This window comes from Metopolophium dirhodum, chromosome 6 (genome assembly GCF_019925205.1).
Source record: "Metopolophium dirhodum isolate CAU chromosome 6, ASM1992520v1, whole genome shotgun sequence".
NCBI lineage: Eukaryota > Metazoa > Arthropoda > Insecta > Hemiptera > Aphididae > Metopolophium > Metopolophium dirhodum.
Window position 1 is genome coordinate 28,247,358 of NC_083565.1, and position 72,089 is coordinate 28,319,446.

At 29.1% G+C, this 72,089-nt stretch overlaps 3 protein-coding genes across 4 annotated transcripts; 1 reads left to right on the top strand and 2 right to left on the bottom strand.

Moving 5' to 3' along the window:
- Nucleotides 1-3,821: 3,821 nt before the first annotated feature.
- On the bottom strand, nt 3,822-9,932 carry LOC132947628 (uncharacterized). Its single transcript, XM_061017911.1, has 6 exons — nt 9,825-9,932; nt 5,931-6,124; nt 5,653-5,835; nt 4,995-5,288; nt 4,349-4,590; nt 3,822-3,989 (listed from the first exon to the last, which is right to left on the bottom strand). The coding sequence occupies exons 2-6, from the start codon at nt 6,121-6,123 to the stop codon at nt 3,822-3,824; spliced, it is 1,080 nt and encodes a 359-aa protein (XP_060873894.1). The 5' UTR covers nt 6,124; nt 9,825-9,932.
- A 20,772-nt stretch (nt 9,933-30,704) lies between these two features.
- On the bottom strand, nt 30,705-40,437 carry LOC132947253 (protein lingerer-like). Its single transcript, XM_061017504.1, is given in 13 exon segments — nt 30,705-31,396; nt 31,457-31,645; nt 31,736-31,996; nt 32,890-33,009; nt 34,141-34,314; nt 34,380-34,552; nt 34,724-34,862; nt 36,818-37,168; nt 37,423-37,937; nt 38,028-38,114; nt 39,012-39,111; nt 39,929-40,087; nt 40,160-40,437. Coding segments are annotated over 12 exon segments (2,292 nt in total). The 5' UTR covers nt 40,019-40,087; nt 40,160-40,437; the 3' UTR covers nt 30,705-31,303.
- Nucleotides 40,438-42,364: 1,927 nt separating this feature from the next.
- LOC132946835 (probable lysine-specific demethylase 4B) lies at nt 42,365-47,414 on the top strand. 2 transcript variants are annotated; one of them, XM_061016925.1, is made up of 11 exons: nt 42,365-42,555; nt 44,394-44,524; nt 44,623-44,712; nt 44,775-44,993; nt 45,091-45,275; nt 45,371-45,524; nt 45,605-45,795; nt 45,862-46,103; nt 46,376-46,533; nt 46,989-47,087; nt 47,155-47,414. In XM_061016925.1, the coding sequence occupies exons 2-11, from the start codon at nt 44,399-44,401 to the stop codon at nt 47,305-47,307; spliced, it is 1,617 nt and encodes a 538-aa protein (XP_060872908.1). In that variant the 5' UTR covers nt 42,365-42,555; nt 44,394-44,398; the 3' UTR covers nt 47,308-47,414. The 2 variants fall into 2 exon arrangements, with proteins under 2 accessions (XP_060872908.1, XP_060872909.1); XM_061016926.1 differs by having other exon boundaries at nt 42,365-42,509.
- Nucleotides 47,415-72,089: the final 24,675 nt, after the last annotated feature.

Consider the following 72,089-nt stretch of genomic DNA (forward strand, 5'->3'; position numbering starts at 1 on the left):
ATATGTAGCTAGCGGTTTCAAGATACTACAAACATTTTGCAAATTATTTGTAAATATATGCAAATTGGTTTTCAGAATTTGCAAATAAATTCCCTTCCCGGTATAAAAAAAATAAGAAGGGGGGGCAACTTCACGCAGCCCCCCCCCCCCTTTTTGAGCTACGAACTTCAAAACGTTGCTAACATTTTGCAAATAGCCGCTAACTTATTTATAATTTCGAGTCCAAACTCATACCAAACGTTAGTGTTTACAAGGCTCCACGTAAATAGGTTATATATAAATTACTTTATTCACAATAATATCATCAAATATACTTGGTAATATCATAGGCTGACTGACCGTTTTCGCTCAGAATCGTTTTTCTTATACAATGATATTATATCATTGAATTCAAATTTAATACCATCCATTACAGTGACCCACTTGCAACCTATTGTACAGCAGAGCGACATCCACTTATCCACCTTATTTTTTTATTGTTTTTAGATATTTTTTCTAATTTTTTTTATTCAAAAACCATTTTTATTCTTTTTATATATTTTTTTATTTTAGTAGATTTTTCTTCAAATGATTTTTTTTATTTTATAAGATTTTTATTTAAATGATTTTTTTATTTTATTAGATTTTTTATTCAAATGATTTTTTTTCTAATTTTTTTATTCTAAAAATGGTTATTTCTTTTTAAATTTTTTATTCAAAAACCATTTTTTATTCTATTTGGATCTTTTCATTTTCATCTTTTCAAATTTCATTTTTTTAAATTTGAAATACTGGTCTGATGGTATTTTATCTAAAATAGTATAACATGCCTAAATATAAGCCTTTTCTTTGTAGTAGCCACCTAATAGTTATTGAGCTTAAATGTAATACTTATACTAGTCATACTTACTGACACGTAAATGTATTTAAACAAATATTATATCATCCAAATTAAACTAAGAAATAACAAAACACAAGCTGATATAAAATATACAATAGTTAGTAAAATGCTCGAGTATGCGACTGGACGTCTGGACTGCAAATGAGAACAGAATCACTTTAGTTTAATTTTAACAATTTTGTTATCATTCGGCAAAGATTAGCTCATATTATTATTCTCTACAGAAATCGTCAATGGCATATCTAGACAATGTCAAAAAATAGGAAAACCCAAAGACAAACAGCACGCAAGTAACACGTCCACCACGCAATAAGAAATAACAATAGGTACAGTTTAAAGACTGTAATAGTTGTATTTAAGGCTCGGGCCACACGTTGTGTTATTGCCGCATGCGTTGGGTTTTCTTACAGACCATTTAATTTTAAATATAACAGGGTGTTAAAAATACAACGTGGTAAGTTTCCAATGCAGCAGAACCACACACAGTTATCAATACAATTAATACATGTAATAGATGTATTGATTTTACATTATAAAAAAAATAATCATATTTTTTACAATTGGTTATTGAAACATTATTCATACTTGTAAAATGGTAAGTTGATTCAGCTAGCCGGTTGAGTTGGCCTACCTATCTTAGTAAATTATAACATGATTGTTTATGGTATCACGGTTGATTTAAATTATTATTTTTTATTGCAATATATTGTACAGATTTTGGGAACCAAGAGTAAAGCGTCGAGTTGTACCGGCTGGGTTTAATTAAGTGAACTGGTATAATCGGTGATGCTTAGGAGTTAGGGAGCGTCAGGCAGAAACTTCACCTATCATATAAAGGTGGTCTATAATATATAGAAGATTATATGATACATACATGGGTGGTAGGTCTACCAAACTAAGTACCTAGCAACATAAAATTTTTTATTTATTAATGAGAGCTCTTATATTTGATGGCTATAAGATTATTCAATAACCCTTGTTATGTTCCTACAAAGATACAGTAAAAATAATTACTAAATTAATTAAAAAATTTAACTATTAATACATTTAAAAATTTGTGGTTGGTTTATTTTTTTATGTGGATATCCCTAACGGTGTACCTGTAGTTGGGAAAAATGTCATAATGAATTAATATTTATTATAATATTATCATGTATTAAGATTAAAAGGGTAAGAAACAATTATTTTTATGTTTATGCTCAACTAAACTTGTATTTAATAGTAGGCCGATATTTAAATACTTCTATAAGTAGTATTTTTCAATTGTGTATTACATAATAAAATTGTATATTATACTACCTATATACTATACATACGTATAAACACTAACGTTTGGTATGAGTTTGGACTCGAAATTATAAATGAGTTAGCGGCTATTTGCAAAATGTTAGCAGCGTTTTGAAATTCGTAGCTCAAAAATAGGAGGGCTGCGTGAAGTTAGCCCCCGTCTTATCTTTTTTATTCCGGGTGAGGAATTTATTTGCAAATTCTGAAAACAAATTTGCAAATGTTTGCAAATAATTTGCAAAATGTTGGTAGCAATTTAAAGTTTGTAGCTCAAAAGGGGGGGCTGCGTGAAGTTGGCCCCTCCATTTTATTTTTTTTATACTGGGCAAGGAATTTATTTGCAAATTCTGAAAACCAAATTGCAAATGTTTGCAAATAATTTGCAAAATGTCGGTACCCACATAGCAAAATAATATTTTCAAAATATTGTTAAAATATAGAAAAACAAAATCAAAATATTTTATTCTATTCATCACAATGTTTTAAAATATTGTGAAAACATATAGAAAACATTTTTTGGCAGGAGAAAAAACGTTTTCACAATATTTTAGCAAAATATTTTTACATTGTTTGATTTATATATTTTCAAAATATATGGGACATAATATTTCTAAAATAATCGAATTCACACATTTTCAAAATATTGCCATAAAATGTTTCTAAAATTGTTTAGAAAAATATTTTTAAAAATGTTTGTAACCAAATGTTTCTTATATAATTAATTAAATATATTTTAAAAATGTTTAGGATCAAATGTTTTTACATTATTCATCCATGATACTTTTAAACTATTTGCAGACAAATAAACTTTAACCAATTAACCAATATTCTAATATGACTTGTATATAACATATCACATATGTATATACTACCTATGTTGTATTATGATGAAAAGAATATATGATAAGGAAGAAGAAATGAGTAGAAGATTTAATTAAGTTCAAAAAAAAAAAATATCATTCAATTATAATTAATCAAAATTGTTACAGACCAATATTGTTAACACCATAAAAAAATTATTTTTCAGTTTTCACCTACTTATTTATACATTTCCCAATCTAATGAAATGTTCTAAAGTATCTTAACGTGTTTAAATATATAAATATAGTGATTTTTAGTAAGAAAAGTATAAATATATTTTATTATTTTAGATACATACATTTGAAACTTGTATCAATAGAAAATATAAAGACAAGATATATAAAAATAATGAAATAATGTGGTTATAGTAGATGAAGTAAATAGAACACAAAACATTGGTAAACCGTAATACTAATACATTAAAGCAGGGTGCAAACCAGCAGTAGCCACATATGTATTATAATATATATTAAGGTAGACAAAAAGTTAATGATACAACCAAGTTGTGTAAATCCCAGTAAACAACTTGCAGTATATTTAATCGTACAATTCAAATAATTGACCAAGTATACATATAGGTATAATATGATCCAATGATGTTAATAATTAAACCCTATAATTTAGTGTAGTAACTATATGTTAACACCATTTAAAGTTAAAAACAATCAAAAGTTCACTCAATAGTATTAATAGTAAATAGATAATATTGTATTGTGTCACTATTTAGTTAACCTTGGTAAAGCTCACTTACAACACTAGTTCTAGACAAATTTTTGTATGTATTTTTATGTTTTTACTTACCAAATATAATACTGCAACTTTGTAAAGTTGAAAATTGATTTTTTCCCTTGAAACCAATGTAAGAGTAATTCATGAGAAATATGTCACTAAACAATGTTTGCATCATTTTGCGGATGGTTTCTGGCAAAGAGTTGCTCAAAAATCGAGATAAAGTTTTGACCTATAAAACATAATTTATTCTATAGAACCGTGTTATGCATTAGTATAATTATGTGATACATATAAGTATTATTTTTAATAAATCTAATTTATTTAATTACCAAGGTGCATTTTATCTAACTTATTTAAATGTTAAATTTTAGCTGAAATTCTTTAATATCTTATATTATTTAAAGAAAATAATTACTGATAGAAAAAAGAAATAATGTAATACAAAAAAATGATTAGGTACCTATACATAAAAGCATTTTAACAATGATTGTATTGAATTATTACATATTAAAAATAATACTTGTGTATATTAGATGTAGCATATCATAATGATTTTTTTATTTATTAACATTTTAATAAACTACATACCACAGAAGATCTGTACAAGGAATCATTAGTTAATTTGTTTTCCATTTGACTAAGATCGAAGTCAGTTTCTATAATATTAATGTCTTCATGAGTGGCAAAAGTTTCAGCAAAACTGTTTGACTTTGCTGAAAGCTTGTCATCAATTTTTTCCAGTAATATTTCAAAAACATCCATACGTTTATGTATACTTTCAACATCATATTTTAGAGTTGTAAGAGATCTTTTTATGAATTTTTTGAAAGCTGAAATAATAAGTACGCAAATCTTATGTTTAATAATAAAAAAATAGTTCTTAAAAAACAGTATAATATAATTATGTATTGAATATTTTTTTTACTTTTATTTTTATAGTATATCAAATACTTAAAATGTATAGATGATATATTCACCCCAAAATGTGGGATCCTTTTATTTATGTTAGTCAATATAGCTTATTATTTTCCAATGTAAGAATAGCTATTCACTAGTGTCTACAAATTATCAGTTCTAAGTAAAATTACTATTATGGTTCCACTGGTTTATAAGAATTACATTTTTTTAAAGTACATTAAATATATGTACTCAATTAAAGAAATAATTTGGTTACTTTAAGTGAACTTTTTCTTCAGTATATTAATCAATAAACAGTAATAATTATAATACATACATTGATCAGTTTCATTTTCTGCAGCAGTTGATGGTGAAATAAATAAGCCATGTTCTGGAATGTGGTTTTCCTGGGTCGATAATGAATGATCATTTTTGTAATACATTTTCATTCTTTTTTGTGCTGATCCAGAAAATTCAGGAATATCAATGGTCTCTAAATCAATTTCCCCATTACCAGTGGTTTCAGTTTCATTTTCAAGAGATTGATTATTTGAATCATGTGACAATGTTGTGTCAGATATATTTCCTGGTCTATAACTTATATCCTTATCAGAATCATCTGCTGTTGATTCTGAAATAAAATACTGTTTAGAAATCACCAATTCTTAAAAATGTTTTAAAGTTATGCTTAGATGAAAGACAAATAAAAGATATATAGATATAAAGATATTATTTTTTATTATAATAATAAAATAAATAATTTTGTTTTCTTATCTTCTTTATATTGTATACCTACTCTTGAATAGATAGAAAGTTAAATTATATTACTTCTATCATTATTATCATTATATTATTAATATATCATCTAATGTTATATTATAGTTATATATTGTATATTGGACAAAAGTTCATACATTGAAGAGATTAAAATAAAATAAATCACCACTAAGACATAACACATAAATTATAAATGCTAAGAAAGTTTCAATACAAACCGTTATCAGACTCTTCTAAGTATATTGGAGGATTTGGTAATTTTGATACAACTGTTTCTGTGGGTATGTTATTTTTGGTTTTTTTGACACTTTTTGTAGCCTTAATAATATGATCTTCATTAGATGACAATTCTGAAGTTACTTGTGCCTTGGTTGCTTTGGATTCAGCTTCTTCAAAGCTAGCTAATAAAATTATAAATTTGCTATTATTATTATCTATATTATATTAAGTATAGATTATTATAGTTTTTTTTGTAATTTTACTAAATAATACTTACCAATGTTGGTCAACATAACCCTTGCCTTATATTTTTTAAAATGTATTTCATCAGGTTTAATCCTACGTTTAATTGTTGTTTTGGTATCCATTCTATTGGTTTTATTAGGCCATTCACATAAACCGTTCTTGAACCAAAAGTTTGGTACAACGTCTACCGTATTATCAGCTTCAAAATTCACAACAGTCCACATACTATAAAATGAAAGATTTTAAAATAAGTCCATTTTTTTAAAAAGATATTTAATAATAAAGAAATATATACAGCATACATTCAATATAGAAATAATGAATACCGAGATGAATATTTATATTAAAATAAATTTTATACCACATAATACTTGTATAATATATCTAAATATATGATAAAATAATTTAAATGAGTACTAATATTTGTTAATATTTAAATTATAATAATTATTTCAATTTTATTTATCATACATTATAAGTTATAACTATATTAATTATGCAGAATAGACATTGTTATATTTTGTTGGTTTTCAAATTCAAAGAACAATAATTTATTTTTTATATCTGATATTTTCCACTCTTTTGTATTTTCCGAAAGATTCTTGACCAGAAAAATGTCGATTTTAGATGATTGCAGCGGAGTTTCAAATAAGTCGTCCTTGATCAAGTACCTTCGTCCAGTAATAGCCTCTAAATTATGATCGTTTGATTTAATAATTGAATCAATTTGAACCACATCACCTTCTTTGGTTAAAATATAGCAATCAGGCTTTTTTGAAGTCAAATTTAGTTTGTTTTTAGTTTCATTTTGATCATTGGTATTACTAGGGGATTGTTCTTCGTACCGTTTCACAACTTGTTGTAGCGGTTTATCATGCTTACGAAGCATTCTTTTAAGATTCTTCATATAGTTCTCAAACGGGAAAGTACTGCAGTTGTCCAATGGTCCATATCTTTTATAGTCTTCAGTTAAGTGTAATAACCCGTGTACATTGTGAGAAACTAAGTGTGATCCATATAACTGCTCAAATGTTTTGACAAAATGGTCTAGTAACTTTTGAGCATAGTTAACAAATTTTTTATGATTGGGGCTTAAAAGAATTCTCATACTGATAGAAAGTATTAAAAAGTTTTGATAACAATCATCAGCTAACACATTTTTTAACACAACCATACCAGTATATAGTAAAAACTGACGAAGCTCAGTTGCTTTCCAGCGGTTTATTTCTACAAGAGCTCGTGGTTTGCGAGAGAAATCTTTTGTTATACTGTTTATCTTGATATTATTAAGTGCATTGTTTATTTGATTTATTTTCCAGCTAGGTATTCGTACATTCATGGGTCCTTTAGTATTACCCATCCATAAATTAATTAATTTACGCATAACACCTAGGCACACTAAATGCATATAATCCATGGAAAATGATTGAACTATATCTACATTTGAAATTGAACAAATACTTGAAGTTGTAATGGATGTATGATGTTCTTCATGTTTCATTTGTTCATAGTCATCATGTGTTCTAATAGTGCTACCATTTTCTAAGTAAGGAAAACAAACACGGCTTTGTTGATATTCACCTTCAATTGTACAGCGTGTACAAGAAAAAAACCCTGAATGACTTTTAACTTTCATGAGGAAGGCCTTCGCAGGTGCATCACAACATATCACTTCTATAATAACATTTTTCTTTATATTATTAATATAAATACCATCAGATGTAAGGAAAACAGCTTCTGAAACAAAATCTTTTAAAAAGTCATCACTATTCTGTGGTTTCTGATGACCGTGATATATTCCAACAGGAAAGACATGTTCATGATGAGGAACTATGTAAGCTAATATGGGCCAAAATTGGCTTGAACTGCTTTTCGATAAAGGCAATCCGTCAACTCCCACAGCTAGTTTAATAACATCAGACAAAGACAGAATAGATGAATATTTTATTATACCAGCACTTAAACCAAAATGATAGTAATAACCTCCTGGCTCTACATTTCTTAGATTTGTTATTTTTGTAGATTTACACTGAAGTAATGTACGAGAATCTTTTGGTAAAAACGAAAGACCAGCATCATATTTAAGCACTTTAAGCAGAGCATTAAGAGCATTTTGTGGAATATTGAAATCAGTAGCCCACTTCCTAAGACTTTCATTAACATTATCTTGTAGTTTAGAATTTGTATTTTCAATAGAATTAATAAGTGTGGATTGGGTTGATCCAATGACTTCCAAAATGTTTTCCTCGCAAGCAGGTATAAGAGGTTGTCGTTGAAAGTTATTATGACTAATTTTTGAAGGTTCAATGGAATTCAAAACAAAAGTATCGGTCGCATTTTGTGTACTCAATTCATTATCATCATCATCAGAACTTTCTAAAGCAAGCAATTCATTGTTGATTCGTCTGCGTTTTGTTCTATAGCTTGACGAATTAAACATTTTCAACTGAAAAAATTTATTTTTCCTTTTTTCTAGTTAATTATAAGTGTAATTTTAACTACATTACAATAGTTTATGTATAACAACAGGATTATTCATGTTTATTATTGTATACAAATCTGATAATGTATAAAGATACATTATAGTATACATTCAAATAGGTTAAATTGTAAAATGTAGTTCAAATTAAAAATACATAATTCCAACCGAATATATATAGTATAGTTTAATAAACTTATAAAGTTGATAATTAGAGGTATTTTGTATATACTACTTACAGAGTAATACAGATTTAATACATTTAAAATTATGTTTAAATACTAAATAGTAAATACCTGCATAAAGTTTTATCTTACCTATAGTTAATATTTTAACTAAACAAAGTACAGAAAATAATGCTAAATTTCAATAAGTAAATACAAAATACAAAATACTAAAAATATTTATAAAAAAATTAAACTATAGAAATAGAATTATATAATACATCCAATAAGTGTCAGTATAACAGTCTGCATCTATTTACATGGATTGTAATTTCACAGTCGACTGGTGTAAAAAATATTAAGTATTTACTTTAATTATTTTGTTACTTAAAATACTAATTACATTAAATAAAATTAGTGTTTAAATACAATATACAAAATACTTAAGAAGAACACCCAGTAAAAACTTAATACAATATACAATTATAGGTAGGTATTTGAAATATTGCCCACCTCTTGTTATTTAATAACAAAATCATTAACCACTGTAACTAAAAAATGAAATACTAGACTATAATAAACTTATAATAATATTATACTATAATACAATTATAGGTAGGTATATTAGTTATTATTTATTATTTATTAGGTTAACTTTATCAAGAATTAAATCTAATGTAGAATCTCCAATTATCTTTTAGTTTTAAGTCTATATAATGAACATTTCTTAACATATTTTAAATAAACCCACCTACTTAATTCTAGTATAATAGTAATATTACAATTGAAAAATTAAAACAAGACTTAATTGTACCAAATAATATAAGATTAATATAATTATTTGTATGCATGATATTATTATATATGAAATAGAAATAAACAACAGAGATATGAAGCGTAACGTAGACAATTTTTAACGGTTATTCATACTCACATAGTCACATATATAATATTATATATATCAATACATCTAGGTGTTAAGCCCAGTTTAGCCCAAGAAACTTTAATTTTTTCGGAAACATGCTTCTGACACAGTCAACGACAATGTCAAAAACACATGTTTCCAGCAAATTTTTCTTTCGTCTGGACGGGGCTTTAGAGGCAAAACATAATTTCAGGTTTAAACCTTTAATGTTTACAACCTTAAATGAGCCTCTGCTCACAAGTAATATAAGGTATTTTAATATCAAATTTAAAACACAGTATAAAAGAAATCCTAGCTACGCTCCTGATTGTTTATACTTAATGTATATATTATAATTAATTAAAGTAACATACATACCTTGCAATGTAGAATAGCACTCGAAAGTCAAAATTGAAATTATTTTCTATAGTGAGGACTTAAGAGTGGCGAGGACTGAGAAAGTGAGAACAGAAGAGTGAGCGAGTGGTGAATGACTATGATAGTGAATTGTGTAATAATGTTAGTAGGAGCTGACGACGAGACGCGCAGCGGCTATTGTGTTTTTTGTTTTTAGCGAATAACGGCGGCACGAAATTGATGAAAATGGAAAAACCCACTTCAAATTATTTTGTCATCACTGTTATCAGTTCTGTTTAATTTTTTTTTTATAATATTTTAACGTTTTTTGAAAATGTTACTCTTTTTACACCATTTTTCACCTCTGTTACTACTTTATTCGAGTAGTTAATTTGTTTTTAAAGCCGCCGATATGCAATATAATATATGTATATACATATTATGTATGCGAAATCGGTTCATAGCCTTCCCAATCGCTTCAATTCTAGACGTCGGCCGTCGATCGTTATTATCGTTTTTTTGTGATTCTCGATTCATTTTGTCTTTTCAAACACTTCAAAATCGCGTTTACAAACCGATCGTATTCGAATCAATCGATTCTTCGTATAATGGTGTCATTCGTTTCTAGTTTCGACGCACAACATGAATTTAATACTGATATACCTACCTAATGTTTTTTGTTTGTTTTTGATTCAATAAATAATGCATTATATTATTGTACGTATTGTTTTGTCCTTGATAGCCAAACCTTTATTCATAATATATTTAAGCTCAAGTCAAAGTTTATTGACAGTGTTCGAATACTCTTACAGATAGTATATAACAATACTTTTTATGATATATTTGAGGTAATTAAATAGGTAGCTACTCAGTAAATGAATTACTTTTAGTTCTAATATGAGTAATTCTAGCCATAATACTGATGATGAAAGTGCAGCGGTACCGCATATAATGCATCTCTTTCGACTATTTATCTGCTAAATTGTTGTTTACCATATGGTCTAATTACTCCAAATATTTTAAAGTGCTACGAATAATAGACGATAAGTTTTTTTTACAAAATCAGAAACCTACTTTAAAAACCAAAAGTATTTGAAAAGGATTCCAAATACATTTTCAAAGTATTTGAGTAGTATTTGAAATACTATACAATTAAAGTATTTGAGTAGTACCTTAAATACTTAAAAAAAAATGTATTTAAGTATTTACTCAAATACTTTTTAAAAGTATTCTTTACAGGACTGTATATATTATGGGTACCTTTATATGTATTATCAATTTATTGTCAATTATTTATTTATGCCTATTAAAATTAATTAATTTAGTGTATTAACTCTTGTTTTTGGATACAAATTGAATTACATTTATTATAATTCCTATCCAACTGTAAATGTGTAGAAGCCATTACCCCAACATTTTTAATATTAAATAAGTGCACTTATTTTTCGATAATGGTAAACATTAAAATTATAGTATGATATTATATATTTAATTACCTATATGGCTATAATAGTTATTCATGTATGATGTAATTATCATTTTATACAAATAATGGATTCATTCTATACATTTCAAATGCTAGTTTGTATATCAATAAAATACAGTCTTAAAGATGTATATTATTAACAATATTCATTATTTAGACTTTAAATAACTGTCTCTTTTAGACTTATTTTGGAACGTAAAAATAATATAATCTATTAAACATTAAAAACCGATATATTTCGATCTAACAAGTGATATCTAATAAACATTGACATGTTTGCTGGGATATACATAGGTATTCATTTTTTTAAGTTCAGGTGAAAACTATTAAATACATTAAACGAAGATTTATAAAAAATACTTCGTTGCATAATGAAAGTTGATGAACAGCGTAATAGTATTTAAATGTTATATTGATAATCATATTATTGTTATGTGAATATGCCAAAATTGATATAGGTATAATTAATACGCTCAGAAATTCTGGAAACTCGCACAAACATATTGGCTCAGTTTATCACATTCGTTGTAAATAGTAAATGTTATAATAATGATATAATATATTTAAAATAAAACGTGACTGACTATAGCTGACTATTACCAGTGACCGATTATCTATACCTACGCATAACTCAAGCCACTAGATGGACCAGCTAAAATTTGGCGTAAGTACATCTGCCTTATATTAATATACCTAATATAATTATGACGTAGGCATCCGCCGAGAAAGGATTTTTGAAAATTCAACCACTAAAATGGTATAATTATAGAGGAAAAACAACATTTTGGCAAAGGGACAGCCGCGCCGTTATAGGGATGTCTAGTACTAGTATGTCATGTACTCATATATATCTAATGTATGTTTATCAAAATATCAAATATGAATACGGCGATAAATGGAAATATAAATATTGTGAGTTTTCAAGTATAATAATAATATAATATGATGACCGTATATTTTGAAGATATTTGATGAAAAATAATATTATAATATTTGATACAAATCGTTTTAAATAGGTTTTAATAATATTTGATTTCAAATAATTGGTGACCAAATATTTTGAAGATATTTGATGAAAAATAATATTATAATATATGATACAAATCGTTTTGAAAAGATTTTAATAATATTTGATTTCAAATATTTGGTGACCACATATTTTGAAGCTAATTCAACAATATTTGCATTCAAATATTTGACAGGACACCTTCTAAAAATATTTTGAAAATATTAATATATTCAATTTGCTATGTGGGTAGCGATTTGAAGTTCGTAGCTCAAAAGGGGGGGGGGCTGCGTGAAGTTGGCCCCCCCCATCTTATTTTTTTTATTCCGGGCAGGGCATTTATTTGCAAATTCTGAAAACCAATATGCAAATATTTGCAAATTATTTGCAAAATGATAACATAACTTTGAAAGAAATTGGTCATGGTGGGGGTCCAACTTCACGCACATACAAATAACACATAAAAACACATTTGGTAATTTAAAATGTATCATATTATATTATGTGGTTAAATAGAAGTACTTATAGTTAATTATTTCAATTATTTAGGTATATGTGATGATTATAGGTGTCTAAATTCTAAATATTTAAAGATTAGGTTAGGTTGAAATCCATAGTGTGAAAATATTATGTAATCACAGATTTCTATATAGTATTAGATAGCGAACTCCCGTCATTAATTATAAATATATGAATATGATTCATTTTGGATTGTATTTTATTATTTCTAAACCTGTAGATTAAAAAAAACAAAAAATTGTGACGTCCAACGCAAACCAATATTATTATAATTTATTTGTACTAGCAGGTACCGTAGGAGCACGACAAGCGACGAGATTGAGAAGGCATACCATCCCGCGCGCCTCAGTCACCGCCGATCCAATACTGCACCACCGTACCGGCAGTCGCACACACGCTCCCCTCCTAATACCCACGGCTCAGAGTACCGGCCACTCATGTTAGCTGTACGTATGTGACCCCCTCCCTCACCTGTCGTTTTTCCGTGCCACCCAAGATCGTAAAGTACTGACCGACACCAGCAAAAGCCAGCACTAACTTTTTTCCCGTCTCAGCTCCCGGTACCATGAGCGAGTAGCAAGCGTTTTGCTGATGCGCCGAAGGGCGGCACAGGACACACACTATACTGGTAACGTTTTTTGGTACATCATTATTATTATTCTCACCGTGGCCGGTACTTTTAGGGTATTATTACTATACTATTATATTATTATTATTATACTTATGTAATAATGTATTATTGTTGTCCTCCCGCCGGTAAACCGCTCCGTCAGAGCCGTGTGGTGAGTAATGTTTATATTTTATTTGGTAAAATACATTATTATTATTAAAATGCATTATTATTATTATTTTTATAATTTACTTTGACCGAGTTTTATGCCTTCAGCTTTCTCGGCACCAACTTAAATCCTAAATTTGTTCAAATAAACGTATATATATATATTTTCCCACCAAATTGAAGTGTTATTATTTCACCGTCGGTCACCTTTACTATTGGGTCAAATGTATTCCAGTTCTTAGATATTAAAAAAAATCCACGGCACTCCGGCTTTCGGGTCTCGGTCCGTGGTTGGCAACCGTGAAATGTTCGAGGCGGCCACATGACTCTCGAGAACATGATAAATATGATCGAGCAGTCACAAAATATTTTATATAAATCATTTTACATTTACAATTTTATTTAACCATTTTTTTTACCAAAAACGATGTTATTCCTAATACATTTTGTATAAAAAATGAATGTTTTTCCAACCGACCAAATGTCGAACGTTCACAGCTGAGCTTTACTTGTAACAATGTAAATTGTATAGGAGTTTCTTATTTAGTGTAGTATAGAAGTTTGGGTATGTAATATACTAATATAATAATAATATATTATATTATTTAACAGAAAACTGAAGAATGATCAGTACCGATTGCTATAAGGATACATAGAACTATAGAACTTGCGGACGATAAGTATTACGTCATCACATGTGGCAAATCAGGATTCAAGAATTCCAAGTAAATAATGCTTTTTTGCTTTTTTGGTAAGTAACTACTTTCATGTTTTCAGTACCTACTAAAGAGGATTTCCGATAAACGATTTGTATACACTGTTCAAATCAAATCGTATATATTTATGTAATAAATTACACGCTTCAATAATAATCAAATTCAATATTTACTCTCAATTTGTGGTTTATTAAATAATAAATACACATATTATAGTTTATTAATATTTCAACATTTTGCTTGATTCAATGAAGTGGAACCACGCCTATCAGACATAAATGGTTTAAAAAAAAATAAAAATCATATTTACTCAAGCCTAGGTATATCTATCGCATTGTGTATTTACTGGTGTAAATAATATCCGCGACCATAAGATATTAAATATAAATAATTTATTTTTTCATGTCCCATACAACAGGTGCCTATATGCAATACGCGTTAAGAACTGTTTTGCGTTCAACAAGAGGAACAACAGCATCAACCTCATCAATGAGCTCGGGTAAGTGAACCCTGACGATACTGCACATTGTCGGCTACAAAAGATCTCCCGCAGTATACCGCGTGTAACACAATTATGTGGCTTTTCTAGTTACAACTTCCAAAGACTCTGAAATTAGTGGTTTGAACCGTGATTGTTTTTTAACTCGCTTACGTCTGCTCGAGCGTTTCTGAGAATATGGCGTTCGATGGGATTTTCTTTTGTACTTGGCTATTATTTAGATTTGTCAATAACCACGATGGTCTGAGAGAGTGCTGCAATATAATATGACTCTTCTGACTTCTCAAAACAGACGGTCTCGTAATACATTGTCAACGATTAAATAGTTAATAATGGCTGACGATATCAAACCGGAAACGTTTTCACGTCGTGTAAAATCCATTAGTTTTTTTTTTTAATAATACATAGTTAGCCGCAGCTTCTAGCCAATTTTCATTAGACAGTAGCCGCGATTTGATTGTTGTAGCTACACTTGGCAATGTACACAATGTGTACCTACCATGCGTCTGAATTTCCCGTGTTCCATAGCAATTTCGAGACTTTGACATCCATCGCTTCGAATGAAACACTTTCTATTTTTCCACGTGGCACGGGGGTGGGGGGAGAAAAAATCCAATTGAATGTTTATATTTGAATATATAATGATATCGTAATGATGCACCTGTTAATAATTATTATTGTTGTACGCTGCAGTTGCCCGGCCAACACGAACGCCATCACGCCGTTCAAGTACGATTCGACATCGGGGTACGCGGACGCGGCTCTGGCTTCGATGTTCCGGTTCCCGGACAGCCCGAAACTGTACTTCCAGTGCGACATCGAGGTGTGTCGGGGCGCGTGCGCGGAACCCAATTGCGACGGCGTTTTATGTAACATTAATATTTTTATTAATCTCGTTTGGCAATATATATTTTTAAATTTTCACACTCCAATTTAAACTACGTAGTTTCGATGGTACACCACCTAATATCGATTGTACATCGACTCCTAACCTTGATGATACTGATGTATATTTAAATAAAATGCAATACGAGGATGAAATAAATGTAGCTGACTCTTTTGACAGTTTTACGCTATTTAGTTCGAGGTACCAATAAACCTATATTAAAAACATTGTAACTATAATACTATAATATTGATAAATGATAATATTGATCATGCATTTTAATGTTTGTATAGTGATACTGTAACTGCAGATAATATTGATGCTCATCATTTAAGCGTAATTTCAAACACTACATCTGACACAATTGTTTGTATGTATAACGTTATTTATTTTTGGTCTTGCCCATCTAACTTACTTATAATGTATATTTATATTTAGGAATTTAGTAGGCAGACGAATAGTGGATATAGCTTATATTTTTGAATAAATAAAAAAAAGTCGTCATAGTGGTGGTACTGATTGTTCATTTTTAGATATGATATTTAAATCAGAAATTAGAAACGGGTATACTTCAAGTTTTTAATTTCAATGTCAAATTTGTAGTATTCAGAAAATCCAAAAGAATCATACATACCGATTAACAAATCTTTAGTTAATGGTAGTATCGCTGCAGGTATGTTAATGAATGGTTTATACATTATACTAATATAAACGAGGATATTTTATTTATTTATTTTATATCTAAAACAATTTGATAGTAAATCGTTTTTTACGCGTGAATTTATAAATTTTTAAATTTAGACGCTCGTAATCATAGTGAATATTTGAATTTCAAACGCTTATAAAAAAAATTGAGTCTATATGTATTTTGATAATTTTTGAATCACTCATAGATTAATTTATGTGGACATTTTATTCAATGTCCCCAAGTATTTTGACTCAGCCAAAAAATCTTTATCGACATTTATATAAAAAATTAAAAAATCTTAATATAATTATGAAAGTGATATGGTTTTAATATTTATTTAAAATGTAAGTAAATGTATGATTAGTTATAATAAAAACTGTCTAATACAAATTATATGTGGTATAGGCATATTATACAAAATTATACGTAAAATATACTCAACACAATTACCTACAAGAAAACTAATATTTAGATAAGTATTTGGAAATACCATAGGTATATTTCAAAATCATGATAATATTAGATGGGACAAATATGCATTAGGTAAACGGCAGTCTCGCCATGCCGTCGTGTTGCTTTTCGAGACGAATCAAAACTTTACTATAGTTAAGAAGTACCCATGTACAACAACACTTTTATTCAGGGCCGGCTAAATCGAAATAGTGCACTAGACAAAATCAAATTTTGCCGCCCCTAATAAGTAATAATATAATAGGTATTATCAGTGTTTTGAAAATGCAGTTTTCTTACTAAAATGCCAACCTAGGCGTGGACCTATGTCGCTTACCTTTTGAGCCAGGCCTGCTTTTATTATTCTTTTTCAACAAATCACTCGAAACTTCGAATATGGCCAAGGACGCAGTGTTAAAAATCGATCAAATTCATTAAAAATATAAACGTCGTTCATACGTTCACGTTCATATTTAGTGAACGATAAGCGAACGTCACTCGTTTTTTTCAAATAGAACGTGAATGTGAACAACGTTTATATTTTTAATGAATTTGATCAATTTTTAAGACGTTCAATTTATCTATCATTTAATACATTTTTCTATGTATATTATGTATAAAATATATTATAATAATAATATTTTCCCTTTCTCTAGGCACAGTTCCCTAATATTTTCTTAATTGTATCACTAGGAAATCCTTATCTGATATAATATTCCTATTTCAGATACTTTATAAATTGTATATGCTCTAAAGTCTAAACTGTATTTTTGGGTCGAGTCGTATATGTATTATGTTTATGAGTTTTTATATTGACTGCAGGCAAACGATTCATAAAAAAAAGAATTAAATTAACGACCCTTTGAACACACAAATTTTTTTTAAGAACGTGAACGTGAACGCGTTATTTTGAAAAAAACACGAACGTGAACGTGAACGAGTTCCTTTTTTAAGGATTGAACGTGAACGAATTCATTTTTTTAGTGAACGTTCCAAACACTGCAAGGACGGGATGACATTATGACAACAACAACACCCTGCATCGGTGTCTTTGATCCACCTTCTAGTCTCTACTCTCTACCATGTATCCATAAACTAAGAGAGATTCTGTCCATAGCATAATCAGAATTAGTCTAGCTAACACACTTGTAGGACTTAGTTGGTCGTGGAGCAAGTCGTTGCCACCTGCCAGCTTAAGTCGATTCGACGATTCCCAGCATTTATAAACAGTGCAACTAATATTTGTCGGCAGAGACTTTTCGCTCTGCCCTCGAATTTATTTTATTTTAATAAGTATTAATAAATAAAACCTTATAATATTTCAAACTTTTGTCTCCTTTGACTCATTTAAATCTCTCCTTCGTCTCGACCTGATCCACATTGCCAATACCAACCATCTGCACAAAGTAGAACTCAAACTTTAAAACTTCAAAATTTAAAACTAACAACTGTTACCTACCTACAACATACCTACCTAAAAAAATTAATAAAAATAATATGAGAATAATTAAAGCATATTAAGTAGAGCACAAATGTATACTATAGCCTATATTATATAATACCAAGTACCTACCTACCTACCTATTTAATATCATAGAAATATATAAATTACAAAAATTAGTGCAAATACTTAATTTACTACAAAAGTCAATATACCTAAAATTAATATGATAATTTATTTAACTCATTGAATGATGAATTAAATAAACCAATATTACAGATAGAATTACCAACCAACATAAGTGTATTCACAGGTGAGTGCATATTGTATTGCACTAAAACCAAAAAAAGAATAAGATAAGTATTTATTCATAGAATTAAATGAATTAATTATAAAATTGAAATGCTCTATTAGTTCTGGGAATCAATGTGATTATTGAGTTAATAATATTAATGATATTAAAAAAATTGCTTATATGATCATGCAGGCCCGATTGCAGGGTTTGATCCCCATTTATAGCTTAAATATCATAAAAAAGCTTTTGAACAGAACTTAAATACTGATATTGAGAGATACTATCCGAATGCCAAACTAAAGAGGCATAGGAACAATACAGAACTTTTAAGGCTGATTCATTATTAAAATCTGTACACATTCGTTTTATTAAACCTAATTTCGTATACGATTTATTTTTTATGGTATCAACATGATATTTAAAAGAAAGTTTGGAGTAAAAAATAACACATAAGTCATTAATTACATTTTACGAGGCCAGTTTATACTATCAAGGTAGTTGGAAATTCATGTGTTTATATGAATTAATAAGAAAGTGGCTGGTTAGTAAATGTAATTCAATATAGCTACATAGAAGCGTCGTATTTTCGGGATGGGATTGGGGGACCCTTGATGATTTTTTTCCAGGTATAACCATCATTTTAGTGTATTTATCGGTAGTATTTCCATTTTTATAAATATAAAAAAAGAGTAAGAAAACATTTTTTTGAAGGAAGGTTGGACAATTGTTTAAACTGAAACTCTTCCTACTATTAAAATATTTGTAAAAGTAATTTACGTTCAAAAAATGTTCGTAGGTTGACAACTTGGAGAGAACACATGTTATGAGGTATGAGAATAATACTTTTTGAACCAGGCGCGGCTCCGTCCAGATGAAATCAATATTGGTTTCGAATTTCGATAGGCCTCCGTGATGTACGCGTACCTACACGTCAAATAAACAGTCAAATTGTCGTTAAACGCTTGTTCTGTCGTTGACAAAAATAATTATTGATGGAGGCCTATCGATGCTAGGAATTATTTATAATTGAACATTCTTATCATGTAAAACAATACCGTTGAAAGATAAAAATGTTATCACATGATTAATGGAAAATCTAGTTTTATAGAATGATATTTTTTTGAATACAATTGTATGGAAAAAACTTCAACCAGAAAAAACAATTTTCGAACCAATTATGGAATGGAACATAATATTATATTTATTGGAAACTTAAATTTTGGAACACTATTTTAACTGTTTCTTAGGTGGAATTATTTCATTATGGAATTGTATACTTCATTAGGTATTGTAAAAAAAAATTTAAAAAATTGCATATTGATTGAAGCATAATAATAGGTATTTTTGCATATTTTTCTAATTTTTCAGATAATATAAGGATAATATTCGTAGTTTTTTTTATAGAATATTAGCATCATATTTTAGATGTTTTAGGAGATTATAAATCCGGACTTTAAGTCTAACATGGATTCGTATATTGTATAGTCCTGCAGTTAACATATAGATGGTTGCAGGATTGGGCAAGTTCCTAAATTTATTGTAACTCGTTACAAAAATATATACCAACCATAATCGTACAAACATTGAATATCCCCACTGGCCAGATTATAATTGTGAAAACCAAAATGAACTAATTACCTATAACCACTTATGAATTATTAAAGCACAAAAAGAACAACGTAACTTGTAACTTCCATATAAAGTTATAGGAAAATTTGTGACTAGTTACAAGTTACAAGTTAAATTTAAAATGAGTAACTTGTTACAATTTACAAAAGTTACCAAGTTGCATAATATAGTTACAATATACATAATATGTATTTCCAATTTACTCATAATAATACGTGTTTCACATGAATTATTAATTTTCAAAACTATGCAGATTCCAAATAACGTGTTTTTGTTTATCCAATTTCTCAACTGTATTTGTTCCTAAGAATTATTATTTTATTTATTAATTTTCCAAACATAGACAGTTCCTAATCGTATTTTTTCTACATATAATTTTAAATAATAAATATCATTAATATGCAATTTTCAATTTTCTCCAGCCAGATATTAACGTTTCTAAAAAAAATGTTATGGAATCGATGGTGCTCCTGTAAAATTCCATTCTAAATAATAAATATGAAATTGCCTATATCAAACCCCTTAACATGAGGGTATGAAGCGGCTAAGAGTAATAGGAGACTTACCTATAGACTAATAGACTACGTTTATCGCGAATTAGGATTTACGTGCGTATTTTTTTTCCTGGGAAATACGGTCCGAGAGAATACGGTCCGGGAGTATACTTTCCAGATTTATACGGTCCGTGACAATACAGTCCGCATATTTTGAAATTCCGCGATTATACGGTCCGGCATAATACGGTTCGAACAATATTTTATTCCGCATTTCTACGGTCCGCGACTATACGGTGTACGTAATTTTTTTTCCGCGAGAATACGGTCCGGGATTATACTTTCCAGATTTATACGGTCCGTGACAATACGGTCCGCCAGTTTACATTCCGGAATTCTACAGTCCGTGAAAATACTTTCCGAGCTTAAACATGCGTCCTATAAAACGAAACCAAACATACGATTATAATATATCTTTCTTATTATTAACATAATATGATACATATATTTATATGAATGTTTTTTTTTAGATACCCTTGTCCATTAGAACATCTTCATAAAATTTTGAAAATAAGGTATATCTTCTTTTCCAAAGTTTGAATGTGCTTGGTCTATCGGCATTATAAAAAAAACATTCTTTAATTTTTGCTTTTTAATCATTATACCTATAGGTAAATGGATGAACTTTCAACACGGTCCGGTATCGGAGCGACATCCGATGACCTACGTCTGCAGTGTTGTCCAAGACCTGGACAATCGGACCTTCAGCGAAAGACTTCTGCGGTGTCTACTTTTCCGGTTGGCTAGAGGTTCCTAGTAACTCCACCATGGAAAACATGCCGCTTCCGATCGACTGAGCGGTGAACCAAATGACTACGGCGAGCGTCGAGGTCGCTCGTCTCACGAAACGCGACACCATTTCACCGTCGACCGTGCCGGCGGCTCCTGGGAAAAACTTTTCCAACGCACGTTGGACTGCGGAACTCCTTACCACGTGGGTGATGAACATCGCGAGTCCTGAGCACAATATGCAGAGTAACAGTCCTAATCTGAACAATTAATAATAGATCACAACAAAAAATAAAAGAATAGGTACTCTATAGAGAAAAAAAAACAGAAATATTGTGGATATGTGAAGAGCAAGACTCGGTGTTATATTATATACGTACATAATTAATTTGTCCCGTCTCAATATTTATTATCCACAAAAAATCAGAAACATCAAACAACTACTGTCTTATGAACAGTTATGATTACTAAATATAATTAAAAATTATATAATATACCAAACTACTGTGTAGGACTTTACTATTATATTATATTATTATTCTCATAATAAATGTATGTGACAATGCTATTTTGCAGAGGTGAATTATATTTAGATACCTGTTTTGTTATAAAAATAATAATAAAGATAATATTATTTTCAAAAAGTAGGGCGTTACAAATAACGTTACTTTTTTCTAAAAATAGTTACAACATTTGTCCATAACGACTAATAAGTAGTACCTAGGTACATTATTAATGACTTAGTGAACACATGAACAAATTGTATAAGTATTAATTCCTGGGATTTTTATAACAATATTGTTGATTACCTATTATTTATTATAAAAACAATCAGAATCGTAAAAAAATTTGATTTATTTTTAATTTTATCAAATATCCTAGCCTTTTGTTTTTGTCATACATTATACATTCATAACTTATTTTAATAACGCGGAAAGATAACATGCGTTACTCCATAGAAATTACTTTTAAAAAGTATCGTGTTCCGTCGCCGTTCAGTCTTATAGATTTTCCTCTTGCAATTCTTGTTTGCGGGGGAGTTTCCTTGAAAATGGTAATGAGTATGAATGTTCATCGATTCGTATTTGTATAGTACGATTTTTAAAATCAATAAGAGCTTTATATTCGTTGAGTATATTTGCCCCGATGATTCCGCGTTCATTTAGTCCTTCTACTTGAACGAAGTTGGCAAAGACTGCTGCCTCCCCAAACTGAAATCTGCAAAATATTTGAATTGATGTCTTGCAAATTTCTTTTCCTACGGCATTACTGATTTTGACTCCTGTTAATGGAAATTGTGGCATGGTCGCGTCTTCCTTAGTAACTATATCCACTATTTCTTTTGTAAGAGCGCTTATCGTGGCTCTGGTGTCCACTAATAGCTCTACTTCTTCTCCTTCTATGGCACAGCGAATGTATGGACTGTATGACCCTCCATTACTTTCAATTTGGTTGATTGTCAGTGGTATGTTGTCACTGTGATCATTCTCGGCTGAGGTGACGACTTGATTAATTTGTTGATTACTTTTCCAGGGTGGGTGTTGGTTATTTTGATTATCGTTTCATCTATTATTTTGTGGTGGAATGTTGTATCTTTGGTATGGCCTATGACTCCAATCATTCTGTGATGATAGGCCGTCTACACCATTGTTATTGTTTTGATGGTTATCTACATGTTGATTGTTATTGTTTTGATGATGATTTCCGTTGTTTTCCCTAGAGTGTTGGTTCTGTCCTTCTTCTCCCAGTACTTTCGTATTCTTTTTTGGAGACATTTTTAAAGATGCATTTTTTTTCTTTGTTTTAATGATGTAGAATTTCCTTCTCTATCGAGCCTTGCCATTGGGCGCCAACTGTAATAATATGCAACACCTGAAATTTTCAGGTGAACAATTATTACTTTATTTCAAATATACATAAAAGTATTTAAAGTTTACAATATTTTCTTTTAAGTGGGTTGGAGCATAGTATATTTTAAGGATTAATATTTAGGCAGCTTATATTACATGTATATTTAAACGGTGTCATTATGTGAGTAGTGAATGAACCCAGTGATGGGTTACCTTTAGTATCATTCATAGAATGGTTTTAATAGGTTCAAATGAATCTTTTGCCTCTTTGCCTTTTTCTTTAGTGTATACCTTATGGGTATATATGCAAGCGAAATATATTAGTAAAAATCATCGGAATATGTTATGTCATTGTAACCACATTTATATATAAAATATGGTTTTATGGCCTCTTTGCCTTTTTCTTTAGTGTATACCTTATGGGTATATATGCAAGCGAAATATATTAGTAAAAATCATCGGAATATGTTATGTCATTGTAACCACATTTATATATAAAATATGGTGTAGGTACCTAGTTCACTTTTAATCTAAGTAACAGATAATAGATATGCTGTTGGGGGAGTTATTCAATGGCAGATACTGAAAAATATCCCAAATGAAACTATTGAAAACCACTGCGCAACAAATAAAACAGCTTATTGCTGATTAGCTATTATATATAGATTATAATAATATTATATGCATACAAAGCCGGTTGCAAGTTAGGGGGGAGAGGCAATAGGAAATTTACCTTATGTAATAATAAAAAATTCTATATATTATGACAAACGAGATATAAAAATGAATATTGTACTACTGATTTTAGTTTATATACCTTGTCAAAAATTAAATAAACATACCAGTCTACACATGTGTATAACAATAAAAGAAAATTGAAACACAATAACAATATTACAAATATTGCAACAGCGATAAAAATACGATCACACTATTATTAAAAATAAAAAAACCACAGAATTGTTCACTCACCATCAATTGGCTGGAAGCTGGGGAGGCTTTGGTGACCGATTTGATGGCCTTGGCAGATTGGACTTGTCCCACGACAACGATGTTTGTGGTTACTTTTTCTGCGCTCATTTTTGTTTTTCGGTTGGTTTTTTGATGATTAAAGTGAAAACTGCAAGTAAACAAAAAAAATACAAATACAAATACAAATAGAAAACATGAATAATTTATAATAATATAAAGATCAAAGAAATTGTATTTCTCGTCAGCTATATACTCACTGAATATTATAATTGCACAACAATTGCGTTATGCCGGAATGAAGCATCAATACGTCCTTTTATACAGTGGCGGCTTTCACCTATAGTGTGAAGCAAGTTATGGCGTGGTGGCATGACCATAATATCTCTTAAAGGTGATTCGTTTAACTGATATCGTACGTCGGACGTCGAATTTTGTATTTTACTATTTTACTTTGAAATCATATTTATCGAGTATTGTCTAAACAGATCAAAAATCTTTTACTAAAGACTTAAATATGTCACTAAGTTGTTAACAAATATTGAACGTTGTGTTTTTTATATATTATATATTCTTATTTTGGCTAACGTCTACAACATACTCGTGAAGTTAACCTAGTCAACCTAGATCGTAAAAATATTTATTGAACTCTAAAAACAATTACAAAATAGCCCACTAAAAATACTTACTTTATATGTTCCAGGGCTTGAAATCAATTTCAAAATCTGATTTTAAATATCGATAAACATGGTAACCATTTTCTCTGATCATATTCAAATTGAATATTGAAATAAAAAACAATTTATATCGATTATACACAATTAATAATAATCGTTTTATAATATTTGTACATACAAATCAATTTGAAATTAAAAAAAAATAATAATTCAAATTTATTACTCAACAAAAGGTCTATAATATTGTTCATAACAATATGTAACAATGTAGGTAATACGAAAAACTTATATTTCATTTGGAATGTTCAAATGACGAAAGATTTCTAGGAGGGGCTATAAAAAGTCCAAAAATAATGTAACTGACAGTATTTCAGCCGAAAATAATCCAGCCAACAGTATTTTAGCCGACAAATATTTTGGCCTAACCAAGTATTTAAAATCAAAATTTAAATCGTTAAAACGTAAAATTTATATTTTAAATCGAAAAAAGTACAAATAAAATCTAATTAAAAATCATAATACAATTAAATCCATATTGTGCAACAGTAAAGAAATATAAAATTAAAAAATCAATTTTTTTTTTTAGATTCGGAGTGAAACGATGAATTTATTGATTTTAGAATGATGTGTGTTTTTTTCTGTCAACACATTTTAGGACAGTAAAAGTGCTTGGATTTTCTTCAATAGTATCTTTTCTGGTAGGAAAGTGAATTTAGTTGGTACTTTGGGGTATTTAAAATTTGTCCAGTAGTTTTCAAAAGCGCCATGAAAAACAAAAGAAAAATTAAGAAAAAACGGGAATTTTTTTACAAAATCTGTTTTTGAAAAAATCGATTTTGGTTTTTGGTGCAACTCTTAAACAAATGACCATAGGTACATGAAATTTTGACTGAATATTTATATAAGCATTTTCTATACACCATGACATTTTCCAAATATTTTCACTGAATATTTTCAGTTTCTATTTTTTTTAGTTTTTTTTTCTATAAATATCAATACAATTTTATTTGTTAGTTAAAAAAGCTTAAAAATTGAATAGAAGGCTCCTACTATATTGTTACAATGATATTTGAAAAATAATAAAAATCCTTAGTCACAGTTTTAATTTATAAGCATTTAAAGCTCAAATATTGACAAAATACGGGAAAATTACGAAAACTAGCAAATTATTTTGGGTTGAGAATACATAAAAATTTTTCTTTTTAGATCTAAGATTTGAAAATGTAATACAAGATTTCTCATAAGTTTGTCTACCTTTCTCAAAAAAAAAAAATATCACAAACAAATCAAATTAAATTTTTATGAGCGTTTGAAATTATAATATTTGATGTTCACACGATTTGTCATGTAACGATTTTCTTATTTTATTGTACTTAAAAAACGGGCCACTAACAAATATATTTATACAAGTTTTAACTTTTACATATTATAACTCTTCTAAATATTCATTAGGACACTTAGGTTTTGCGTAACCATGAAAAACGCCTACCATGAAAACTTTTTGCTTTAAACGCAATTCGGATATTATAATGGACCAAAAACAACTTTGGTTAGACCGAGAAATAGATAGTCCATCAATATTAAGTGTCAAATTAATTTCTTTAAAACTTCCAATTTCTAATTTCAGAGCTAAAATAATTGAATTTACTGCTTTAAAAGCAATGGTAATTTATGCACTCAGATGAACACGATGATCAGCAATCGGCACACAGTGGACGTCGGTCATGTATATATATGAATAATAAAATATAAGTCATATAAGAACACATTGCTGATGACATTGCAGATACGCGTATAACCATAGACATTAGAGTATTAGATAAAGAAAATGCGTATAACATAATCACAAACAAGTACATTATACTATAATCACTAAAATCGTAATTAGTTAATTAGTATGCCGCTGTTGACGTTAGCTGCGGGTCGCGCGGGAGACCGATCGACGATCGCGACAGACCGTTAATTTCACGTCCATGAATTTGACTCACCCACTTTCTATGATACGACCCAAACCAATACCAAAAGTTAGCAAATTGTTAGCAAATAATAGCAAATTTACTATAGAAGTTAGCAAATCATTATTGCGGGATTTATAGGCATTTTGTATTTGGGTGGGCCAAGTTCAGGTAACCCACCCACTTTGTCCAATCGTCTCCAAACAAACACCGGTAGCCAGCAAATAGTTAGCAAATAATATCAAATCAATTTTTAAAGTTAGCAATTCAAAATTCTATTTTTAGCCGATTTTAGAAAAAAAATTTCAGCCTACCCACTTTTTCCGATCGTCTCCAAACAAACACTGGTAGTTGGTAAATAGTTAGAAAATAAAAGCAAATCAAAATTTTATTTTTGGCTTATTTTGGAAAAAAAAAATTCAGCCCACCAACTTTATCCGATCGTGTTGGTATTTTTTTTAGGTAAGTTTTCAAGTCGATTCTCAGTATTCTGCAGGAATTCAATATGGTTATCAGTGTTCGGATTAGATGAGTATTTTTTTATCTAAATAAAGATAAAGATAATGGAACTCAGATGTATCTAGAAAGATATAAAAGATAACTTAACTCATATTTATCTAGATAAAGATAAAGATGAATACTTATTATCTAGATAATTTTTTTTAAATGGGTCTTAAATAAAATTTAGGTATATTTAAGTTGGGCACTAGGAACATAATAATATTAATGGTATAAATAAAAATAATTACACTATTTATAAACTATAAACTTTGTTTGAGAATCTGTATAAATATTTAAAAATGCATTCATTTGTACAATTTCACAATTTTTATCAATAAAAATGTATCTAAATGAATTTATTTAGATAAGTAAAAAAAATATCTAAGATGAACGTTTAGATACCTTGTAACTATTTATCTAGATAAGATAAAAGATGAACAAATAATTATCTAGATATTCATCTAGATAAATTTATCTAGATAAGTCCGAACACTGATGGTTATCTCCTATTATTTTAGCAAACATCTTACAAAATATGTTTTATCTTAAACTCTTTAACACATATCCTTTGTTATGAATAATTAAATGTTTGTTCTACGTATAAGTGGTATAAGTATAACATTAAATGTAATTTTTATCGTTGTTAAAAACACTACAATTTATAAACTATTTTTACTTTATTCTTTCATCAATAAAATAAACATACTTATAAAAAATAATTTTTAAATCAATTTAAATTTATTTACCTTTTTTATATTTGAATTATATATGTTATAATACTAAAAACATAATAATACTATAATTAATTTATAATCAACGTATTTTAAATTATTTAGAAATATTAAAAATATAAAATAATAAATAATGACAAATCACACAAGTAATAAGATAGTTAACTGTTAGTAGCTTCTTGCTTTTTTTAACTTAACTATTGTCTGATGTACATTATAGCATGTCGATTTATTGTTGTATTCATAATGTTTTAAATTTTTAAAATTTTTTTTTTCAAGTCGTTGTGTATCTCTTATTGATCGAATCCTCTTCTCAAATAGGTCACGTAGTGAAATGATATATAATGTATTACAGCAACTAATATGAACCTAAAAAATAAATGTAAATTTATATAGATTCTATGTATTTTTTATTAGGTAACTTTGAGTATATTTAATAAAATAAATTATATAAAATTATTGTTATACATTAATTTATACAAATCATAAAATATGTAAATATTATTTATAGTGTAGTGTTTATAGTGACTTTTTAGAAGGGAGGCCGTGGCCAGATATCAAAAGAATCGTGAGCCACACAATTTCATGAAAAATAATATAAAGAACAGGAAAATGAATAATTATGGTATAATAAGTTATGCCTATTATTTTATTAGTAATATTATTAAGACGTAAGCCATTTATTTTTATTTTTATTCATATTTGATATTTTTTATTCAATTTGGCCTTTTTATTTGAATTAAAATTGTAAAATATCTACATTTAATAAAAAAATATATATTTAATAAAATAAAAATCTAAATAAAACAAAACAAATGTAAATAGAAAATCTATATTTATTAAAAAATGTATATTTGATAAAAAAAATGTATATTTAATAAAATACAAATATAAATAAATAAAAAAAAATTTTTATTTAATAAAAAATCTTTGATTGATAAAACACGTAGTCATATTATGGTAGTTATATGAGATCGCATTCGTGATCTGTTAAGTATGCGATCAATTTCAGGACAAGTATCAAGATATTTTTTTGGACTTTTTTTTTTCAACAGTATTTGAATATTTTAGAGTGTGCTTTAAAGGCCCAGTTTCAAATTCAGTTGAACCACCCCAACTACTACCAAATGAAAAGGCTGATGAAGGACAAGGCGTTACTGATTGGATTTGCACATCTATTTCACCATCGTCATCTATCAGTTTTTTTTCATTTTCATCAAAGAATTGTTGGTTTTTTCATGTTTATTCTCGTATTCCGTTATATCACTTTCGTACTCTTTGTGCACCAGTGTCCCACACTCTCTAACCCAGTGATAGCCCAAGTGCTGAAGTCCCCAACAAATATTATTTGTGTTCGATAATCCTGTATAATATCTTAGTCCGTTATTAGATTTACATTTGCCATGTTTATCATATTAGCAGTAACCACGATATGTGATGATACCAGAAGACATTAACTGTGTGAAAAAAACACAGACTACAGAGTGTGATGCATACACGATGATTGAACACTGGTTGATCATGATCCGGTAGTAGTGTTTGTTTGGGTTGAGGTGGTAAAAAAACACAACACGTTTATTTGCTTTATGTCACTAATTATTATATTGTATTATTACAGCCAAATAATACATGGCGCGAAGTTCGTGAAAGTGAAGTAGGTATAGTTAATACTATTTATAACATTGTCAAATCCCATATAGATATAAAAATATTTTTGTAAAATTGATTTGCTATTATTTGCTAACTTTTGGTATCGGTTTGGGTCGTATCATAGAAAGTGGGTGGGTTAAATTCATGGACGTGTTAATTTCGATTGTTTTCGTATTCCGTTTCCGAAGTGACCAACGCTTTCCGCAGTGACGTCGCAGTCAGGGAAAAAATGATGTGCTCAATACAGCAGTCGCGCGGGTTATTATTAAAATTAAAATGTTATCAATTATACCTGCAATATAGTCATAGATGATAATATACATTTATGTTCATTTGCAAAACAACAGAATCAATATTTGTCAAGAACCTATATCTAATTGAAAAACATAGTATTAGGTTTATTTTTAATACATATATTTTAATGAAGGTACTAACTACAAATAGACAGATGATTGTTTATTCACCCATTGGTTACAATTTAGAAAAGATATTTAAATGTAAATAATGATATTAAAAACATAATCATATTTTTCAACATTATTACCTTATTGATTAATTAAACATAAAAAAAATATTGTAAATGATAAGGGGGGAGCATACAATACATTTTTCATTTTGTATAAATTAAACACAAAAACAAGTTGTAAAAAAAAAATTATGTTAAGGTTGGAGGGGGAACATACAATACATTTTTTATTTTGTCAAAAATAAACATAAAACTAAATATTCACTTCAAAATAATAAATTATTACATCTTATATTTATGATCAAAATGAAACATTATTCAGAAAAAAAAATTATATCTGATACTATTGAATAAATAAAGGGTTAAAATTTAAAAATTGTTATTTGATTTTTTGTTAAGTTTTTATTATGTTTTACAAAGGTGTTGATTTTTTTATTTTTAATAGTTTATTTCATATCTATGAGGGTTGTATCAATTTTGATTTTATAATTTAATTATTATAACTATTATTTTATTTATTTGTTGGTATTTTTATATTATTTTCTATGTCAATCATAGTTGACAAGTGGGTTTTTATAATGAGTATCCTTAAAAAAAACCAGTGTCAACATAAGTTGACATGAAATTTAGAGCTTTTAAAAGTTGTAAATGATCAAATTTGTTATTTAAGCAGTGAAATTAATCTATTTCTGTAAAAAAAAAGTAATTTTTCCAAAAATGTATTTTTGGTTTTTTATAAGGATACACAATTTGCATGCGGTCATGAACGTGTTAAGAGGAGAAAATGATACATCTGTATGATCACTATTCTCCCAATGGGTAATGTCATAGTATTTATTTTTATTTTATAAAGATTCCCTGACATTGTCATCAAAACTTAAAGATATCATATGATATATTTAATAATTGTGTTAGTAAAATATTAGAATATATGTATATACTGAGGAAAGGAACAGAAAAATAGTAATTAAATACATTTTTTTGGACCCTCCCTTAAATAACTAAGTGGTTGCGCTACTGACTCCTTAGCTATAGTTCTGTTTAACCTTCAACTTATTGGCTGTAGGATTTACTGGTTGATTAGGACTCATATTGTCTGTTTCACTGCTAAGTTCTTGCTGAAATAATAACAAATATAAATTCAAATTAAGTTTTATAAAAATAAGCTATAAACAAACAGAAATATTTTTAATTCAAACCTGATGCTGTAATGGTGTGATATAATGAGGTTGAGGGTTGTTAGTAAGTATAGAAGAATTAAATACTGGAAGATAACTGCCAGAACTATGATGACCTCCAACTCCATCATTATTAGTTACAGAAAACGGTGGCGGAGATTGAAATGACTGTTGTTGTTTGTCATAAGGCTAAATAAGAAAAAAATTATTAAGTTTGAATTGTTTTTCATGTTTTTCATTTGATTATGTCTATTATAATAATTTTATCCTTACACTAACCTTATTCGATATCGATTTGCTGGGATACATAGTAGCGAGAACAGACTGATTTGTCATGCCCTGAGTTTGATTTGTTTGTTGACCGGATATGCCCACTTTGCTTGAACTTCCATGGTCATTGCTTGAACCAGTGACTGAAGACGATCCCAGAGTTTCATTAGCATTGTTATAACCAGCTGATGTAGCTGCAGTATTACTGTACACGGACATTGTGTTTGTTGCTTCTGTGCCATAACTGGTTGAAATTGCTACTGGGACCATCTGATAACGAACCGCGTCAGTGTGTTTTTTTAGTAATTAATTTTATTATTTATTTATTTATTTTATATATTATCATAAACATTCATAAGAGGTTTATTCTGATATTATTATTTTTCTTTTCTTGAATTAGTAACCCAAAAAGAAAATAACTATACATTGATGCTTAAATATAGATATATTTATACACTATATAATATGTATACATAAAATTATGCATAATATGTTTTGTTACTGTTTTTAGTTTTTACTAAAGAAGAATAAACAAAACGATTGCTTCTCCAAATCCTGAGAAATGTTTTATTTAATATTTTACAACTAATACTAAAGAAAAATATAACAAAATAAGTTGAAACTGGATAAGATGATTTGGATGATAAAACATTCATCAAGTATTTTATTTGTCTGTTATATAAAAATAGATCTAACAAAAAGAAAAAAGAATAAATCATACAGAAATATACTTAAAAATCGAAGTTTCAAAAAAATTGAAGTGGCGATTTCAAATACACACCCTTATTTACATCTTAAATCTGTTTCTTAAAATTGTCAATTTAACCTTAAAATGTGTTAATAAATATATTAAGTTAATCATTTCTTATTTGGTTAGGATAATAGTATATGATAATAATTAATAATATACTTATAATTTATAGTACCAATATGATTGTTCTAAATGAAATGTAAAAATAATAACTAAGTTATTATTTAAATACATTTTGTTTTTAAAATAATTATAACAAATTAAGTACGTTACCAATATTGTTAATCATTATTCATTATACTTCTATTAATTATTCAATTTATTATTAAAGGATGCAAAGTAGTTCTGTTGTCTTAAAAATTAAGTTTATAAATAAAATAAATGTATTTAGAGTATAGATTAACTAACTTACCATATACATTGTACCATACTGGAACGGGTAAGCAGGTACAACCATTTGACCGTAATAATATGTATAACTGGAAGCAATTGGTGGATTTAACAATATTTGCTGATGAGCCAAAGTTTCCGTCTAAAGATAAATTCAAAAATGATTATGTCATATCATGTTATTGGAGTGGAGTGTTACGGGGTTGCACCGCGAAATGTTTGTACACTACTCCGCTCATCTAAACTTTAAATACTCATAACTTATAAGCTACTTGCCCTAAATTCGATTTTTATTTTTTAAAATACTTAAACAAATATTCTGCTTTTGAATATGAAATTAAAACCATATGTAAAAATATTAACTCTATTTAAAAAACTTAAAAATTTATAAGGATAAAAATATTTTAAAATACAATTTTTAATAAAAATCCTTTACACTTTTTGAAATAATGAGTGGTCAATGGTAAAAGAATCAGCCTGTATAGCAATTAATAGTTTATAAAATTTACATCAAACGCACAAACTCATACCATATACAATTAACGACAGTAATTACTTAGTTAATTTTAGGGGCTTACAAATTTAGTAAACATTGTTATTAAATTGCTAGGCAATTTCTTAAAATGTTGCTTCTCATAAGTTGTTCTTATATCAGTTTAAACCATTATAATTATATTATTTTCATTATTTATTTTTATAAACTTTTAAAGTTTGAATTTTGACAAAATTCTTTTGTTAATCATTTTACTATTAAATATTATGTAGTTTTCTTTTTCTATAACAGGTGTGCTATAACTTTTAAGTTAAACGTAGCACTCTTTTGATTTTTAATTTTCCTAGTAGTTTATTTAAGCAAAAGGAAACATATTGACAACTGTCACATATTTTTAAAGAAATATTATCATTAATGCTTTAATTTTTTGGACAATTTCAAACAGACAGTATTCTATAATATTAATTATTAACTTAAAAATAGTTTTTTATAATATGATTTATAGATTCTGAGCCGGGTGATCAATGTATTAATTTTACAATGACGAGGAATTTTTTTTTTAATTTATGTGTGTATCATTACAGTTTGGGGCAGTAACACAGATTTTGCTCAACAATATCTTGTTTGATGGGAAAGCAAATCTAGTTGGTACATACACTGCAGCGGTGCTGGTGTCCGGCTTTATTTTCCTTTCACACCGCAATGTACACTTGAACATCACATGTTGTGCTCAATAAAATAATATTGTGTTAGTCAGTCAATGTATAAAATATATATTACCCGTTGAGATAGAGTATATGAATCTGGTGAAGCATTATTGTCTGTACGTGCATATCTTGAATCTGTTACTGACGAATAACTTGCAACATTTAAAATATCATGTTCAGCAGTTTCTCTTCCAATCAGACTTGATGATACAGTAGGATACATTGGATTGGGCGAATAAAAGTTAGTCTGAAAACAGTGAAATAATATTTATAATATTTAGTTTTTTTCTTAATTGTTATATTATATTTTACCATATTATGATGAGGCAACCTTGATTCCACCATTTGTAAATGTTCCTCGCTATACATTGCAGAGTGAAATTGGCTATAGTGTCCGGCAACACACCTCTGGCTGAAGATATATTGATCATCAACAAGTGGGGCAACATCAGGAGGCATTTCCGACAGTACACCACTTTCATTTGCTAAAATAATTTAAAACAATGTTATTCATTTTAAATTTATAATAAAAATTCAAGTATAACAAATTGAATTCTTGAAAATTTTTTTTAAAAGTTCCTAAAAAACTATATTTAAGGAATCCATCAATCAAATAGAAAAATACCAAAATTATACAAATTAAATCCAATAATTACTTGTTGGTGTAGTCGTTTTTGAAGTCAATAAAGTACTCTGTTCGAATCCAATGCTTGACGATGTATCACTTATAATATTTCCATTTGGATTGCTAGCACTTGATGTCCATGAGTTATTTGAAGGTTGGGACTCGTAGTACTTAAAAAACAAAATGTTTTTACTCAAGTTGAGAAACACTTTATTTTAAGTTTTTGGAACTATTATTTTTTTATGATTTTAAGTTACAAAACAACATTTTTAATTTTTTGAATGACTCCATTCATTTTTTATTTCATATTCTGAAGCAGAATATTTTACTGAGAATTTTCATAATATGTAAAAATAAAATTCAGAACAAGTAGTTTATTAGTTTTAAAGATGGATTTGCAGCATCTAAATATCATTTAAATCTTGACCTTTGTTAATTCTATATTGTATTTAGATATTCTATTCTTTGGCACCTATATCTTGTATACTTTTTTGATTAAGATACCTACTAGATGAAAATAAAGATAGAAATTTTATTTGTAAATTATTAACTAAACAAATAAATAATAATTTATTGAGACAATATTTTTAATTTGCCTTATATTATTTCCATATCTAAGTTCGTGCAGAAATCATACAATTAATTATAATAGTATTTGAAAAAGGTAGGACTCCATTGGCATACAGTAGAACCCCCCTCGTCCGCCCTTACTGGTCCGCCTCTCCAGTTGATCCGACCATAGTATTATCGATATGAATACTATGTAATTTAAAAATACAATTTGGATTTTCCAATTTATAATAGATATATAAATTTAATAGAATGTCATTTGCTAAACAAAAATCTATAACTTACATTTTTTTCTAATTAATGTAAAATATAATAAATTTCTAATATAATCTTGTATGTATGTAATATGTAAATAAAAATGTTCTGTATATTCTGATAATCCGACCTTTTTCGCGTTCCGACCACACCCCCAGTCCCAAAGGTGACGGATTAAAGAGGTTCTAATGTACCTAAAATGTAGAATTGTAGATAATATACATAATTGTTTATATTACCTAATTTGTTTAAATTTTATAATCATCACTAGACTCTTTAAGTTGGAGTATTGATAATTGGGTAGCCAATAACTAACAAACTTATCATTAGTTAGCTACACAGACACAGATAAAAGCAGATAAAATGTAGAGGAATTCTGTAAATACCAAAAATGCAGATACAGTCAAAAAAACAAAACACGCTGAATAATGACAGGTTTAAAACCTACCAAAAAATGAAAATGTATATATTCTCAGTGGTAGCACCGCCTCAAATTAGAAGTGATAACCTAACCTAAACTCAAATGGACAAAAGTGCAAGCTGACCATAAATACCTAACGTACAACATAACACCAGCAAAGTTTCGATTAAATTGAGAACAATTTAGAAGAGGCAGGCCAGGAAAGAGTAAAGCAATGGAGATATAACACATAAGGAGAAGTAACGAGAATAAGACTGCTGCAATAGAACCAGAAGAAGAATTACATAGAGGAAAACACTCTCTCTTGGAAAACCTTTGGATAACAATTTATTAACCAAATTAATGCAGACAAATAAGAAAGAATATGTTCAAATGGGGATTGTGAAAGGACGACAAGTGTGAATGTGGAAGAGTAAAATATAATTGACATACATATGAATGCCCTGACTTTGTACGGACGTGTGGCAAAGAAAATGTGGACAATATTAATGACCATGCTATAAAATTGACAGCTTACTGGACAGATAAAATATAACTGTAAATAATGACCAGACACAAAAAGAAGAACTAGTTTGTTATGTTACTTTTTGGTATTTTAGACTTAAGTAAGCTCTTGTCATTCATATATATTTATTGTTTATGCAATTTAAAGTATCTTTACGAACCTAATTCATACATATTTAAAGTTTAAATGAGCAGAGCAGTGGGCCAACATTATTTGGGTCACTGCACTCCGCTTTAAATACCTACTTGCAACTAATTAACTTGATATTAAAAAATAATAAAATTATTATTAGATGTATTAAAGTTTCTAGAAAAATATGAAACTAAAAATAAATTTTTTTGTTTCAATGCAATTTTATATTGAATTTTACTTACCAGACTTTCTCTAGTAGAATTAGTAGTTGAAGTCAACAAAACTGTTGACTTAGACAAGCTTGTATTCCCAATTTGTTGTATATTTTGGTGCATATAATTGTAGTTTGTTGAAGTGGAATACATTGATGCTAAATTGGCATCTGATACGATAGGAGGATGGGAAATTCCAGATGCCTGATATGAGTAAGGATTTGGGTATGGATAAGAAGGGAACTGAGGGTCTGTTTGAGGGTAATTAGCATTTACATTTGAATAATTAGACTGAGAAAATTGAGGATTGTGGGAATTTGAACTATTTCTACCAATGTTGGATGCAGTTGTACCATACAAACTTGTATGACTGGATAAACCCTAAAAAAATAGTTTTAACTATTATATCTTTACAAAAATTAAAAGAGTAGTTTGATAGTTTTTAAGTTCCATTTGAACAGGTTTTCAAAATCACCAGTTTGTAATATTTTCCTGTATTATAAGTTTTTGTTTAAACATTTTGATTGCTATGTGCTGCAATCAGCTATTTATAGTTTAGTAAGTTAAAAATACAAATAAAAACAACTAATACAGTGAACCAAAAACCAAATTTGTAAAAATATTTAGATACATACTTGAGGATTATTAGAATAAACTGAAGAATTATACATTGATGTCGGTTGTCCAGCATTAATACTTTGGTAAGGATTAGCAACTGCAGAGTTCTGTTTAGTTAAATAATCAGCAGAACGAGGAACATTAGGGCGCCGCAAAATTTTAATTGATGGCTGAGGCGCTTGATTTACTTGAAGTGATCTTTGAGTTTGAATTGAAGCTTGATTAGAGATTGTTGAATATTCAGTTTGTGTAAGGACAGAATCTACTTTCTGAGCAATTGAGTCATCATATTTAACGACAGGTGGCAATGAATTTTGTTCCTGTGATGGATCACAAAGTTGTAGTGTATCATCAGAAAGATCAAAGGCACCAAATGATACATCTAAGAAGTTGATATTGACACTAGAATCATCAGGTGGCATTTCAACAGCACTTGATTGTATTTTAGAAGGATGCGGTATGCGATTACGTAAGTTTGGTTTTTTCCCAGGTCCCATCAAATTCTTTTCTAAAAACGAAGAAACAAAGTCAACTAAACCATAAAAATGTATATTTTACTTATATATTAATATTTTTAATTTGATTATTGAAATAATAAATATTTAATTATTTATATTTTTACCTGGAGGATGAGAATTAAAAGTGGTTGCTGATGGTGACAGAGTTACTACTTTTTTTTGATTAAGTTTTCTGGACGTCATCATTAAGCCTGTTAAAGAATTAATATTTTAAAATGACCAAAATTCTGGGGAATTACGAAAAAATTGAATATGTATTTAAATCTTTGCATTAGTTCTTAATTAATGAATACAATTTTTAAAACTAGTCTTTTGTTGATCATATTTTGATAAAACAAGGGTTTAAGCGCTTTATTGAATATCATTTAACTCGATTAATTTATTCATCAGGATTCGTGAATTGTGCTCTATTAAAAGCCGTTAGAAACGCTATAATATTCACTTAAATCATTCATATAAGTGCCTAAATATGCATTTAAAATTCTAAAGTAAGTAGAAAGTTGTTGGTTTAATTTTTATTGATATTCATAAAAATCAAAAACGACTGAAAATATAAATAGGTGTGATTGAGTAACCTTGTTGAATATCACGATACAAGATATAATCACTTGAGGGCTTCCTTATATTCCTTATATTACTTAAATGCTTATACAGCAACTCATAAATTTCCCGTTTATATGACAAATTATTATTATATAAATATGACTGATGAAACTCATTAAAATTGGCAAAAATATCTATTTTTTCTACTTTCAAAAGACAGTATTGTTGTAAAATTGTGCTACGACATAAAATATCAAAATTGCATCAATACTTCACAACAGTTATACAACCATAATAAAACCATATTAATTTAAACTGTTAAACCGTATAAGGAAATTTTAAATTAAAATATATAGGTAATTAAAGACTTAGGCATAATTTATTAAACAATGAGCACTAAATCCACCATTATTCTGAGCAGTAATAGTAGCTGCTTGTGTAATGGTTTTGTCCTATTCAGCATCTACTTAAATTAAATAACATACATATATATGATAACAAATAAAGAGAGAAATTTAATTAACAATAACAATATCAATCATTACCTCCATCTACTTTACTTTTCTTCATCAAATCATCTTTTTCTTTTTTCTTAACACTTCGAGCTAGATTTTTTTTCTTCTTGCCTATTGTTGAACACGGTTCCTAACAACAATTATGGTAATTTAAGTTGAATGAAGTTACATGTCTAAAGAAAATACAACACTAATGGTTTATACTCTAAACTTAAGTACAACTGTGGTCCTTACAAAAGGGCATCAATGGTTAGTGCAATATTTAAATCATTGTCATGGAGAGCCATATCTACTTCATCTTTGAGTTAATTATACTTTATATTATATACCTGATAAGTTAATTATTTTAAAATTGAAAAAAATAAAAAATAATGAAACACACCAGTTTCATTTTTTTGTTGATTTCTTTTAAATTTTTCCGAACTATTTATTTACACCTTTTATTAGTTTTTGATATTTTGAGGACGTTGACATTTGTTTTGGCCATCTTATAAGATTTCAGATTTTTAATTAAAATTATTAAAAAACAAGAAATAATAATATTTTCATATTAACATTTTTAAGGTTAACTTTTATGTAACAAATGAAACCAATAATTATTTAACAACCTTAAAGTATAAAACGTGTTTAATAAAATAAAATATATAGGTACATTCATCCAGTTATAATAATTTATATAATTGTGGATAGGGAACTGATTGTAATTTTAATATTATTGCTTTAAATTCTAAAATTCTAACTTAATGTAACAATTATTACTATAAGATATAGACAATATCAAGGATGTAGGTACCTATATGTTTATAAGTAAGTTAAACTGACAACACTAATTTTAATGCATATACCCAAATACTGTTAGGAGTCAAATTTAAATTAATTTAATGAAACCATATGTGCAGACAATGGCACAATACAGAAAAAGAGCGTTAACTACAAATTAAATATACCTGCGATTTTTCTTGTTCATTTTTCATCTTAGGTCTTGTAACACATAACGTCTTAGAATTGCGATTAACAACACCTTTACTGCTGCTCATTATAATGTATTTGTGTTTTCACTTATGGTTCACCTATTTCCTTATGTACAATGGTATTTACAGGGTAATCTGAAATCACAAAACATACAGTTGAGTAGATTCGACTCCAAATCGTGTGCAGTCACGTGGAACGATACTGACGCGTAATACGAGGTTGCGTCCGTACGTCGACGTGAGACGAAAATGGCCGCGTGAACTGAATATTCGCAGACACGGGTGTGATAAATTCTCGTACGAACGCGTACGTGCGTCGGCGTGTAACGCAAACAGCGGCAAGAACTTAATATTTGCAAACACGACACACGACAACGACGTTTAACCAAAGGATGCGTACGTGCTTCGGAGTGTAACACAAATGGCGTGACAGCCTTTCACGAGAATCGGCTAAAATACCAACGATTATGACTAAATAACTAGGTATGAAGTTAGTTCCGTGACACTCGTGTCGATGACGTCGGCTGGAAGGACTTCTTATCTTCTTCCAATACTATACAACGGTAAACGTGTAGCGCCCTCTGAAAACCCATGGAAAAAATCCAACGGGAATTTCGTGGAGCAGTATATTAAACACAACTCCGCTTCTACCAACCGTCCACACAACGGTCTTAGAAGATAAGGCCGGACAACTATAAATTATCAGCATTCCGCTTAGTGAGGAAAATCCATTTCAAAATTTGGCCGCTGTAATAATGAGCGCTGCCCTGCAGACTTTTTTTGAGGTTATGGCATTATAGTATTATACAAGTTTAAAATGACCTTCGACCATATAAACTAGATAGTTTATTATAAACCAACTAGTTTATATTATGGTCGGAGAAAATAATATAATAATATAGTCCATAAAAATAATCCCAAATGCCATATAAATATTGTTCTTAACCTCAAAATAAGTCCGACCAGCAGCGCTTTTGCGACAACTTGGGAAATGATTTTGCCTCATTAAGCGGAAATATTGTAATAGGTGGGAGGGTGGGAAGTTTAAAATAACACCACAAATCCATAATAACAATAAATATATGCTAGACATCCGGCATGTGCAAAAACGTGTGACAATCTCACGCTAGGCCTAACCGCAGGACGACCATTTACAGTTGTGCGAAGTATAGAAGGGACATAGGGTCTGACCCATCGAGGAACGCTGATGGACAAGCGTTCATCAGTCGAGCAACAAGCCACCATCAGAACAGTCACTAAAGCTAAATACCTAGTCACAACTAGCTTATTACTTATAGTTTAATTTAAATAATTATTTGGACTTAGAATATTTCTAAATAATTATTATATTTGTGTAATAATAAATACAATTTATACAATTATCTTCGTGGTATATTTTAAAAAACCTTCATCCATTCAACTGCGATTGTGGCACGTTACAGTAGTAAACCGACGTTTTTACATTAAAACGGCGTTCCAAAGTCCAGGCAGCTAGAACAACATCACGCCACCAAAATAGGCCACTGATGCTGCCGCCTCATTGGATAATACTGATCAACAACACATCACACCATTCTTATGACGTCAATCGCCCTTTCCTAAATCTCGGCATGTCCCATATAAATAGGGACCCAGTTTCACAGACACTTTAAAAATAGTTACCCCAGCTTACCGTACTTGTGTGGGTTGCGGACTTGTAACAGCTGAATCGCCGTCCACATTAAGTACAAAATTCCAGTTTAGTGTAAATTATAATTATAACTATAAATTAAATTATATTATTTTCTTGTATAATAAACATATTATTATATTCATCTACATTGTGTTCGAAATTTATTTAAACAAACTACAACCATCATCCAATCCAGTGCAACGACGTATACGTTCCTTCGTCGGTAAAGAAGTGTGCAGTAACCAATCAGGTTACATCGACGGGTTACTACAATATTAACTTCCTCATTTTAATTCCATTTATAAAAACCTATAATAAAAGAAAATATCAATTGTATAAAATATAAGGTAGATAGTGAACAATTCAGTAAGAGTATACTTTCTTTAAAGTGAATCAAAATTCAAATAAATTGTTTCCAAATCAATTGAAGGAACTAATGATGGTGCGTCCTTCCATATTATGTACATTAATGTGCCAAATTAAATTGAATTTTTTACTAAATTGATTATTGCAATACGCACACACAAACATGGTAAATACTTAAAGTTTTACCCTGATTAATGAACAATTAATTTAATTTAATTAACAACATAATAAAATAAAAATCAAACATTAAGATATTCAAATTATATATGATATATGATAAGAAATTACGATATGATAATAGCTCATGTGCAGGTTATTTGATAAGAAATATTATATTATAATTGATAAGGAATTTGCTCGTGGGCTGTCTCTGCTCTCTAGACGCTCGTGTAGTGGTTGTCATCGTCACGAGGGCGTCCGTCAATTATCATTGTAAAAGTTTTCGTCGAAACCTGGATAGATCCATTCGAATTTCCACCACGTCAAGTCTGAAGTGTTATAGCCATCCATCATTGATCGGTACGTTCCAAAAATATCGATACCAAGCGACCGACATCACTATCAGGTAGGTATTGTATTTGACCGACGAGTCCGTCGGACGGATTATAAGATAACCAAATTTATACTCTCGAAACAACATGCTGATTCCCCTGCCCCCCCCCCCCCCCCCGTGTCATTCTGCCATTGAAACCGATTCACTTAATATGAGCATATTATGCTCGTATTATAAGAACCGATTTTCGTCGGTCCGTGGCGTGTTTAAGTGTAAAGTGCAAATTTTTACACTGATACATATATCTCTGTCCAATTGTGAATTTCCAAATGTGTTTGAGGGTTGCAGGCGTCTGTTTCTTACCCATTTCTCCAACTTTGGTAAACAAACAAATTTGGCTACCCCATCCAAAATTTCATACCGTAGCACGGGTTAGAGTTGTGATAAATTTCAAACTATATCTACTAAATTATAAAAAAAATATAACAATAATTAATAAATTCCAACAAGGGGGATTGAACTAGAAATCGTCCAAGACCGACCAGTCATTCCGATCAACCGTTTGGCCACCCATGCCCAGCGTCAACCTGTGGAAAGCTCTCGGGCAGTACGCTAAAAAAATGGATTGGATCAATATTAGAATAAATATTATTATGTTTATTTGATACAAATAATAATATACATAGAAATTGTACACATATATAATTTTCTTTTTAAGTTGAGATTTTAAGAACTTTATCTCCAATTGTTAATTTACCACAAATCTTTATACTTAAAAAAACATCATATAACACATTTCTTAAATATTAGTTGATAGCTGATATAGAATTAGCTTTACTGGAATATACAAAATTATGAATAAAAATATAATGATATTTTATTTTATTTATCCATTTAACATTGCATTAAGTTCTAATTTTTCTAAATTCTGTACTCTCTGGAATTGTTTTGTGCTAATTTTTGCTAAATTTGGTAAATGTAAATTATTACAGTTAATTATTTTGGTTGAACTAGCTTTTACTCATCTTAACTACAATGTAACAGTAGTTCTACTATTGTGTACGGTCTACCATCACTTTTCTAATATAGTATGCAGTCTACCAAATATAAATTTAACCTTTTTCAGCGAAAACATTTAAAATATTTATACATTTTATAAAGAAATCAAATAAAAATGCATGGGACAAACCACCAAATATTACATAGTCATTTAACTAAAGCCTGGCACAGCTGATGTAATCACACAAATCTGATATGTTTTTTATTAATCTATACAAGATTGTAAAGGATACCTATGCTTAAATTAAAAAAATTAGAAATGTGGTATTTAAAAACTTTAAATTTAATAATTATTTGTTTTGTATTAATGTAATAACTGTTTTATTTATATTGTACAATATAATATAATATGGTAGGTCACAAGTAAAAATTATGATAGATGTTTATTGGGTGGTAGATTGCATATTGCACGAATACCGTTCAATACCAATGAAATAAATCTAAACTATATTTTTGAAAATTTTTGAAGAGAATATTAGGTCTATAAATTAATAGTAGATATTTTGGACAATTATTATTTATTATTATCTGATTGATTAGTACTTAGATACTGTAAATCTACAATAAATGGTCTACTCTTGGTAGACTTTTTAGGTTTTAGGTTTTCGGTTTTTGGTTTTATTTTTCTATATTCAAATTCAGATAGCTTTTTAGTTCTATCAGCAATATTAGAAAATTATGTTTAATTTTAATGTGTTCTGTAAAAATAAATTAAAAATTGACGTTTTGATACTTTTAATCGATCAATTAATTGATTGGTGACTACTAACTTATAACATCCATTTGATAAATTCAAATTTAGTTAAACTTAAAACATATTAATATTATTAATGATTTATTTATAATTTTAGATAACATGTATTCTAATAAAAGTACACCCAGCATCATGGTTTTCAAACCAACATGGAGTGAATTCAAAAATTTTAGTAGCTACATTGAACTGATGGAGTCGCAAGGAGCTCATAAGGCTGGTGTGGTAAAAGTATGCTATTATAAAAATATAGTTTTTTTATTACAATATAAGATTTTATTGTTACAATTCAAACTTTTTTTTCTAAATATGTAATATAAATCTTGTAGGTTATCCCACCACCTGAATGGAAACCAAGAAAAAAGAGTTATGATGAAGATGATATTATGAGTTTGAAAATTACAACTCCAGTATGCCAAGTAATAGGTTTAAGTACTTAGATTTTATTAAACTATGTCTAATAATTATTATATTTATTTAGATTGTACAAGGTAAACAAGGACGGTATCAACAAATTAATATAGTAAAGGAACCTATGACAGTAGCACAGTACAAAAAAATAGCTGAGTCGGATGCATACAAGACACCTCTGCATTTTGGTTATAAGGATCTGGAAAGAAAATACTGGGATATTATGACTTACACATGTCCAATATATGGTGTAGATGTATCTGGATCTATTACCGATAAAGATGTTGATGTATGTGTTAAATTTATACATATTATAATAAATTATAATTTATTTTATCTCAAATGTATATTAAAATGAAGTAAATATTTTTTTTTATTAAATTTAGGTTTGGAATATTAACAAACTGGGTACAATATTGGATTCTGTAAATGAAGATTATGGTATTAGTATTGAAGGTGTCAATACATCTTATCTCTATTTTGGTATGTGGAAAACATCCTTAGCATGGCACACTGAAGACATGGATTTATATAGTATACACTATATACACGAAGGATATCCAAAGACATGGTAAGGTTAAAATTCATACAACACTGTTCACACCTTTGCAATTATACAATATTTTAAAATTTTAATTGGATATATCTTATTTATTTTTCCTTAAGGTATGTGATACCTCCTGAACATGGTCACTGCCTAGAAAGATTGGCTAGTAAATTATTTCCAACCTGTGCTTCGAAGTGCCCAGTATTTCTTAGACATAAAATGACTATTATAGCTCCTTATATGTTAAAAGAATATTCTATACCATTTAATAAAGTAAATATGAAGAATAACTAATTTTAAACTATTATCAATACTTATGATTTATTTATGATCAATATTATTGTTTGTTTCAGATAACACAAGAGCAAGGTGAATTTATGATAACTTTCCCTTTTGGATACCATTCTGGTTTTAATCATGGATTTAATATTACTGAATCAACTAACTTTGCATCAGCACGTTGGATGGAGTATGGGAAAAGATCTTCACAGTGTCTTTGCAAACAAGATTCAGTAAAGATCAGTACATATGTTAAACCTGAAAAGTATGTGTTATAACTACAAGGAAATGATAATGGTACTCATTTAAATTATGATTTAAAATTTTACAGCAATCCAGATATTCCAAAATGTTATAATGCAGCTGGTAGAAAATATTATGCTGTAACACAGAACCTTTCAGATTCTGAATTGTCACATGAAAATAAAGCTAAAGATGTACCTTCATCAACAAGTGTACAGTGGTTAGATGAAAAAGATGAAGTTAATGAAAAACTCAGTGATGAACAGAGAGAATTAATGGAAGATATAGAAATATGTCTAAATGATAATGAAGAAGAAAATGTAATTGATGGTATGTTTCAGTAAATTTCAAGTTCAGAAAATGTTATTATTTTACTCTATTCAACATAAAACCTAACCGGTCTTAAACAACAAGTTTTGGTTGAGTGATGATCAGGAAACACCTGTTTGACAATCACCCTACAGAGTCAACAGGTGTACGCCTGCAGTGTTTTAAAGCCATGCCTTTGCGCTTAAGTTGGGCACCAAGATTACTTGTTACGTTGAATAGAATATATGTATCTATTTAAATTTGATATTTAAATAGACATTTTTTTTTCACAGATATACAAAATAATATAACTGTAAAAGTTTGGGCTAGACACTTGCAACATAATAGGATCACTGAATGTCGAATTGTAAAAATTGATAAAACTCCTTTAGGTATTGTGAAATTCAGTGATGGTACAATGTCGGACAGTATTACACTAAAAGAAATTAAGGTATTCTTGTTTGTTATGTTTTTTATATTATTATAATCCTCACTCTTCAGGTAACGCATCTTATGTTAAATCACAGATTTACATTAAGATGTCTAATCCTGATTATTTCAGGATTATAACAAAATAATTTGGTTGTACCTTACTACTATTAATATAAATACCTACTAGTATTTATGTTAGTTCATAGTATAATTGATTTCTATTGTACAGTAAAAATAGATTTAAAATAAATAAATATTATGAAGCTTCTTTACTAATACATAAATAATTAATATAACATTTTAGGAACTATATTCTTTTACACAGGCATTTCATGACTTCATGATCTTTTTTTTTTATTTTATTCTGTAAGAAAATTACAAAACTTGGTGTAAATAAAATATTCCTTAAAACATGATTAATATGCTCTTATATTCAAAAATTATTTTTTATTTGTCATAATTATTTATTTTTAGAACTATGAAAATGATCTTCCAGCTATTAACAAAGAAATACATTTAGAATCTGGTGACAAAGCTTTATTCCTGGGGTTGAATTATCAGTCCATATACACAGTAAGTGTAATCTAACATATTGCATTTAATTTGAATAACTTAAAGTTAATAATATTTTGCATCAAAGGTTGAATATAATGATGGCACATCTGGTTGTCTACGTGCTCGTGATATATTCAGTGTCAATGCCCAAACAATGAACCGTTTAAAACTGAAAGCCAAGCGTGGGTTAGCTAAATATCAAAAAGAAAAGAAACATGTTTATGATGTAATATTTTAAAATGTATAAAAATCTTTATTGTTAATATTTTAATTTGTGTAATGAATGTATTTTAACATTTATACTAATTTTTTGGGTTCGTTCAATAAATTTTTTATATATTAAAATATTTTATGATATTAATGTTCCCGTAGATTTTTTTACGTCCCAATAATTGTATTAATTTTATGATCATATTAAATTACAACATTGGTCGACTAACAAAATATTAATCCCAGTGACTTCAAGCTTGTCATAATAAATTATAAAGGTAGATTACGAATCTATTATCCCTAACCAGCACAAGTCGGACTGAACTCTGCGTAAGTCTGCCAGCACCCTATGGGGGTGTGTGAGAGGCCACCCAGGACATCTGGATTGCAGCAAGATTGCCGGCTCATCGTCCGTATAAACGACTCCTGTATACAATTGTTTTGAACCCAGCAATATTTTTATCAATACTTAATGAAAAATAAGTTCTGTGCCAGTACCTACTTCGTAATGTCCAGTGTAAGTTGAGGTTTGATTATATCCAATATCTATTTCTGTAAATAATCAAAATATGGAAGGGTATAGGTATTAGGTAATAGTATGCTCCGCAGGTCAGTTTGCGAAAGCTTACCTCACCACCGTCTGCACATCTGCCCAAATTCACATCTTAAGCGATATTTAAGGGGATCGGTGGCGGGTAGTTTTTAAAGAGTTCGATATAGGCAATTGTCAAATTGCATGCATGCTGGTCATGTAAATGGGTGTGTAGGATGTTAGTAAATTAGTGTGTGATCATGTGTAAAAGAAATAGAGGAGCGCTTCTGCACGCCCATGTACAAGTCACCCACTCCATTATAATACACGATGAAAAACTCTTTTGAGCGGAAATAGTTTTTAGTGTTTATATTTATATTGTTAGGTATTAAAAACAAAATACATATTATTAGTAATTTTATTATTTCATACAAATTTACCAAGCTATAATACATTTTTACATAATAGTTTTTAATACATATTTTATTATTAATGAAACGAACGGGTTAGTAGCTATTGGTTACTATAATGTAAAATTTTAATTTTAAGAAATTTTTTTATGTTTTTTCCCAATTATTTAAAGTACCTACTTAGAAATGGCTGCTTTAATCCCCTTAAGTACAAACTAGATCTAATTCCTAATTAGACCTAATTTATTAGGTGAATCGACCTATTATAAAACAATGAACAAATTTACGCTCCACGTGATAAATTAATTTTTTTATTTTTTGTGTCTGTGTACACGATAAGTAGTCAAACTAATGATTTGGTTTTCATCTTTTCCGTTTGGAAAGTGAATCTAAAAGTGTAAAATCCAAGTGAATATTGTTTTTTTTTTTATTATTATTAATAATAAATAATAGTAGATGTCCTTCAGAAGAAAAGTTAATGTATTAAATAACTATATTCATCATTATCCTTAATTTTAATATTTATTTTATTGAGTAAATTTTCAAATTTAAAAGAATTTTCTTAATAGTTAATATATACATAATATGATGTCTACATAAGACATCCATTCAAAAATATGTACATGCCCATGCCTATACATTTAGAATACTTTTAAGTTAAAATAAATAATAAATTAAAATTTAGCACTTACAATAGGTAGTAATGATGTAACATACCTACTTTTGGCACCTACTATATTAGTAGGTATACTACAGCAGAGCAAGTTTCTTAGTTTTTTTAGCTTCTAAGCGAATCGATGAATTTATTGATTCTACAATGACGTGTGTTTATTTAATGTTACGTATTCAATAATGTTTATAAATATATATGGTCAGGGATCGTCCTACCATACGCAGGAACGTACGACGTGTGTGTCTCGCACGTCACCCAGTTTACTTATGCTGTTTCTACAATAAACACGTTATAATCATTTATGTCTATAAACTGCAATTATACTGATTAACGTTTAATCATTGCATTCAAATTAATGCAACGACACAACATTTCAAATTGTTTTTATGTCTTTCATAAACAAAACCAAAGTCTCTCACTTAACTCACTTGGTCGCATAACATTTTATCAAGTAAAAAAAACGAAATCAATAGATTTTCATATAAAACTTTATTATATAAAGTTGGTTAAGTTAGAATCAAATATAGTTAATAAGTATGGTTCGGCAAGCAGTGCTCCGAATTGGGAATTATTAAGTAGAGCATCTCAATCCAACAATTTATAAACTGCGTTCCAAGTGAAAAATAACTCAATGCAGACCCGTGCATACTCGCAGTTTTTCAATATCACATTTAACGTGGGTTGCATAATTTTAACTTTATTCTATTCCAAATATAATGTATTCAACTATAAAAATGTATGTAGCATGTAAGTGAATATGTATTTATATTTTATATTCACCTTATTTTTCGAAATGTATACAATTTAGGTTACAAGTGGGTCACTGTAATGGATGGTGTTAAATTTGAATTCAATGATATGATATATCATTGCAGTGGCGTACGCAGAATTCGTTAATGGGGGGGGGGGGGGGGGGGGGGGTTACCATATTTTATATACAATATAAAAAAAAAAATGTTTATACAATTGTATTCTTCTTATATTTAAAGACATGCACAATACAATTTTTTAAAAATGTATATTTTATAGACTAAAAACACTAACCTATTAAGTTATAACTTAATATTAATTCGTCTCGATGATTTTGATAATTCATCTAGTACTGCGTCTGTTGAGATTTCAATATCCCGATGAATATTTAGCATTGCTAATCCATTTAAGCGAGATTCTCCGGTTGTATTTCGTAGATAGGTTTTGAGACGACGAAGAGTCAAAAAAATCCTTTCTGGTGTGGCTGTCGTTACTGGTAGAGTAACAAGAATAACTAAAAGTTTTCGTATAATTGGAAATATTTTACATCACATACAAGTAAAACTGAATGGGCATTTTTAAGATTGTCATTCATTTAGCTTATATAATTCCACCATAATCTAAGTTCTCCGATACTTTGTTGTTCACTGCAGTTAACGATTTTTTCATAACGACGTACTAAATGTACAATGTCAGTCTCAAATTGTTTTTTGAATTCTAAATTATTTATTTTTGATGGCAAGAGACAGTGAAAACTTGACAAAATGTGTTTATGATCTAACAAACGTCTTTGAATTTGGGTAATAAAAAAATCTAAAAATGGAATGAATATTGAAACACGAAAATATACTTCAGGTGAATCTGCTAGTACCCAATCGTCGATCGGTTATTTGTAGATTAGTTTAGTTGGTATATAATATTTATTATTATGTCAAATCGCATGATTCAAAGTAGATAGCAACGATATTACGATTACAAAATATTATCTATTATACACATTACACGCACACGTATATCTGTATATGAACTTAGTACTTTGCTCATAAACAACCATGACCCATGTAATAAAATGTAACATGGAATGACAGTAATTATTTTTCGACAAAAATATTAACGCGTTATCGGGGCCAGACTAGACGAATATACGGAACCTTTTAAAACCACCGGGAAGTGACCGACCGACAAAACGCATAATATGATCCTAGTCTAAATATAATATTCCATAAAAAAAAATCATTGTTCGTATTTAACTTGGGGGGGGGTTAAACCCCCCCCCCCCTCACCCGTCGATACGCCACTGTATCATTGTATAAGAAAAATCGAGTCAAAATATTTTCAAAATTTTATCGTGTATAGAAAATGCTAATATAAACATTTAGTAAAATTTTTATGTATCTACAGTTATTCGTTTTTGAATAACAATCAAATAACAAGATTGCTGCATGAAAAATAGAGTGAATATCCAATATTGTAAAAATATGAATTTCAAACGCTCATACAAATTTAATTTGATTTGCTTGTTGACATTTTTTTTTGATAAAAGTAGACAAACTTCTAAAGAATCTTGTATTATATTTTCAAATCTTAGATTTAAAAAGAAAATTTTTAAATACTCGACTCAAAATAATTGGCTAATGTTCGTTATTTTTCCTTATTTTGTCAATATTTGAACTTTAAATGCTTATAAATAAAAACTGTGACCAAGGATTTTTAATATTTTCCAATGTCATTGTATCAATATAGTAGGAGCCTTTTATTAAATTTTCAAGCTTTTTTACCCAACAAATAAAGTTTTATTTACATTCATAGAAAAAAAGACTTATGCAATTGGAAACTGAAAATGTTCCTAAACAGTTCAAAAGGAATCTAAATATTTTGAAAATTTCATCGTGTATAGAAAATGCAAATATAAACAACCAGGACAAATTTCAAGTATATACATTCCTTTGTTTTAGAGTTACACCAAAAATCAAAATTGATTTTGTGGAAAATCAAAGTTGACTGGGAGAATAGTTGTTCTACCTACATTCTGTGCATTTCCATCAGCATTGATGGCATCTCGTATTTATCAGAACGCAGTTTTTCCTGCTTCAACCTGATAAATGTCAATCGCTTAGTTTCAACTTTCACGTACATGTCCACAACATATTGGTGGAAGAGACGCCGACATTTTAAGATATGACTGTCCTCATTTTCCCGAACCATCAGTCTGTATGAATAATTCATTGAACTAACTTTTTTGTTAGTATCGGAACCTGTAACTGGATTTATTATTTTCATTGAAAAATTATATCCATCTTCGCCGTGCTAAAAATAAGATAGGGTATTGTAACGTATCATATGATCGATGTGTGTCGGACACACGCTGCAGTTGATTGCTTCACCGATGTAAGACAATATCTTGGTTTTCTAAATTTTCACCCACGACGACAATAGGGACTTCGTCAATTGTTGGCGTATTAAAATGTCTCGCGTGTTGTCATGCAGACGTCTTATCATGATTAATGACAATTTTGTGATTATCAGACGACATGCTGTCGGAAGCACTCGTGAATAATGCAACCAATTCGTTATGTTGATGAAAAAACGTTTGGAGTTGTTACACAATTATTGGTCTTTTTACCGGGTGGTCACCCATCTGGGAGCCTGCTCGACCGCTGCACACATTACTATATTAGTGACTGCGTCCAATTACCGCGCTTCACCAGGTCAACATACAATGAACTCTAGTACCAACCACGTTAAATTGTATATTATATGTTTATATATTTACCAGTTTAAATTCTTGTCAAATGTATTATATATTTATATGTAACATTTGACATATCAACAAATTGTATACAATATTACAATCCTTAAGTAAATAGTACTGAGTAGTAAAATATATATGGTATATACAAATTAGTGTAAATTGAATCATTTGTTGGTCATTGACATATCGATAAAATCAAATATTTAAGTAGCTTGATCGTCATATTTAAAAGTTGATTTTATAAAATATAGATACTTGTATGTTTGTGTTTTTATAAAACACTGTTTATATTATATTAGTGCTATTATTATTGGCGTATTATAAAACCGGACTCGACAAGAATAATAATATGAGTTAGGTTAGGTTAATATTTACTACGATCACCATAGGTGGTCTTAGGGTTTTAATTTTGAAGGGAATTTAGTATTTTTCTCGTATACATTTTAAACATAATATAACGAGCCAATGACTGATGGGCCTTTCGCTGATAAATTATTTAACTAAAAACTGTTTTTGAAATAAATCTGGCTTATTAAATCTATCCTAAGTGCACCTATAATTGTATAATTAATTTTAATTATTGCAGTCTAAACTACGACCTGCAGCCACATCTTAATTGGTTGACGGAATATCACTTCACGCGTGAAACTTAGCACGCTAAGTACTGTAATGGCAGCTATTTTAAGTCGAGGAAAAATAATTAAATTAAATGAAAACATTAGTTACAGAAAAAAAAAGTTAAATGCTTATTGGAAACAATTTACTGTCGAAATATTACGATATAAATAAACTAATTCTATTCGATTAAACAGTGTATAGGCACAATCGTCGTCAACAATAAACAATACTAGCCAACACAGTATAATATCAATGTTATATGCGATACAGTGTTCACTGTTTATACGTCATAATAATAATAATAATAATAATAATAATAATAATAATAATTAATAATAGGTATATACCGTCATTGAAGTTACCACAGGTGGACAATTTCAGTCGCGGGCAACGTGTGTAGCGAGCCGCAGTCGAGGGCCGCATTCACTAAAGACTGAAATTGCCTTCCCACACGAGCCACACATACTATTTTTTGTCACGCTTCTGCGTTCATCGATCACGACAAGATGGCAAAGGTAATGCACTATGCACTATCCAGGGATATTCTATGCAACAACCAGACTATTCTACGAAAACAATTTCATGAAAGAAAATTGTTTGCTCGTCACGCAGGGAGGTTATAATATGAATATAAGATGAAACCCACGATATAGATAACCTAAAGTTTATGTTTTTTTAGGATCGTGGTATAGTTTTCAGTGTTGCCCTAATAAATTATTCGAGAGGGGGTAACATTTTTTTTATATCCAATGATTTTTTGCCAGCATAATATATGCTGTATACAGTAATTTTTCTAATTTATTTTACACAATATACATATATTTTACAACAGTGCAGCTAAATATCTATTTATTTATTTACGTTATTTATCAATTTATAGAATAATTATTGTAATATTGAAAGTTTCATAAAACTATTACTCAGACTATTCTTCTGCCACAATAGCCACTACTGAAAGAATGATAAACCAGCATTCAGGCGATGCTCCTACATTGCGATTGCTTTGCAGTATGTCAGGTTAGTAATAATTTACCTTGTTGTATTCTCTAGCTAATTGGACTTAAACCAAATATTACATACACAAAAAAATTTATAAAATGTTCAACTTTTATAGATAAGGATTGAAAATTTAAAACAAGGTTCCACGTAAATATAGGTTATATTAAATTACTTTATTCACAAAAATATCATCAAATATACTTAGTAATATCAGTAGGTATATCATAGTATCATAGGCTGACTGACCGTCTTCGCTCAGAATCGTTCTGAATTTAATACAATCCATTACAGTGACCCACTTATAACCTACTATACAGTAGAGCAACACCCACTGCCCACTTGTATATTTACCATAAACTGATGTCGGTACACAATGTCACAGTTAAAGTTTACAGGCCCACGATCTTATTTGTAATTAAATTCGAGCTATAATTAAATAATGTTCAAGATATTTAATGTGACATTTAATTAATATTTAATATTTAATTTTATAAATAAAATATTTAATCTGTCATTAATTTTGTTACAAAGATCAGTGACTTGTGCACTGTGCAGTGTTGAGCATAGCAGTTCATGGTGGAATTCACGAGATGGATCGTGGATACTGGATAGGTGTATATAGATTATAGGTCTTTATAGGTATATTGAACAATATTAAAAAAACAAATAATAATATTAGGTATATAACATTTCAACAAGTAGCAATATGTGTCCTATACCTATTAGATTAGCGTACTAGTTATCAAAGTGTGAAAACCATACGTACAATTTTACAATATTATGCTGTATTTTTGAAAATGTTAGTTTCTTAAACATATTTTATTTAAAATTCAACTGATTTAAAAATGTTTTTTCCTCTATCTTATAAATACCTATTTATTTATTATATAATTAAAAAATTGCTATTTACGAATTTTTAAGTACCTATAAAAAAGAGTTATTTTAATCGTATTTTTACGCTATGTACGAAACTTTATATTAAAATCACTTTTTCCATTTTATACCATTGTGCGACGTCAAGACTGAAAAGGTTAGGTTGTATAATATGTATTATGTGTATACGTATAGATTGAATATTTATACGGTTAACCAACGATGTACCTAATAATATCCAACTCAAAAAGCTTCAATTTAATATTGATAAAAATGTCAACTTTAACCTAGTGGGTTTACCCTGGTGGGCAAGTGGGTGTCTCTCTGCTGTACAGTAGATTAGAAGTGGGTAACTGTACATGGGCGATGATACATGAAGATAGGTACACCATACGACGATTATGGCAGACGTTGAGCAATGTTCTAAATCGACGTCTTAATCATATCTATTAAAAATTACCAACAATTTATTGATCGACCATGTAGCCGGTAAGTTGAATTAATATTATTTGCAATTTGCATATTATCATATTTCAATATTTGTACCTATATAATAATATACATGAGACATTTCAAGTACCCACTTGTAAAATTTTTAAATTACAACAAAATAACTAAAATCGTTAGTCGTTAGGTTATTTAGTATGTAAGTAATTTCGTCTAAATTTGATCTTCAAATAACTATAAAAAAAACTGTTTTTATGTATTTTTTAGATATTTTGGTTTCAGAATTAACTACTTACGTGGAGCGTTGTTTTAAATGTTTAATCCTTAGCTATAAAACTTAGTAATATACTTACTATATTTTATAATTTTTTAACTATACTAAATAATTTGAAAATTTTCTATTTGATAAATTCCGTTAAAATTTGAACTTTAAATGATTATCTAAAAAAAAAAAAAATGTTCATACGTATTTTTAATATCTTGTATTTGCCGTTGTAACAATATATCAGGAGCCTTGTATTACACCTTTAAGCTTTTTGACACAACGAATAAAATTTTGTTGACATTTTTATAAAATAAAACTAAAATAATTGAAGATTGACAATGTTCGCAAATAGCTCAAAACGATTCAAAAAATTTTTAAAATTGTATCAAGTATAGTAAATAATAAAATGAACATTTTGTATGAATTTCAAGTATCTACTGTTATTAGTTTTTGAATATCAACAAAATAAGAAAATTGTTGTAGGTATCTATGAGGATTTGTTAATTTACGGGTGAGCTCTAGTATCCATTTACTAGTATCCAATTTATAATTTCAAACGCTCGTAAAAATTTAATTTGACTTTCCTGTTAAGTCTTTTTTTATGTTAAATGTAGGGAAACTTAAGTAGAATCTTGTTTTGCAATTTAGATTCAAAAATTTCTTTCTACAACACTGCAGCTAAATATCTATTTATTTATGTACATTATTTATCAATTTATCAAATAATTATTATAATATTGAACCTAGCAGAAGAAAGTTTCATATAACTATTACTCAGACTATTCTTCTGCCTCAATAGCCACTACTAAAGGAATGATTAACAAGTATTCAGGCGATGCTCCTACATTGAGATTGCTTTGCAGTATGTCAGGTTAGTAATAATTTACCTTGTTGTATTCTCTAGCTGATTGAACTCAAACCAAGTATTAAATACATTCAGGTGGTCATTCTAGAGCCTAGTGGGATGTTGTTAGTTACTGGAGGGACAGCATTAACTTTTTTCGAAGATTGTGTAACTTTTACAACAATTTTTTCTGAAATTTTTTGACTGAAAGACCAGAGAAAAGGTTCGTTTTGGATTAACCAGTAATTTTGAATCGAAGATTTTACCAGGAAATAGTACGTTTTGATCTATTCTGATGATTCCAATTGAATTAAAAGTGAAACAATATATTATATATTAGGTATCTTTATACCTATTGTAAAATTTCTGGTATAAATGTCAGTAGTTCATGCTCAATTTTACAACTCACAGGCAACAGCTACAGAGTAAGTTAGTCAAGGATCTAAGGGCTGTATAAATTGGAATCTATTGAACAATGACAATTCATTTCAGTATACTTTTCAATAAAAAATTATGTACCTTGTACAAATTATCCATGTATCAAAATTAATTTACAAGAATCTGTTATTGAAGATAATATATCGAGGCAGAGTTCCATTCTTAAGTATTGAGTAAGGTAATTGGTGATATAAACAAATACAAAGTTGGTCACTTGGTCACATGCAGAACATATAAAATTCTAGGCTATAATTTAAATAAAACCACTTTTTATAGAGACCAACGAGTATTTGAGTGTTTAATTGTATCAAATTATACGATGCACTAACTTCCACTTCTTTCAACATGGACCAACCCTATTTTTTTAAATTTGTTTTCGATGTTTTTAAAACAAAATTATAGTTAACATACTAAGTCCCTTAACTCAATAAGGCTACTTCAATTTGATTTTATTATTTTAGGCAATATATGTATGAAGTTTATACATGTTTTTTTTATTTTTTGAAAAAAATATATACCAATTTAACGGTAATTACTTGTACCAGAACTGAAACCTGAATTCTGTAATTTTAAGAACCGGAACCGAAACCGGTACCGAACTTTAATTTTTTTAAAGAACCGAATTGGAACCAAATCCGAAAAAATCATAAAGGGTCCAAGCCCTGTATCTATAATGGTTTTCGTTTTTGAGTTACATAAAAAAAACTAGTTTTGGGTAAAAATTCTCGTTTTTAGTTAATTTTTTATTGTTTTCCTTGTCGGTTTTGTAGGGAATTTTCCATTTTTACCTCTCAAATGCACCAATTAGATTCGTTTTTCTATCAGAAAAGACGCTGATGTAGAAAATCGAATCATTTTTTATACTACCCAAAAATTTTATGACAGACAGAAAAAAATACACTTTATTGTAAAATTATTATTTAATAGATATTTCATTCGCTACGCTCAGAATCTAAAAATATTATTATTTATTCGCATAATAATGTTATGTATCACCACGTATTATTGATTTGTGAACAAGCTCATCAAAATAATTAAACGACTCGAATTTTTTGAAGACATCTGTAGGTACACATTATATTGATACTTAAAATAAATACCTTTATAGGTTAAATATATCTTTATTAAATTATTATAACTACCCATGTGAATATAATGATTTTGAATGCTAAAATTTGCGTTAAAATTTAAATATCAATAAATTCCTAAGAGATTGTGCTTTATATATATTTTAAATAAAATAAATATAATATTAATTTTACCTTGACGATCCATAACAGGTCATTGACTCTAATATTATGTAACAACACAAATTCGCAATCTTGTAAGACGTGTAGGCCAATACCACGGCGGTTCAACGTTATCTTAATTATTTGTACCTAAGTTGATGTTAATATTATATTTTTAATTTTTAGATAGGAAAATAATGTAGTGTATCTACTGGTCAAAAACAATTTTTGGAAGAAGGGCTAGAAATCCAGGAACAAGGAACACTGGCCGAAAATGGAAAGAAACAATTTTTGGGCTGAAAATATAGTTTTACCCAAAGTATTGACTTGGACATTTTTTAAAATAATTTTATAGAGTCGTACAATTTAAAACGTTGCGGAAAACTCACGAAGTAATAAATACGATGTATTTAAATACCTACAATAGTTGTATTATTATTCTGTCTTATAAAACATTAGATATAGCCGATATAGGTTTATACAACGCTAACCTTACAAAGTCACGTTCTATACAATTTAAGTATATAACTAGAATGCGGATTTCTATGAATTTGCATATTTATTCTGGTCAACCGTATAATATACAAAGTGAGCACAACATTTGTTTAATGACGTCATAACGATTTTAAAAACCATACTTTATTAGTGCGTAATTTTGCATATTTTGACATTTATCTACTTTTAAGAGGACGCCACACCCGTATGTGTTGTCTCCGTCTTACAAACGCGTAACATACCAAATTTACGCTCAGAAATTCAAGTTTTATGCCGTTAGTTTAAAAATTGGAGTGAATCGACCTATTATGAAACTTGATGGTAAGAACATTATCTGTGTTTTGTTGGAAGTTTTTTTACGATGATTCAGTTTTTAAGTGAGTTATGAGTATTTTTAATTTACATTTATTATACACGCCATAACTCACTTAAAAATCTAATAATCGTAAAAAAAACTTCCATCAAAACACAGATAATGTTCTTACCATCAAGTTTCATAATAGGTCGATTCACTCCAATTTTTAAACTAACGGCATAAAACTTGAATTTCTGAGCGTAAATTTGGTATGTTACGCGTTTGTAAGACGGAGACAACACATACGGGTGTGGCGTCCTCTTAAGGGCTTATTTTATAAAATTTTAATTGCATACCTATTTCAACTTTTAGTGGCCATTTTTACCTCCAGAAATAGTAAGTGCTATAAACATTTGCCTATGAAATCATTCCAATCATCCCGGCAGAATGTTTAGAATTTACTGACTACATATTAGAAAATTATATATCTGAAAATGCTCAATTTCTCCAAGTATAAGGGCACAATGTTCATCTAGTGTACAACAAACAACGAACGCATGTGAGGCATTTCATTCGAAATTTAATTCATCCTTTTACTCAAGCCATCCAAATATACATCAATTTAAAAATGTTTTAAAATCATTTTAAATTAATACTTATGTGTTAATGTATAGCATAAATACACCTAAAAAATAATATAGAAAAAAAAAAATTACAAAAAATTGACTATTTAAATAAAGAAATAAAAAAATTCGGAAAAAAACAAATTCTGCTTTTATATATTTAAAAACGTTTCACTCAAATTTCAAACAACATTGTTTTAATTTAGTAATTAATGATTTTCGTGCACATGCATTTTTAAAAATACATATAATTCATTCGATTATAGTTTTAACTATGCATAATTATTTTAACTTGTTTTTTATAATGTTTAATTTAATTTTTTAAATGTGATGTCATAATGCAGTGGTTCTCAACGTTTTTTCATTCACGTACCCCTTTACCACTCACCACTATTTCGTACTATCACGTACCCCAAATATCAATTTTGAATATAAATAATATAACGATATAATTTTATCGCATTAATAACATTAAATCGCAGACTCTACATTGTAATCAGTAGACAATTATTAAATATTTCGTTAATAGCAGACCATTTCAGTTACATAAAATTTCACATTTTCTTCCATTACTCAATTTTTTTCGCGTACCCCTTGAGATCATGCCACGTACCCCTAGGGGTACGCGTACCACAGGTTGAGAACCGCTGTCATAATGTAATGAATATAATAAAATGTAGTGGAATCATATGCAATTGATTTACTCTGTTTGTAATAGACTATGGGCGCAAATAGGCTGTCAAAAAAGGTATACCGGGACACAAATAAGCTATGATCCTTTTTGAACCTTTTTTTGCGAGACGGAACTTACCTACTGATAATTATTTCGGACACAAGTAATATGCACCGCTTTTAAGGGCTTATTTTATAACATTTTAATTGTATAGGTACCTATTTTTTTCTTATAAATTAAAACTTCCTACAAAATGATGAAAGTGAAGAACCACCCCTCCCCTCCCCCACCATTGAAATTCCCCCCTAATAAATGTATTGTTTATACGGTTCGGGACAAAGTTTGAATTTGCATATTTTGTCATATTTTAGGAAAAGTGCACATTTGAACAATTTTTACCATATTTGTGCATATTTCTAATTTTTTTTTAACTCAAATGTATGTATACAACTGTCGGGAAAAATCATATTTGAACAACATTAAAAAATATCTTTAAAAATATTATGTTTGGTTAGGTACAATTGGCGCTAATATTGAGATTTGGGGAGGCCAAGGCCTGAAACCATACTATTATAAAATTATAAGATTGAATAAGCTTAAAAAAATTTAGTGAATGTTTGGGAGGGCTGTTAAAGTTGTTGGTGGAGCTTGGCTACAGTTGGCCCTATTTCCTATATGGTACGTAAGATATTATAAGTCTCTTTGTGACAAAACTGTGTTAAAACCATAATTGACATCTAGATCCTAGATTGTACGAAGAAATGACAATCAGTAGATACGTGTTCGCATATCACGTTATTTGTTATTATTTATTCATTAACCTAGTATCTTATGCCAGTACTTTTAAAAATAATATTGTTTTTATTTCACAATAGTTTAAATATTACAAAAATTCGCGCAAAAAGCAATTAGCCTATCGCGGATGACGACTCTGCGCGACGGCGACATCTCCCTTTTCGTCCAAACACCAATCCATCCTTAAATTATTTTAATTGTTATGTTTATTTATTCTCTTTGTTTCATGTTCTGTAATCAATTATTGTTTGGCATTTCACCTCATTTTATCATATTATCAAATGTCTACTATTGTTGTTTTGTTGGTGTTCTGAGGCCAACGCCTTCAATTTTATTATTGTTGGTTTTCTTACGAAAAATATTTTTTGTTCCCGCTATTGCAACGGTTTTGTTTCGTGCTTTAGCGATGAAAATCGAACATTTTTCATTTTGGCAGAAACGATAACCATCCAGTTATATAAAGCTAAAGTACACATTGTCGTATAACATCATGTTTAGTATTCGATTTTTCCTTACTCTTATTAAACTTAAACATCTCACAAACATAATGTCTTCAAAGTTAATAAATACCTACGGTATGTATAATGGAGTAACAGCAAATTAATAATAATATAGCAAACTGATTGAATGAAGTCTAAGTTTATTTAAATTTATTCCTAACAGATTAAAATTAATTAATTATGAAATTATTAAATTATATTATGGGATAAAGGTGTTGTTTTAAAATCTACACCTTTGCCCCAAATGCATAGTTAATTGTTGAGCTATAGTGCAATGTAAGTCATTTTGATATTATTACGTCTTATGAGTTTAAGAATGGTTTTTAGAGAACATTTCTTAAGAGAAATAGAGGATGTTTCACCCGCATGTGTTGCCTCTATCTTACTAACGGTAAACGGACTCTTTGTACCATCTATTGTTTGAGTTGCATACCACGGACATTTTGTACGGTGAAAATAAATTGATAAAAAAATGATCGCCTACACTTTGTAGGATATAAATAAACCGGGAAATTTATTTTACAAGATAAGATAAAATTAAATTGCTCAAAATTTTAGATCATGAATCGTGATCGCAATCAGTATGATACGTGAGTTTGGTGACACAGTACACAACCCCTACACTAAAATACAATATGAACCAAAACCAAACTACTAAAACTAATCCAAACATTTTTAAATATGGATATGCATAATATACTACTTGAAGAATAAATGATTATAAATATACAATTACTTAAAATAATATGTTATACTTTTAATTTTTAAATTTATATATTATGAATTATGACTTATAATTTATTGACAGTGGATTTTTAAAAATTCACGAAGCCTGTTGCCTTTACATAGCACGAATTTATTATCATAACTATAATTATTATTATTTATGTCTGTTAACTGTCTACTGTCGTATATTGCAGACAGTCGTCAAAATGATATTATTTAATATATATTATGTAATATAGGTGGGAATATTTTAAATTGTAAATTATTGACATAGGTCAGGCCAGCGAAGCAATAATATGCTGAGGCGACAATAATATTTTCTATATAACACCGCCGTACGCGCAGGAACGGCCCCCCCGGTTATCGCTGAGTCATTCGGCGAGGACGTAGCTACGACATGCGTGTGAAACGCCGATCGTAGTACGGGCTAGGCGATCTGAATTTGCTAAGTGTTTTATTTATGTTTGTTTTAGTACAATAAAAGTGTTTCCGACCTGAAAACCCGAGCTAAACATTATTTTAGTCATTCTTACGTTCTTACCTTTTATAGGAACAGCGCCGGGATATACTTACTATGTGTCAATGAAGTTTTATTAAACTGAATAGTGCCAAGGTATATGTAATCTTTGAGTCATTTCAACTAGATAGGAACGAACTAAGAATTGACAAGCGCATACCATCGTACCTCAACGAGTTAACAGTGCCCTTCTAATTAATTTTAGAGAGTGTCATTAACTAGAGAATACGAAGGTAAGGCGTATAGTTGGTTTACCGCGTATTGTCTAATACGGGTGATACCACACTACATATGTTTTGTAATAACAAATTATGTGATATGTATACAATTTTTTCTACCTCAAATAATACAAACTGTCCACCATACTCACTGTGGTTACTACCTAAAATAGTACAAACTATCCCCGGTTTTAATTTTTTCTAGGTTATGGTACAAAGTGTCCTACAACCCTTACTGACGCATAACATTGTAAATTGTACGTTAATAAGACGTTACACCCCCATGCGGTCTTACTAATGCACAAAACAACAAAAACAGGATTACGCGAGTCAACTATGCTTCCTCTGTATATTTTAATAGAATTAACAAAATTCCACAACGCATACGGAAGAACTTTATCTGTTTCGTAGCGTTTTTATTATTTGGATAATAATATAAATACAATTAAAATTATTAGTTTGATTAGCATAGTTTTTATAAGCAGTTAAAGTAAAAAAAAAAAGCGTCAAAATCGATAAAATTTGAAAATTATTGTTATGAAGTTGGTCGTTGGATATTCATAAAATATTTCATTATAAATAATAATATAATTGTGTTGGCTGTATATTATTATATTCCGTTGCCATGAAATTCGATCGCTTGTTAAATTTGTTATTATAGGTTTGGTTACATTCAAATATATTTGTCATAATTCGATAATATTACGATTTGCGATTTTTCGTGAAATTGTATATTATTTTATATTTTTGCTTCAAGTTAATCTTTTTCAACGGAGAGTCAACGAAACGACGTTACAACAGTGGCCCACGGAGAGAAAGTCTACTTGAATCTCTTGCGGTTGAATCCGAAGCAATAGCGAAATCATTAAGATCGGCGGCTATTCGACGTTCCCTAAACTTCGTCCCGTCTGTTCCGACTTTTACTCGGGCCACGAGGTTTGTCATAACGGCTGAGCAGACAAAAATCAATGCTGTCCCGGAGCCTACGACGATGATATGTCCACGACCAGTTGACTTCAACGTCGTTGATGAAAATGTGTCTGTCGGACAGATCGACGAACCGGAGGATCGCAAGCCAAAACCAAAGGCACGTCGCCGCACGCTCTGGCGCCGGACAAAGCGGTTTGTCGCCGTATGTTTTGTTGCGGCGCCTGGTGTGTCAAAGCATCTGACGTGATGAACTGATGACATGGTCATCAGTTATCGCAGATTTCCGAGACGCTTCGCACGTCAGCAGCAAGTGAGCTGTAGTCTGGCCACCTGCTAACAGACACGGAACAGTCGCCAGTACCGCTGTATCTGATGAATATCATATTTTTCATGTTCTAACTATATATTTTGTAAATCATTGGACATATTATGTTTTTGTACTCCCTAGTTGATCCCATTATATTATAATATATACCCAAATGTACAATGTATACAAATATATTATGTACCTACTGTTATATATTTGTAAATAAATTGTTAGAATTATAATTTTAAATGTACATGTTAATTATTCTTTAAGGCGTCAAGCCTATAATATTATTACGTATCACCTTATGTAAAATGTATAAAATATATGATGTACTATAATCATATGCGTTTGGCAAGGCGTTTCAAACAATACATGGACGCCGATATGTCACCGATTTGAAAATCTGAATACCACGCACCGTAAAAGATGATTTATATGCCTAGACGACATGATACAGTTGTAAAAATACCGTTCAATTCACCGTAACGTCACGTGGAACGCGGCCACCTGTTCGCCTGTAAGTTGTGAAGCCCACAGATTGTCTATGGCGTGCAGAAGTTCACACGCGTCAGCGGTTTGTCACCGCTGTTATGATGTAATTAAATCGTGTGTATTCCTTTTGATTTTAAACGGCATCAAATAGTCCAATGTTGTCGTTTTATATGTATATTGACAAAAGGCAATAATAAAAATCAACAAATATACCCAATTAACCAATAGCAATCAATATATTATACATAGGCGGATTTTCCTGAAATTTTCTTTTATATAAACCTTTTCCGTGAAATACTCTTTCATTAAAAAAAAAATCAAAACATTTATAATATAAACAAGTAGATCTGATAAGTAGTTCCAGAGTTTAGTCTGTATAGTTATAGTCCGTGTATTCATGTAGTTAGATATATATATAAATTAATGTTTGTGGGTAGATTGGACCTCTGGGAAAAAGATAGGTTAATGTACAAAGGGTTAAATTTGTTTTTGTTTTATTCGTCCAGTTTTAATACGGTTAGATTAGAATAGGATTTTGTATAAATTGATTATATTAATCCACAGTAGGTCGAATTAAGTAAAAACGACAAACTTTGTATAACTTTAATACTTTAGAGTTATACACTATAATCATACACTTACGCACAAACAGCACGGGGTCCGAGATTTACCGCAGGTAGATTGCCTACCTGATAATGTACTGCTGTGAAACAGAATTTTTATTCCAGGCAACGGAAAGTTAAGATACATTTTGAACACCATACATCGAATATTAAATAACGAATTGAACAAAGTTTGAGTCATAAAGAGTTGATACATTTAACGGGCAACGAAGTGCTCGGGATCAGCTAGTAATCTATAAATCTATATATAAATGAATTTTTGTGTCTGTGTGTGTGTCCTTTATGCATTCCTAAACGACTGGACTGAAGTTGATGAAATTTGCTACAGAGATTGATTAGACCTCTGGGTAGAAGATAGGCTAATTTATAAAAGAAGAGGACCAACCCCGGGAGGTGGTCAAACAGGGATTTTTAGATTTCTGATAGAAATTGTTATAAACGGTTTTAAAGCCATTATAATGATAATTATATATATCAGTATATATATTAGTATTATGATACTATATATTATTCATATAGAGTTGACATTTTTAATGTTTAAAATATAATATAAGTAGGTGTGATAAACAAAAATCTTAAATATAACGTAGAAAAACGTAAAATTTAGTAAAATAGAAATAATAGTTAATACTATTAAATAGTCAAATAGGTATTATAATTTATAAATAATTATTTTAGAGATGTATAATGTTATACCTTTTAACATTCGTTTTTGTAATAAATACATATCGACATTATAATATCACATAATATATGAAATATAATATATTTATTTTTTTTTTTCGGTTGTGGCTTCGACAACTTAAGTCATTACCTGTGGAACTGTAGGGGAGGGTACTGTAAGTTTTCAACACGTGTGTGTTTGTTTTGGGAGAATTTTTAAGTGGGCACCTGTAGGTATCTGCCATGTCTGGGTGGGGGATGGTGGCCTCTCTCTCCTGACACCGAGACTGCCTGAAGAAAAATACCGCCTGTAGCCGAGCTTGAACCGTCGACGATGCGTGTCGCAACAAACGACATAGTCCGTTCGGCCACTCCGTCCCTCATGAAATATATTGTCTGTGATAATATCATATTTTTATATCTAATGAATTCAAGATATAAAATAATTTATTGTATGTTTTTTCCTGTGTATTCGATAACAGCGGATAAATTAATGGTTGGACATCATTTAGTGCTTCCGAGAGAATAACGTAAACTTGTGAAAAAATTATTGGTGCTACTATAAATGGTTCAAAATTTATTGGTTCGGTAGAAAAAGCTTGAAAATTTAATACAAGGCTCCTAATATGTTGTTACAATAATGTTTGAAACATTTTTAAAATTCATAGTCTCAATTTTTTTTATTAGCATTTAATGTTCAGATATTGACAAAAATCCCACTTCTAATCGTATATGCATAGTCATAGTATAATAATAATACTATAATACTAACAAATACCTGTCACAAAAATCATACAACAATTTACTTGTAGATGAAAGCCACATGTTCCACTACGAAAAATAAATAGAAAACAAAGTGGGTAAGTGTATGTCGCTCTGCTGTACAGTAAGTCACAAGTGGTTCACTTAATAATAGATTGTATTAAATTTGAACTCATTGATAAAATATATATATCATTGCATTCGAAGAATGATTCTGAACTGAGAAGGTTTGTCAGTCTGGATATTTTATATTGTTATTATATATTATAGCTTATAAGTAAAATAAAATTAATATTTTTAAATTCGATACAATTTTGTATTCGTTTCTATGGTGATAAACAAAGCGTTATAAATTAAAATCCTGTTTTTAGCAGTTTTTCGTAATTTGTCAGTGGTTTTTCCCGTGGCATTAAATAATAACTATTGATAAAATTGAAAATTGATCGAAGCGAAAATCAGTGCCAGACATGTTATTTGATTTTTTTCGTTACTATATTTTTATTTCTATTTAACGTTATAAATAAATAAATGTAATCATTTTTTTTTTTAAATAATTGGGATAACGTTTTAATTCTGTATAACGATAAACCGAAAAGTTGAATAACGTTTAAATTCTAAATAACGATAAACGCAGAAATGTAACATTTTAATTATAAATACCATAAAACGAATTTTTTTCAAATGCAAGCCCTGCGTTATGCTTTGGTTAGGTGATAAGTTAACTACATCAGTACATTTAAAGATAATATCTCAATACGTCTATGTTTCTGCCCTGTACTTAAAAATGAATTCACCAAAGTGATCCTACGACCATATAAAGCCATTTAGGTTTTATGTACATTTAAATCAAAATAAGAAAAATTTTTAATGTGTTTTTTTATAAATTTTTAAGAGGTTTATTACATTTTTCCGAGCATTTTAGTGTTTTTAAGAAATTTAACATTAAATCCAATTTTCAAGTTTTATTTTATGAGAATAAAAACAGAATCTAAAAGTTTAATGGAGAGGTTCATTAAATAAAAAATATAAGTGTATAATGGTCGCGTGTTCATGTGAAAAAGGACAAAGCTGTCAAATATTCTGAACGTGATATATTTGTTTGATCGTGTACTAAATCGAATTTCTTTGCATTGCTATAAAATGTTTTTTCATATTATAACATAAAATAATATAATTAATATAATAATAATAAAATAATATAATTAATATAATAATAATAAAATAATATAATTAATATAATAATAATATTAAAATAATATAATTAATAATAAATAACTAATTTTAACATTAAAAACTTAGACTAACTAACGTGAACTAGACATTTTCTATACATTTTGGACGTATTATAACAATTAATATAATTAGTATAAATAACTATGTTTGACTTTCAACAACTTTTTAGATATTTTATCCGACAAATAATCGTTTATATTACGTATTTTTACGTATTTTTACGAATTACGATCTCATACAGTATAATAATAATATGTCTTGCCACGCTACGTATGCATGCAGCTGGCCATCGTAATGTCCTTGAGACCCTGGTAGTCGGTGACGCTTAAGTTCATTGTTGGCGGTTCGGGATCGACCCTTTTGTAAAACGGAAGCAGTTTAGGATAAACGGTAGCCGAATGCGCTGATTGTGTTATTGTTGTCCGGGGCTATACAGAGCTACAGCACCCCCTGCAGTGACGGTCGCCGCCACCTATTCATGTATGCACACGCGCCCCGCACCGTACGCAATAAGTACGCAATAAAATGTCATCGTTAAACGTTATTAACCTGTAATTTAACGTAATTAATAATGTATACCTACGTATAATCCATACCTAAACCAACTAATTAGTATAATAACGAGACGCATGTGTATTATATTAATCTTTAATTGTATATTTGAATAATCGTTTATTTATTTTTACATTATATAATAATATAATATACATTATATCCTACGAGCATAATATAAGTGCCTATTATTTAGTTCTATAGGCGATAACTATCTATTTTTATACGAATATTTAAAAATACCGCCACGGTCAACACAATAAAATAAAAAAAAACAATTTGACTCAATCACAATATGCAATATAGTTATACCTCTACCGATAATATATTTATAATATATGGCTTTCCACGTGATCGGAGGTGTGGCTCACGGAGTAGGTAGCTCCTAAGATATTATATTATAATAATCGAAAATCATATCAAAAGACGCGTCGATGGTGTCAAATTATCCAAAAATTACAATCATTCTGAAAGGCACACAATTTTGGACTCGGCCACTTATAACGGTCTAAGGCGAAGGTGATCCAAAGTCGAAATGTGAAAGATAAAAGTTTCAGCGAATCGTGTCCATCCGCAACCCCACCCGAATGACGAATGCCGTTTTTCGAAATTTAAGCAACGCCGATGTTTGGCACGTCATTATTGGCTCTAACGTTGTCCGTCGGCTAGCGAAACCCATTTTTCTAATCCACACGTTCCAGCGGAATATTTGGATTTCCATCATTATATTTAGCTCGTATTTCCGTAATGTAGTAGGTGTGAACCTATATGCGTGTAAATTGTGAAATGTGGTGTGCGAATTCTCGCCGATTACGCAGAAAATAACTGCATGAAAAAATAACACATTTTTCGTTGCGAGGAAGTCGGAGTTATGAGCCTGTGTCTATACAATGATAACACTGCCATACCAACGAATTATATAGTTAAAGCTAAGCTAAAATTTTTAACCAAACAGATTTTTATTGATGTAAATTTAATATAGAGTTACACATTCAATCAAATCTGGGCTGCGTCCATTTATAAATAATTAAATAATAAATATAATAAAATTATTATCGATGATGATAAATGTTTTTTGCTAAGCTACAGTAGGGTTAAAGATCTATAACGGGGAAACATCAGATACCATAATATAAAACAGATTAATGATATACTAGCTAGTACCCAGAGGCGTGTCCAGGATACAAATTCTGGACAGACTCGGTTATAAAAAAAATGTGTACAATAAACATATTTTTTTTTTAAGGAAACCAACTATAACAAGTAATAATATTGTAATATTTGTTTATAAGAGTGAATTGTTTACAATGTTTACACACCGCACAAGACATGTACAAAACGAAAACGTTTAATCACGGATTCGCTCGACTCACGATTTCTGACTGAGAGGTGACTGCCGAACGATGGACGGGACGGGACGGACGCATTACTATTAAGATTTTGGACATAATAATATTATTATCTGATATAAATTATTTTTAATTTTTATTATATCATTATAATGTTTGTTGAATGTCATTACAGGCACGGCACTAGAATTTTTTTCCGGGGGGGGGGGGGGGCATAGTGGTGCAAATATTTTTTTTTTACATGGTCTAAGGATTTTTCATCAAATACTGAGGTTATTTAAATAAAATATAAATATTTTCGTACCATATAAATTTATTTACTATCTATTTAAAAAAAGACCGTATGTTAGGCGTTGCATGTTGACACATTGATACGCCGCGTTGCACGCCTACATAAAATATTAATATTATTATATCAGTTTTTATAACTGCAATAACTTAAAACACAAATCTTCAAAAATACGAAAGTATTTCCATAAATTAAAATTTTTTAAAAAGTATATTTCATAAATTCTATGATGCATTGATGTAGCTCTTTTAAAAACAATGTTTTATGACTTAATTATATCGTACATATTTTTTAGTGGTTGGAGGGGGGGCTGGCGGGGGGCTGAACTGTTTTCTGGGTGGGCTAGAGCCTCATAGACTAAGTATTAGGTATAGTTACAGACGCGTGTCCAGGATACAAATTCAGGACAGTCTTGGTAATAAGAAAATGTGTATAATTTACACATTTTTTTTTAAGGAAACTAACTATAATACCTAACCATTTACCCACTTTTTTTTATTGTATTCAGGAGGACCGATTCTATGAACCATAAAAAAAGAAAACAAGCTTATTTGGAAGAGGGTCAAACCGTCAGGATAAATCGTTTCAAATTTTGGCCTTATGGATGTTGTTGTACAATAAATTAGTCAACAATAAAATTCAGCCTGATTGAAAATATATTTTATTGTGATTTAAATAGGTAGGTTAGGAATTTTACTCTTGAAGTGGTTAAATTATAACTTACACGAATGCGTGTAGAGTTTTTGCAAATATTTTATGGACGGTAATGAAATTTACTTTTAATAAAATTGGCACTAAGACGCTGTAAGAAGTATAATTAATTGTTGTTTATATTATTGTTTTTAAGGCCTACCTTTAGATTTACTTTTTAAATGATTATTTTGGAAGATGTGAACTGCGATAAATGCTAATTTATCAAACTTTTCTAGGTTCTTTAGATATTTTTATACCTATACTTAGTATATTGTGAAAATTTTAAATTCAAACGCTCATTTACAATTAATGTAACTTTCTGGTAAACTTTTTTTTATTAAAGGTAGTAAAATTTGTGGGTTATCTTCAATTAACATTTCTAATGTTAGCTATGAAAGGAAAAACTTCAATGAATTTCTAACTGAAAAATATTTTGTCAACATTTGAACTTTAAATGCGTGTACAAATAATCGTGCATAATATGTATCTTTAATATTTTTAAACTTATATTAAATAAAACTTATTAACCTTGGAGTAAATTTTCAAGCTTTTTTATTGAATTAAAAAGTTTTTATTGAGAGTAATTTTAAAAAAATGTCTCAAAGCTATAACTCAAAAAGAGTACAAATATTTCGAAAATGTTACCATTTATTGAAAATGTTAATTTAAAATTTAAATAGTTGGTAAAAAATTCAAAGGTCTATGGTTATTAGTTTTTGAGCTACACCAAAAAATAAAATCAAAAATTGGATTTGCGTAAAAATGACTACTTTTTTTGTTTTTATTAACGCTTATATATTTCTTAGACTAAAATTTTTGATTTTGACATCCAAAAAGTACCAACTTGATTCCTTTTTCTATCAGAAAAGATGCTAATCTCAAAAATCGGAATATTTTTACTACCCAAAATGTTAATGGCCGACAGAGAAAAAAAAATTATAAAAACACACATCATTGTAAAATCAATACATTTCTTCACTCCGCTCAAAATTTAAAAACAGTGATCACGAACTCCATGCTATACATAAAAAAAAAGATTGGAAAAATCTGCAAGTACTTTACAACAAATTATAAATTATTACAACAATCAAGTTTCAAAAGAATCATTAGGAACAATCAGTAAAAAAAAACTAAAAACCAACAATACGAGACGTGGAGACGTGTGGTGCAGTACCATAGTTGAATATTGTCTATTGATAATACTGACAAAAATGTACGATATAGGTATACTTCTTAATTCAG

Bases quoted from the DNA above. Each gene is read 5' to 3' on its own strand.
- LOC132947628 (XM_061017911.1), bottom strand. From the start codon at position 6,123: ATGTGGACTGTTGTGAATTTTGAAGCTGATAATACGGTAGACGTTGTA. The intron at 5,836-5,930 runs GTAAGTATTATT...TAATTTTATTAG, and splicing joins GGTTATGTTGACCAACATTG to CTAGCTTTGAAGAAGCTGAA. The intron at 4,591-4,994 runs GTATGTATTATA...TTATTATTTCAG, and splicing joins AGAAAATGAAACTGATCAAT to CTTTCAAAAAATTCATAAAA.
- LOC132946835 (XM_061016925.1), top strand. From the start codon at position 44,399: ATGTATTCTAATAAAAGTACACCCAGCATCATGGTTTTCAAACCAACA. The intron at 44,994-45,090 runs GTATGTGTTAAA...TATTAAATTTAG, and splicing joins TTACCGATAAAGATGTTGAT to GTTTGGAATATTAACAAACT. The intron at 45,796-45,861 runs GTATGTGTTATA...AAAATTTTACAG, and splicing joins ACATATGTTAAACCTGAAAA to CAATCCAGATATTCCAAAAT.